At 49.4% G+C, this 60,948-nt stretch overlaps 1 protein-coding gene across 4 annotated transcripts; it reads left to right on the forward strand.

The window, feature by feature from the left end:
- The first annotated feature begins 13,505 nt into the window (after nucleotides 1–13,505).
- Nucleotides 13,506–58,733, forward strand: PODXL (podocalyxin like). 4 transcript variants are annotated; one of them, XM_069034311.1, is made up of 9 exons: nucleotides 13,506–13,604; nucleotides 41,349–42,188; nucleotides 44,298–44,452; nucleotides 44,952–45,017; nucleotides 51,255–51,411; nucleotides 52,226–52,287; nucleotides 52,379–52,543; nucleotides 53,864–53,920; nucleotides 55,138–58,733. In XM_069034311.1, exons 1-9 carry the CDS (start codon nucleotides 13,556–13,558, stop codon nucleotides 55,330–55,332), a joined length of 1,746 nt encoding a protein of 581 aa, XP_068890412.1. In that variant the 5' UTR covers nucleotides 13,506–13,555; the 3' UTR covers nucleotides 55,333–58,733. The 4 variants fall into 4 exon arrangements, with proteins under 4 accessions (XP_068890412.1, XP_068890419.1, XP_068890426.1 ...); XM_069034318.1 differs by having other exon boundaries at nucleotides 55,141–58,733; XM_069034325.1 differs by lacking the exon at nucleotides 53,864–53,920.
- The last annotated feature ends 2,215 nt before the right edge of the window (nucleotides 58,734–60,948 follow it).

Raw genomic sequence — 60,948 nt, forward strand, 5'->3', positions numbered from 1 at the left:
CCCAAAGTGACCAGGCAAGGGGCCTATTAAAGATCCCTATTTTGTTATTAGTATTCCTCCCTCCCAGCCGGAGGAGGTGGCGAGGGGGGGGAGGGAGATGGGAGCAGGTCTGGGGAGGGCGCTGGGAAATTCCTGGCATTTCTCTGCCTTTGTGTCTGGGGGCTGAACTGAAAGGGAGGGATGCCGGGCTGAATTAAGCCTCCTGCCCCCTCCAGCAGAGAAGGGATTGCGCTCCCAGAACTGAGAGCCTCTTTATCCCCTTCCTTAGATGGCTTCCAAGAAAAAAAACCCTACAAATTCGGTGGGGTTTTGAGGGAGAAATGACTCTGAAGGGAATCCCTGCCATCTCACTTGTTAACACTGACTCCTTTCGATCCCCGTAGGAAAGCAGATCTTCTGCGTACATCCCTTCATTTCTTCGGCTGGTTTCACTTCATAATTGCTGTTTGGTGGGGCTCCCCTGGCTCCTCTTTTGACACGATTCTACAGTGCTTCTTTTCACTGTCAGATCCCAGCTGGTCACACGCCTCAGGGAATAACAGCCACCACCCTGGAGCTCAGCAAAGCCTGGTCTGAGCTACCACCACATCCCCAAAATAACCGGGGGTGGATAAAGGGGGAGAGGGGGAATGGAGGAATATTCCTAGAGAGCAGAATGAGAACTGCAGCAATAGGTGATCTCCCCAGGAACTCCAGCACGAGGGTGGTGGTCCAGAGCATCATGTTCATCAGCCACCAGTAGATTTGTCCTCCATTAATTTTTTTCAGCTTTATTCACGTCTCTGGTCTTCACAGCATGCTGAGGCAGCAAGAGCCACACCTGAGCTCTTCCTGGCTCTTGCTTGGCTGAGGGATGCTGCCCAGCTGCTGGAGTTAGGGGAAGGAGCTGATGCTCCTGCTTCCTCCCCCTCACCCTCCAGGTGCTGTGACCCAGGGGCTGCTCTCCTGCTCAGCTTTCTCTGCTGCACACAATGGGGACCCAGTCTATTCTTACACAGGAGCCAATTCAGAGCCTAGAATTGTTCCTGGTGCTTTTACCTTTCCCAGCACTATTGTATCCTCCTGAGGTGGGGCATCAGCATTGTACCCACCACACAAGGGGTCAGTGCCATGGGGATTCATTCCATGCCACGGTGGGTTTTTTTTTAAAAAATATTCTTCTTGTCCAAACTCTAGACTCCTATTTGACCTTTTTGACTCTGGCTGAGTGCAGTGTTGACATTTCACTCAACACTTTCCAGGGACCCAAGGATGACACCCTGGGAATGGCTAATTTGGGGTCTGTGTATTCTCAGGCTGCTTTGTTTTCCATGTGCAATCTTTTCCACTTTTCAACATCAAATGTAGGCTGTCCCTTTTCCTGCTCACTTCCTGCAGACAAGGAAGAATATCCTTCAGCAGGTTTTCCTGGTGAGTTTTCAGTTGCATAAATCTCTGCTGGCTTCACTATTCAACCCCTTTGCGAGATCACCCCTGAACAGTCTGGGCAGAACAAGACCAGCATCATGACTCTTCTGGGAAAATCAGCCATGCATTCCTGTCCTTTGTTCCCCAGCTTTAAACATTTAATTAATCTGCTGCAGCTTCTGAATAAGGACAGTAGGATAGTCTCTCCAGGAATTGGATCAATCCCATCAGATTGGATTCTGCCCATGTGCCAACTCATCCATGTTTTTGACAGGATCCAGCAAAAGAGGCCAGAACGTCCACAGTGGCAGGATGGCCTCACTTCTGAGGCTCAGACTGGTGCTTTTTGGTGGCTGCCAGGAAGAATTCCCACAAGAGGCTTTCCTGTAGTCCACATCGTCCTGTGAGAAGATGAATGTGCCTTATAGTATGAGGCTCAAGCATGAAGTCATAGAATCAGAGAATAGTCTGGGTTGGAAGGGACCTTCCACTAGATAAGGTTGCTCCAAGCCTGACCTTGAATGTTTCCAGGGATGGGGCATCTACCACCTCTCTGGGAAACCTGTGCCAGTATTTTTTCACCCTTATTGTAAAAAATTTCTTCTTTATATCTAGTATGAATTGAGCCTTCTTGTTTAAAACCATCACCCCTTGTCTCATCACAACAGGCTAAAAGGTTTGTCTGCATCTTTCTTCCAGTATTGAAAGGTCACAGCCAGGTCTCCCCAGAGCCTTCTCTTCTCACTGAGTCCCCAGAGCTCTGCCTGGATTGATTTTCCCTGGGGGAATCATCTCACCTTATCCCACCCAGTCTACCTGCAGGACACATCTCCAATCCTTCTCCCCTCCTCCATCCTGCTGGCACCAGGAGGAGAAAATGTGCAGGATTTTACATCATGGGGAGCTATAAACTGTGTCCAGGTCTGTTGCATGGAAAGAATTACAAGGAGCTGAAACATCCACATGTCATCAGATAGCTAAAAATAGAGAGCATCCATCAGGAATTGCCAAGCCCCACCTTGGCGTGCCCATGGAGCACCGGTGGGATGTGTTTGCAGCTACACAATGGGAGATGGGGAATGCTAAATATAGAGAGAGCTGTTCTTTAGCACAGAGGGGTGGGGTGGGACATGTGCAATGCCAGGAGAGCGGCTTTTGGCCAGTAAATAAGAGATGACAACAGTCAAGGAGGAAGAACTTCATTTATTCCTGAATACATGCTGTCTTGTGCCTCTGTGTCCTGCCAGGAGTGACCTCAGGGAAACTGGGAGCTCCTCCCCACCTCCTGCTCCTCTCCTTCCCTACTCCTCTTTCTGCTTTGGATTCCTCTGTTTGCCATTCTCAGAAGAATCTCCCTCATTCATTGACAAATAAATGTCTCATATCAAACCCACAGCACACTGGAGAGGAAACTCTCCATGACTAATACACCAAGGGAGGTTTCAGGATTCCATTTTCTTTCTCACTATTTCCTGTGATTATTCCCTGTGCTTTTTAATGAAGAATGAGCAGTCCAACCCTGCCTGGTGCTGTAGGAGCTGGGGAAGCAGATGAGGCAAACTCAGTGATGTCCCATCAAAATAGGAAAAGGGAGATCCCAGCTTGGGGTGGTCACTGCGGTGTGGCTCTCTGGTTCTCACTCCTCTGGGGCTCAGGCCTCAAAAAGGACAACTAAGTTGGGAACCCACTCACTCAGTTTTGAGGGTGAGGTCAGGCCTACCATATTTTGGTTTGTTATCTGTAGAATATGGCCATAATATTTCCTGTTTTCTATGTTTGTCCTCCTATGTGCAGGACTAAATGCTGTTCTGTAATACCACCCATGCAGACATGTGAAAGAGAAAACAAAACAGTTTGAAGAGGACAAACAGACTCTTCTTGGAGAAAATGAGGGCTTTTCGTGATTCTGTGTGTGAACTACAATGTTACAACATCAACCTGTTCTTTAATCCAGCGTCTTGAAAAGCAACAATAGGAGTCAGCATCTGGGTTTGTCATCTACCCTGTGAATTCAGTTGCTTTGAAGGAGGTGAGGCTCTTCCTGCAGGGAAGATTCTCACGGGACAGCAGCTGTGCTCACAGACCTTGCTTCAGAGGGGTTTCTCCACGTTATAAAGCAGGAAATTTGCATTGATCCAGGATGAAGCCTTAGACATTAACTAACCATGCTCCTTAAGTCTAAGGAGGAATTAATTTTGTTCTCAAGACCTTGGAGACAAAAGGGCTGGGAGTTCTTCCAAGGTTACCTAACTCTTCCCAGTGCTGCAGCTCCCTTATCACCCTTGTGAGCCCACCCTGCTCCTTCCACTCTCCCTCCTGGACATCGTGGCTGCTACACATGGATGGGCAACCCTGCCTTCACTGGTCTTGAGTCCACTGTCCAGAGGCTTAGAAATACAGAAACATTACAGACTTCACATTTTCCTAGTTGACTCAGGATCCTAAATATTTCCAAGTATGAAGGAAGTCAGTATGGCACTGCCTTCTGGGGTGTGTAGGGAAAACTGTGCCTCATCTCACATTTCCCAGAGGAAAAAGCGAACATCCATGTTAATCTCTCTCTGTTCATCCCACCCAGGGCAATGGAGGGAAACATCTCCATCCTCTCCAGTGGCTGAAGAGACCCTAAATGGAGAGACACACTTGAAAAAGTCCAGCTGCTGCTGACCCAGGAGCCTCAGGAACTTCACAGTGGGACATGGAGCACTTGCTAGTCAGGGGTCGATTGAGGCTAAGCCTTCCCTTTGTTTCAGACCAAGATATACTAGATAGAGACCAAGAGTATTGATAGAGATCAATAGAGTAGATTCCAGTTCCACCCTGCTCTTGGCAGGTGTGGGATCCAGCTCTGATCCTGGAGTAGGTCAATCAGACAAAGCATGGAAAGCACACCCTCTTTATCCCCTGATGCCTGGTTTGCCAAACCCACAAACCTGATCCATCATCAGAGCCATGGGACCTCTCCAACATGGTCACTGCTGGTGGTGTGCTGAGGGCTAGATGTTTGCAAGCCTGCTGGGGAAGAATTGCAGGTTTTCTGTGAGTGGATTTGCCATTTGCTAGCAGGAAAACCAATCGGGTTCAACCTGGAGAGAGAGGTCAGAGCCTTGTGTGTCCTTTTGCATCTTTTGCAGATGTTCTCCTCAGTGGGCCGTGGCTCTCTCACACACAGGATGCAGCAACATAATGACAATTTCCTTCGATCCCAGAAATGTCAGCAAAGCTGTCCCCACAACCAGAGCCTTCCCACCACGTTTCTTATAGGAGCAGGTCCAGCCCAGCCCCCTGTTCTACCCAGAATTTCCTTTTATTGTTTATCTCAGCAGAGTGAAACACAGACCACATCTGGAGTGTTCTCCTGGACACTCAACCGTCCCACCAGCCACCCTTTTTTGGGATGTTTATTGCCTTCTCTGGAAGGAGAGATTCAAGCTGCCCCCTTGGTTAACTGTTATTTTAATTGACTCCTGAGGAATTTCTCTGCTTTGCTGCGTCCTGCTGTGTACTTGGCACAGAGCTGAATCCTAAAAAACTCTCCGTGTCTCTCTGCAGTGTCTTCAGATCTCTTGCCCTTCTGTGTGCACCATTGCACAGCTTGCTTGGTATAAATACAGAATGTATTCGCTCAAATGCAGAATCACCAACAAAGCAGCCACATCTTTCACCTCCAGGAGCACAGGGTGTTTCTCTGGGCCCTTCAGTAAATGCAGTGTCCATTTGAGAAGTCCCAGAGAACCCCCCCTGGCTTCCAGCTACCGCATCTGTCTCCTCTAGTTACTGGGACACACCTGCCACTGTGGGTGGGTGTCCAAAAACCTGACAATTTGAATCACATTCCACCCTTAACTTGTGCCCCAGAAGTGGTCACATTTCAATACAGGGCAAAGTTGGATGTGATGTGCACCCTTCCAGGTTCCCAGATCCATATTGCAGCCCTCGTGTAACTGCAAGGACTCCTGGAGAGAGGAGACCAGGCCACACAAACCGCAGATTGCTGGGGATTTATTAATGTTATTAATTTTCTTCTTTTTCTCTCCACTCTGGCTTTTAACTCTCCTCTTTTTATTATCTTGATAGAGCTGCAGCCCATCAAACTGCAGAGCAGAGGGGAGTGGGGTGTGCATCTGACTGGTGCAAGTGTAGGGGTGCCCTTGCAGAGCACCCTCCTTCAGGATGCTCAACCTCAGAGCCAAAACTGACATTTTTAGGACAAAGCAACTCCCCTGCCATCACCCCCTGCATCTGTGAGCTGAATCCCTCCTCCTGCAGGTAGCAGCAGGCTGAGGCATGAGCAGGGCTGTATCTGATGTAAAATACCAAGGTGGAGGGTTGTGAATGCTGCTAATTGTCCTTCACGAAATGTCAGCTCCCCAGGTACCTCATTAACATCCTTAACCCAGCCAAGAGGATGTGGCTTTATGCTGTGCTGGGACAGGGATGCTCTCCATGCCTGTTTGCACAACACTGAGCAAAAGGCAGCTTTGAATCCATTTGAGCTTTCTTAGATCAGTCTGAACCACAAGAATGAGCAGTGATATTCCTCAGGTAGAAATAAATCCCATTTCATTGCCAATACCCCAGGCTAAAAGGAGAATTTCTTTTTACTCGTTGAGGCTGCAGGCATTCTGCCTCCAGGCTGGCTCGATCTCAAGGGGGTGAAGTGTTTGCACAAGGTCTCCTGGCAACAATTTCCCAGTGTCTGGGCAGTAGGTTTGGCTTAAGCTGAATCAACAGTGACTCCACAATTTGGGGTGATTCAGGTTAATAACTCCTGCCTAACTTATCTTAGATCTGAGTGCCAGAGAAGAAGTTAAAGCCATCACAGCATCACCAAGTGCAGCAGGGAAACACCTCATAAGCCTTCCCCAAGGTCAGCACTTCGCTGGCAATCCCAGCACTGTCAGAGGGGAGATGGCTCTCACACCTTCAACGTCTTTCCTTTCCCAGCTGCTTGGAAAGCCCTGAGATGCCTTTTCTTTTCAAACACCACACAAAAATTGTCATGCTGGGGGTGCTGCTGGTGTGGGCACCTGCACAGAACTGCAGGAATGGTGAGGAACTGGCTGGATGGAGACTTCCCCTGCTCATATTTCCCCTTTCCCCCTGGCTATTTATTGTGGAGGATTCTTTTGCAACTGGAGAGAGAGACCTTTGGCCACATGTTTTGGTGCAAGCAGGAATTCTCCTGTCTCTGCACTTGTCCAGCAGGGAAATTTATCTCCATCTTTGTCAACCTTGCAACCAGCATCCTCTGTAATTCCCATTACTGCTGATGAGAGTGACGCATTTCCACTAACTGGGTGAATGCCCCTTAAATTAGTCTTCACTGAGACATGGGAGCAGGGAAATAAAAGGGAGGCAGGGTTTCAATTAGCTCCTAGTTTGTTTTCAGCCTTGTCTCTAAATAGGAGAGCTCCACATAAAGTGTTTAAAAACCCCTCACTATTAAGGAAGTAGAAGAGCAAATTTGTTCATCTGTACAAAGCTTTTGTTGGCGAAAATAACAACATTTATTATTTCCACTGCATGTTCTTTCTGTAAATGTCAAAACCTTTCACAGACCCAGCCCGTGACGATCTTGTTAATCTTGTTGAGATGCAGGATGTAACTTGGAGCTCGTGTTGGGAAACTGAGGAACTGGAAGGGAAAAATACAGGTTAAAAACTAAACCAATGTGAGCATTAGAAATGAGACTTAGGAGTGGGGTTCACCTCATCTGATTTCAAGAAATAACTCACCTGGCCTAGCCTGGGTTCCCACTGTACAAATGAATTCCCCTGTCCAAAAGCCCATTCCTCACCTTAATCCACCACAAACACCAGCATAAGGATGGGAGGTGCTGGGCTGACATGGAATTCACACCAACTCTGCCATGCTGATATCCCAGGGAGGAGTTTTGGGGGTGGAAGGAAGCCATCTGAGGTGATCCACGTCTCAGCAACCCATAGTTTGCACCAGGCATAAGGGAAACTGCTCACAAGGGCACTGGGAGCACCAGCCCCACAGTGGACATTGGAGTGGGGAAGAGGAAATGAGAATTTTGATAGTGCTGGAGGAACTGGAGAGGTCAACCACTTCTATGGGACATGAGGCTTTCATTTGACCCCTTCTTTCCTCTTTATTTTTTATCCATGTCTAAAAAAGCACAAGGGAAAGCAGGAGGAGACCAACTGAAACACAGTCCAGGACAGGGACAGGGACAGGGAGACAAACAGGGATTTGCCCAAGGCTACCTGACCCAACCCAACCCTCTGGCCCTCACTCCCTGCCCTCACTGTCCCCCAGGCACCCTCAGAAAGCCCCAATCACATCCTAAATACTCCATGGAGGGGCTCCACAAAGACAATCCAGAAGCTCCCTCCCATCCCCTTCCCCACTCCAGGCTCCGAACAATTCCCCTCATCTCTAATAATTCAACGAGCTTTGTTATGACAGGGCAATGCACTTAATGGAGAGTGAAATTGAAGAAGAATGTGTGGAAGTTGCAGCTTTTATCTCTAAAATAAATAGTGAATTCCTCGGGGCTGCTGCAGCCCCAAACAACTCCAGAGCTGCCGGACCTTTGCAGGTTGCCCTGGTAAGTTCCAGGCTTTTTTGGGAGCAGGTCCTTGTCAGAGGGAAGAGGTGGTGGCAAAGCCACTCCAAAGAGATGTGGAGTTGGTGTTGGGAGAGCAGTGTGGGCCCAAGTGGCAGAAGATATTTAGGTTGGAGAGGTGTGTTGTACCCAAGGATGGATCATCGTGGGTAATTCTCACTGAATCCAGATTGGGATTTCAAGGAGTTTCCCTATCTTGAAGGAAGTATTGCTGGTCTCTTGTCCAGTAAAATGGAGCAATCCATCCCAAATTTCTTTTAGAGGTTTCCTACTGGTCCTTCACATCCCACAGACCTCTGCAGGAGTTTGTGGGGAGGATGAACACAAGGGATTGTGGAGCAGCAGTGATCCACTCGCTGTGGCCTTGGAAAAAGGGTTCTCTCTATTGGTCTCTACCCCTTCCTGAGGAGGGGAAGTGGGGAGGGAGGTGCTGAGCTCTACTCCCTGATATCCAGTGACAGAACATGTGGGAATGGTTCAAAACTGTCTCAGGAGAGGTTCAGACTGGACATCAGGAAGCATTTCTTTACCCAGAGGGTGGTCAAACACTGCAACAGGCTCCCTAGAGAGGTGCTGCGTAGGCACTGCAGGAAGGTTGGCAGCTTGCTGAAAATGAGGTTCCTTGCTTTTTCTCTTAAAAAGTTAAACTCAAGAGAATCAGAAATTACACCTGTCTGAGTGGTCAAGTGCAGAGAAAAGTGGAAGAACAGAAGTTTTTCAAAATAGGATCACAGCTGAGACAGGAGATTATTTCAGAACTGAGGGCTGAACCTGGATTTTGTAAGTCTTTGTCTGATACCAATGGGATTTTTGCCTCTCCATTCACAGAAGTTCAGGAACAGACAGCTGGCATTGTGAGCAGTATCCCAGGCTGTTCTTGGCTTTCTCAAGACAATTCCTGCTCCTGAGGCTAAAAGCTGCATTTTATTTCCCTCTTCTGGGTCAGGTCCAGGCTAAGGAGCCAATTCCCATGTGACATTTCTGACTCCCCAGCTTCTGAAACACAAATACAAACACCAGACCTCAGGTATTTGTGTCTCGTGATGAAAGGAGGGTAGTTTGGGTTTGGGTTTTTTTGCTTTCCTTCCTGGAATAGCCTCTAATGATCCTCAACCCAGGAGCCCACAGGCTGTTGCTCACACTGTTGCTCACGTCAGAGGTATCAGCCCTTCATCTTCCCCATCGTAGCCCCAGATCTGAATTCCAAACATTGTTACTTGGTGCCCAGTTGCACGAGGAGATAGGTGACGACATTCAATAAAATCGGATTACTGGCAAGTTAAATGATCCTAAGCTGGATCTCAGCCCGAGGATTTTTGAGCTGCACAGGCTTCCCTCGGTCATTTTCTGTGAGAAGAGGTAAATATTGCAAGGCTGCCTGGAGATGTCAGTCAAATGTTGTGACGAATCTGAATGCAGCCAAGAAGGAATTACAAGGTGCAGAGAAGATAAAACTGTCTTGGGGAATTTATCTCAGCACTGTGAAGCACAAGAGCAACTCCTACTTTTTGTTTTCTTCTCCTTTGTCCAGTTTGCATTAAATTGCAGAGAAATGGGGGGTCTGTAGCCTTTGGGGAATCACAAAAACATCTTGGGATTTCTCCAACAAGGAAATCTTGTGTCATGTGGAGTCTTCCTCCTCCTGAGAGGGTTTCAGCCCAGCTGACTTGCATACCTTGAAACCAATGACTCCCTGTGCTGCTCTTTCACAGCCTTACATAAATATTTGGCTGGAACACACAGACCCAGGTACATGTGAACCTGTGTGCAACCATATTAATGTCAGGATTGAAAAACACACTTGACTGACTTAAGCCCATGAGATTTTAAATAATCATAATGTCAATAATAAATTTTTAGGTAAATTCTTATTTTTGACTCCCACTTCTCAGAGAGATGTGCAGGCCATTCTCCAAAGGGTTTCCCTACACCTCTAAGGCATTCATGTTTGGAGTTGAAAGCAAAAGTCTCCACATAATTTCCTGGCCCAGTGATTTTGGTATTTAGGAAAACCTCCAGAGCTGGGATACTCATGGTAAAGCTCCCAGTTAGCAATGCTGCATGTCTTGGGGTGTCAAAGACTGTTTCCATCTTTCTGGGAAACACTGCTGCCTTTTTGACACCCCTAGAAAGTGCCCAGTTTCCCAAATTAGGCTTCTTTTCCTGGCCTTTCCCCCAGCTGATGGTTGGGATGCACTTTATCAGACACCCAGCTTTTGAAGCAGTCTTGCTAAATATCCCTTTATTTTTCCCTCAGCTGCTCATGATTCATAGCCTTGATCTGACACCCTCAGTAATTATCCCCTTTGCAGCAGAGGCAGATTCAGAGCTGGCACAGGTGGGAAGGGGCCTGTACCCTGCAAAGCAGCAGGAATAATGGGAGACCTTCCTGCTGCCCTCCTGGAAAAGGAGGCTTAACTCCGTGTTTCTGGAAGAATCCATTTCATTTTTCCAAGGAGCAGAGGCCATGCCGTTGTTTCGGCCGCAGTGGCGATTGCCAGCAGCCAGGGCTTGAGGAGACAAAAGAGCCTTGCGTCCAGCAAGTCTCTTGAGAACTCACAAAACTGCCTGTGTAAGTGCCAGGGTGCCTTTTGTGATAATTAAGAGAAAACCTACGTCCCAAATCAGCAATCTAGAAGGATTTAGATGCTCCGGGGTGAGGCTCCCTCCTCCTCCTTGCCCAAGGCCAAAGGACCAGCACAGCCCAGATCTGCTGATGGGACCAACCAGGCAGAATTCTTCTCCTAACTCTCATTACAAACAACAAAACCAAATCCAGCCTGATTTCTAAGTGGATTTCAGGCCGTTCTGTTTTCCCTAGGTTACTGCCAAGGGAGCTCTGTTCTTATCTGTTATTCCCACAGCCCTCACTTCGAGAGGACACCCAGCACACCTTGGGGAATCCCCCATCTCCCAGGCACTGCTACCCCTGAGCAATGAGCCACGGGATATTTTTCAGTGTTTTAGGGGCACTGGTGCCATAAAGAGAGAATTTGAGGAGCTCAGCATCACCTCCCTCCTGTCCATCCTAACCTGTACTGAAGCAGCTCAGGTTTTTCCCCGGGGTGTCTTGGCTTGGCAGTTAACAACAAAAATTCGGAGAGATTGTGTGTATGAATGGGATCTGGTTAAAAATACTCCTCAGGGAGAGAAGGAAGTGCCTCTCTGATACTCGCAGGATTAACAACATGCACCAACACATTCATTCATTTATTGCAACTCAAGTTTCACAGCTTTTGGGTGCTGTGTAGTGCAGAGTGGTAGCAAGAGGAGCTGAGTCTGGGCTGAGGCACCTGGAAAGTCTCTCTGCAGTGGCCCAGAAGTAAATCAGGACAAGAAGCCTTTTCTGAGGACAACATGTGAAGCAGGGAGAGCTGAGCCAGCAAACCCAAGCATCTCCTCATCTTCTGAAGGTGACCTTGCAACAAGAACAAAGTCCACCTTTAACTGAAGGCATCAAGAAAACCATATTTGAAAAACCCTTTTTGGAGTGAAGGTTACCTTCACCACCTCTGGGTCCAGGCTGGGAAGGTTCCTGGATCCAGCAGAGCCAGGAGGAGGATCCAGTGCAAAGGTCTGAGCTTATTTTCTGAGCTTATTTTCTCCTCCCAGCTGCAGCGAGCTCTCCTTGCCTGAACACTACAAAACAACTTTTGGTGCCTCAACACAAAACAATGCTGAGATTTGATCATAGTTTTGACCTTCGTACTTTGGACACGTGGCTGCCTGTGAGACATTCTCAAACAGGAGCAAATCTTTCCCAGAAAACATCCTGGGAAAATGTACATTCTCTGGGGGGAAGAGGAGGGGCCAGTGTGTGTGTGTATATGTGGTGTATATGCAGAAGGTGATCCCAAATTAATCCCACCTTCTGATGAAAACTCCAAATAAACTCCCAGCCCTGCTGAGAATCCCAGAACTAACCCAATCTAGATTAAAATCCCCAAGTAACCCACACCTGGATGTGAATCTGAAATCAAACCCCAAACCCCCATCCAGATGAAAATCCCAAATCCACCTCCAAATGCCCATCCTGATAAAACCCACACATTTTTGCCTTGCAGGTGGGAATCCCAACGAGATTCCCAAGTCCACATCCAGACAAAAATCCCAAATCCTTGGTTATGTGGGTGGGAATCCAAAATCAATTTACAAAACCCGATGCAGATTAAAACTCCCAATCCCTCACAAGTCTTCACCATGACAAAAACCCCCAAATACTCCAGTGAAACCCCCCAAATCACTCCTATGTATGTTGAGGTACCAAATCATCCTCACGCCTCTCATTCCAATAAAAGCCCCAAATCCTCCCCAACATCCCAAATCCAACCAAAACCCCAACCACCCCCCCACAGATGAGAATGACAACAAATCCCCCCTCAAATGCCCACACTGAAAAAACCCCAAATCTTTCCAAAGTCTTCACCCTGATTAATATTCCAGACTCCCTCCATGCAGGCAGGAATCCCACCACTCCTCAAGTCCCCATCCCATTGGAAATCCCAAATCCACTCCTAAATTGAATGTAAACCCCCATGTAGTTAAGAATCCCAAATCTGCTCCCCAAATTTCCACACATCTTCACCTCAATGAAACCCCGAAGTCCTCCCCAAGCCCCCAACTCTAACAAAACCCCTGAATCCCCTGTGCAGTTGAGAACCCCAAATCCCAATAAAGCATCTCTTTCCAACCTCCCAGTTCCAGTGAAACTCCCAAATTCCTCTATGCATTTGAGAACCCCAAAACTTAATCCCAACGAAACCCCCTAAACCCTCTCCCACCTCCTAACTCCAACAAAACCCCCAAATCCCGACAAAACCCCTAAATCGTCTCCAACCTCCCAACTCCAACGAAACCCCCAAATCCCTCCATGCAGTTAAGAACTCCAAATCTCCATCTCAACAAGCCCCCCAAACCCTCTCCAACCTCCCAGCTCCAACAAAACCCCCAAATCCCTCCATGCAGTTAAGAACTCCAAATTTCCATCTCAACGAACCCCCTAAACCCTCTCCAACCTCCCAACTCCAACGAAACCCCCAAATCCCTCCATGCAGCTGAAAACCCCAAATCCCCCAGACCCCAATCCCAACAAACCCCCTAAACCCTCTCCAACCTTCCAACTCCAACGAAACCCCCAAGCCCCTCCATGCAGTTAAGACCCCCAGATCCCCCCTCCCACACCTCCACCCTAACGAACCCCTTAAACCCTCTCCAACCTCCCACCTCCAATCAAACCCCCAAATCCCCCCCAGACCCCCACCCCAACCACCCCCCGCCTCCCCTCCGCAGGTGCATCCCCCTCTCCTCGCTCCCCGCTCCATCCCCATCCCATCCCCATCCCGCGGCGCTCTCTCCCCCCCGAGCCGGGGGCGGAGGCGGGGGCGGGCCGGGGCCGTTCTGCGCCTCCCCCGGCGGCGGGGGAAGGGGGGGCCCGTGGCCGGGGCCGGGGCCGGGGCCGAGGCCGGGGCCGGGGGAGGGAGGGAGGGCATCGCCCGCCCGCCCCGCCGGGACAGAGCGCCGGGAGCCGCGCCGGGACGGCCGCGCCGAGGCACCATGCGGGCTGCGGGGCTGCTGCCGCTGCTGCCGCTGCTGCTGCTGCTCGGTGAGTGCCGCCTCCCGCCGCTTTCCGTGCCTTCCTCCCCGCTTCAAGCATCCCTCGCCCTCTCGCCGCGCTCCGCTTTTCCCGTTGCTATTGGCGAGTTTGGCGGAAAAGGAGCTGCGGGCCGCCGGGCGCCCACCCGGCTCCTGCTTGCGGCTTATCGCGCCGCTTATCGGAACCCCGGGCGCATCCCGCGCTCCGCGGCAGCGCAACTTGGGGCGCGGGAGCCGCAGTGCTGCTTCGTTCTGCGGCGGGATGAGCCCGACCCTCCGGCACTTCCCTCCCGCATCCCTCTCCTAAAGCCCCCCGCTCGGGGCTTCGGGCTCTTGGGAGAGCGATGCGCGGAGCGCCGAGCCTCACACCCCGCTTTTGGGGTCCCATCGAGCAGGGGGGGAGCTTGGGTTCGGCGTGGTGGGGCTGTTCTTGCCGCGGTCCAGCGCGCCAGGTGCTGCACCCATGGAGCGTGAGCCAGAGATGGCGCGGGAGGAGAGGGGGGAAAACTGCTGGAGACAGCAATTCCCTGGTGGAAGTTGATGGTGGAGTTGGGAAAAGGTTAAACTGGAGGCTCTTAGGGAGGTGTCGTGCTGGGGAGGTTTGGGAGAGGAAACAGTGCCTGGGGTCCTGTGGTAGTGTTGGGGTTCAGGGGTGGTGGAGTGGGAGTTCTGGTTCTCTGGTGGGGTGTTTTGCTGGAGAAGTGGCCATAAACCACATGGAAAAGTAGCAGGGAAAGGAAATGCCCTGATTCTTTCCAGAGTGAATAAAGGGAGGGAGGAGTGGGGCATTTCTTCCGTGTAATCAGGGAAGGCGAGGGAGGTGCGAAATGAAAATAAAATAAAAAAAAATAAAATTAAAAAAAATTTAAAAATAGAATAAAATAAGAGAAGGTGAAATCCTGCTCCAACCCATGTGCCACAGAAGAGCCTCTGCAGAGCTGAATGTGCTTTTATTCAAGGTAACAAAAGCTGGGGGATGCTCCGGAGGTAAAAGCACAAGTGGAGGCAGGGCCCTGGGGATTTAACTCTGGGGTGAATTCCCAGAGGTCTGGTTGAAATCTCTGCCTGCTCCTTTTTCTTTCCTGTTCGTTTGGTGGTGAGCAGGTGTTAACCCCCATCTGTCCCTGATGCCAACATGGGCTTTAAAAGAGATTTCTCTTCCCGTTAAAACTCAGGAAGCCCTGAGCATCGTTAATATTGGCATAAAGTAGGAGCTGTTAATGCAATTTTTCTTGTGCTGGCCAGAATTTAGCTGAGTTTAGCTGACTTTGCCTGCTCAGAAGGTTTTGATCTGTTTTCCAAAATGAGGTGATAAATACACTGGGACTGGGACAAAACGGGCTGTTAGTTGGAGGATGGTGTTGGGAACCTGTTTCTGTAACACTCTGGAGTGATCCTGTTACATCTTTCTCAGAAATTAATTGATTAAATCCTTCCAAACAGTGTTTTCTGCTATTCGTTGCTGCTCTTAAGTTTTGAAATAAGCTCCTTAGAGACGCTTTTATGTTGCTCCCTGGGTATTGGCAGCAGGATTTTCTTTCTTAGGGGCCAAGATCGGCATCCCTATTTGCTGAGTGTTTGGGCTTGGAGTCCCAGCAGTGCTTAACCCCAAGACTGGCATCTGCTGTGATCATCTGAGTTACTCAAAGCCTAAAACTCACCTTTTCTTTTTTTCTTTTTTTTCCTCCTTAAATAAGAAGAAGTTGGGTTTGTCAGTGGAACTGTAAGATTTGGGGTATCTTAAGAAATAGTGATTGGGATGGAGCCTGCATGATTCGCTGTGTTTAAATTGGATGTGGAATGAGAGTTGGGGTTTCAGAGCTTGTTTTTGGACGGTGACAACCTCTGTGTGTGGGGCAAAGCAGAACCAGCCCAAGGTTGATGAAGTTTTTTGAAAGCAGCTCTCTGGGGTAGAGCAATTTCCCTAGAAATACTGACTTCCAGGCTTGTACATCCCAATCCCCTGATTCTGCAGATTCCCCTTTATATTTCTGCTTAAATCAGAGGAAAATCAGCCTCAGACAAGGTACAGCCAGTGTGTACAAAGAGAGATGCAGCAAATATGGCATTAGGCAAAAAACATCCTTAAAGTCCACCAGCCAGAGAGAGGCTCAGAGTTACCCACTACAGCATATTCACGGGATATTTTATTTTAATTTTATTTTATTTTATTTTAATTTAATTTAATTTAATTTTATTTTATTTTATTTTATTTTATTTTATTTTATTTTATTTTATTTTATTTTAATCTATTGTTTCTCTAAGTTGCATCTCGTATTCCCACAGGGGATCTGATAGCAAAATTGCATCAGGAAGAGACAAACAATACTTTTTATTCTCAGGGGATTCAAAAGAGCCACAGCTCAAACCTGTCCTGGGGGCAAAAAAGGACAGGAAGGGCTTTTACCAGAGATCAAGCACCCGGCTCAAGGCAAACCACGGATTGATGGGTTTGAAATCCTTGTTGCCAAAACATTGCTTTTCATTCCCAAAGCTGAATTCCCAGGGCACCTCCCTGGTACTGGGAGTTCTCTGGTACTGGGAGTTCGTGTTTGTCCGGGAGCTGTCAAAGATGTGCGTTTTAAAAAAATAAAATACTTTATCCACTGAATACTAATCCTGACACGGACAGGAGGAGGCAACTGGGGCCATGTCCCCAGGAGGAGGAAAAAAATGTTTAACCAGAGGGTTTTAGAATCACCATCAAAGCCGAGAGCCTCTTCTAATATATTTTGTCTCGGAGGAACTTTGATAAGATTTTTGCAACACTTTTGCCATGTTAGCAGTGCAATGCCTTCGCACAGACACAGTAACACTACCCCGGGGGCTGCTTGGGAGGCTTAATTAAAGAATTGTTTGTAAATCATTTGAAGATTCCTGGATGAAAGGAACTGGAACCATGCAATATACCGATTTAATTCCAGGGAGTTGCTCTAAAGGCTTGTGATGAGGGTGATCATTCATGCTGGTGTGACGGGAGACCAGCTGGAAATATCTGCCCTCAGCATTTCCAGGGAGGCTGGAGTTGCACTTTGGTTATTATTTTCCCTATAAACCATGCATTTTCTCTCCCCATCTGCACTTCTAAAAGGTCTAAAGCCACCAGCATGAGTTCTGGGGTACTTTTGGGGACTCAGGGAGGTCAGTTACAGACAGCAAGTGCAATTCCCCCCTGTTATCCTGGGGGTTTTATCCCTCTACAACAGCAGAGAGGAGCTGTGGGGTTTAGATGCCCTAAATTTTGCTCCTTTATCCATGATGCTGCTCTGGGTGGCCCCTTTTCCCTGTCCCCAAGGACCCACCACAACCCCCAGAGCCCCCTGAAGCTCTGCAGGGCCAGGGAAGATGGGGTGAGTGGGGTTTTATCCTTACAGGGTGATGCTCTGTGGAGGTGAGACACAGCTGTCACACCTGCCTGAGCTGCTCTGTGCTACGGGGGCTCAAACATCAAGCTCAGGTGCCTTCAGCAACTTCATCTCCACATGGTCCAGGTGGGATGAAGCCCATGGCAAACCCACCTGGGGATGTGCAGGAATTCCTCCCTCCCCGCTGCTGAGCTGGTGGGGAGTGACACTTAAAAAAATGTGCAGGTTGTGAACCTGAATATCCAGCTGGCTTCCAGTGTTGTTCCCAGCCTGACAGCACTCCTGCATGAGCAAGAACCACCCTCAGCTCTGCCCAGAGCGGAACAGCACGAGAGGGTTTGAACTCTGCAGGAATCTGGGTGGCCCGGTCGGGTCCATTCCCCATGTGCAGGCATGTGAAATCTCACCAGCCCTCTCCAGAGCTCTCACATGCTCCTGCCAACTTCCTGCTCGAGAGCCTGTTTACGTGCTCAGCTCCTTCCACAACTGGCCCATCTCCACCTAAGGATGTTGTTTCTGAATTCTTGCAATGCCTGCCCTTTCCTTCACAGAGAGATCCTGAGCAAACCTTGCTTTTTTTTTTCCACTCTCTAAGCGATGCACGCAGTCATCTGGCATTTGTTGTTCTGCAGCTACCTGTGCTCTGCCCATTGCAGCCCCCAGGGCTTTGCCAAATACTCCACGTTGCAGAGAGCAGTTCCTTTGGGCTTGGAAGTGCCAAAAAAATCCATCAAGTCCTTCTCTTGCAGTTTGTGAGACCACCCTGACTCTGCATGGGGGTCTTGCTGGTCCTTTGGGGATGTGCCACCCATCTTTCCCAAAAACCTCTCTGTCTGCCATTGGGGCTTAATAAAAAAAAAAAAATCCTTATTTTTTTTCCCTGAACTGCCTGTTGGGATGGTGTCCCACACCCCAGGGTGAGGGTTCTTCCTCCTGTGCTTCGTTATTTGGGAGGTTTGGGGACAGTTTCTCTGAGCTTTGTTGGGTTTTAACTGCTCTAATTATGTATTTGTTGGGCTGAAGCCTCGTGGTGTTTTGCTCTGGGGATCCTTGAGGAAAACAAAGATCCACTCAAAACAAGCAGGAGGGATGTGCTCTGCCCATATCACAGCTCCAGAGGTGCCAGAGCATTGGGGCTATCCAAAACCTGCTAATTTTTATGCTAAAAAGCCCGGTCTGGAAGGTAGACAGAGCTGGGGAGAATCAGATAATCTTCCTTGTTGCTGTACAAAAATCGTATAAGACTTTTTTTCAGCTATGAACTGAAGAGGTGAAATGCTGTTTAAAGGACTGGCTGTGGTGGAATTTCTCTGTATTTTTCTTGTCTTTGGTGGAGAGACTGTGCAGTGAGGGGTGAGGAGATTCTCTCAGGTGGGGCTGCTGCAGTACAAATAATATCGAGAAACGTTCAAAAATGTCGATGTGGTGCTTAGGGACACGGTTTAGTGGTGGACCTGGCATGTTAGCCATCAAATGATTCCATGATTCCATGATTCCATGGGCAGGGACATATTCCACCATCCCAGGTTGCTCCAAGCGCTGTCCAGCCTGGCTTTGGATACTTCCAGGGATCCAGGGGAAGCCACAGCTTCTCTGGGCACCCTGTGCCAGGCCTCACAGTAAACCTGAGGTTCCTTCAAGGGTTACTAAGCCTGTTTCAAACCTGCTGGCTTTGGATTGCAAAAAATGCTGGAAATAGTGATTATTTAGGGGAATCTTAGAAAATGGCAATAGTAACCTTACTGCTTTCAGGGAGTGCAGAGCTCTGTGGTGGCTTATTTGGGGTGACTTTTGGGGGTTACCTGCCCGTATCCACTGGATTTGAGCTGTTGTGTGTCTTAGAGCCAGCCTGTGGCACTGAACAGTGCTGAAATCCATTGGGAACCAGAAAATGCCAGGATACCCTAAAGAGAAAAAAAAAAACCTTCTCCTTCAAGAGGTGAAACGAAGCTGCTCCAAACTCCACAAGCAGCGATATCCTTCATTGCTCATCTGCCTGTCGGGTCCCAGGTCTTGCTGATGGAAGTTTCATCATCACCAGATGTGCCTGTTTAGCAAATCTTTGCACCCCTGCAGCTCTGCAGGTTGCAGGCACCTTTTCTGCCCCGTAAATAACGTGCGTCTCACGCCTCGCTTGGCCACAGGCCAGGCGCTCTCAGCAGACACCGGTGGCAGTTTGGTGACAAAGCATTGCAAGGACACAGGGAGAATTCAGACAACTTATTAAAGTCAGCTCAGTGTGAGTCTCAGTGCCCAGCAGAGAGCGGGAGGGGGAAGGAACGGGAGCGAACGTTTTTTTTTTTGGGCGATGGGAATTCCAGCACTGCTGGAACTTCTACTTTTAGATGTGCATCCACAGGGAACCAGCAGAGGGAACAGGCCAGGCTGAGATTTAGCTTTCAGCAGGACTTCATTTGTGAATAATGTCCAGGATTCTGTGTCCTGGGGTTGGGTAGCAGCAGGAAGGGAATGGGCTCTTCTTTGGACAAACTGAGACGACTGGACTTGAGGAGGAAGGGAAAGTTGGAAGTCACAGTGTGACTCTTCTGTGTTCTCCTCCCACTGAGGGACCCAGGGTAAGGCCATGCAGGTTCAGATATTTAACTAAGATACTTAAGGTTGAAGCTGAGTTATCCTTGAATCCAGCTGCATCTGAAGGCAATCCAGATGTGTCTTGGGATGAGTTGTCCACTAGAGATGCTTGTTTCCATAAATGCTCCCCAACATGGTCTGATGTCGCACCAAAAATATCCAGGATCTGCCCCCGGAAACATTTATGTTGTGTAACACTGTCTGTATGTGCTTAAAAACATTTTAAAAATTTAGTTTCGGGATTTGGAAGAACTTCTTGCTGGTGGGTCAGGAGTGCATCCTAAGGGCTGCAAAATGAAGAGGCAAATAAGAAGAACACGGTCCTTGGGCTTAAAAACCAAATCTGTGCTTGCTGTTACGTGCAGGGCAGATCCTTAGAAATAGGCAGAGATGGGATCTGCGTTAAAAGCTCCTCCAAAATTGAAAATGTAGTTTTTTTAATTTCAGAGTCAGTCCCATTTTAGATGTTGCTTTGAGGTCCAGTTCATATCCTTATCATCCTTCATAAAAATTGGATTAATCCAGTGGCTTTTTCTCTGTTTCACAGGCTCTGTGTGCAGGGAGCTTTGGTCTGAGGCTGCATGGCTGAAGAGGGTGGTGAAAGGGGGAAGGAAGGTCATTTTGCAGTGGAAGAATAAGGCCTCGGTTATTAATGGCAAAGGCTGAAATGTTCTCACTCAGCCTTAATTGATTTTGGCAAATTTAACTGGAGGAGGAGGAGGTAGAAATTGGCTTAGAAATTAAGCTCTGGTACTTAAATATATATCAGATCTATTGTAGAGAAATGAGGAGACTGCCTTGTTAGACATTTATTCTAAGTGGCTTCTGCTGGATACAGGCAAAGAGAAAAATACCCAATTTCTAACTTGGACAAAGGGGACTTGAAAGGCTCTTCAGAAAGGCTTGGAGAAACTCTGAAGGAGAAAGTCCTTCTTTGAAACCTAACAGCAAAGATCACTTTTTTTTTCCCCCTCCTCCCTGGAGTCCAAAGGCAGGAGGGCGAGATAAGACATTCCACCACGTAGGCAAATGGGGGAAAAAAAGGGAAAAGTTTAAATGATACTGCTGCAGGCTGTGGAAAGTGGAGAGCTCTCAGGGTGACTATTATGTGCTGCTTATCAAAATACTGTGAGCCCTGACTGTGAGAAAAAGCAGAGTATTTAAAGAGATGCTCTGTGCCAGCACGGATCTGGTTAGCAGTGATTTTACTGGAGTAACATCAAGTAACCAAGGTCCTTGAGATATATCTATATCCACATTAAATAAGCAGTAAAGTTGTCCTCACTGGACATTTCTAATTTATCAAGCAACAGAAGAGATGTTTAAAGCACAGGTAAGGGGAGAAAGTTTTCTGAGCTAGTTAATAAGGAGCAGCCTCGAAGCAGGATGTGATTGTTTAACTCCAAACCAGTATTCTCGCCATGCATTTTTTCAGCCACCTCTCTGCTGGCAACCTGGTTTGGTTTAGGAGCCTAAATGAATAAAAATAACAAATAAACAAACAAGAATTTGTTCCCGTGGGTTTTTCTTGGAGAAAGTAGCAGCACTCAGTAAAAGCATAAAACAGCCTCCCCCAGTTTTATTTTCTTCTTTGTTTGTTTTTGCTTCTAATATTGGTCTCATTTTTAGATGGATCAGCCCCCTGATCTGGTTTGACACAATGCTAAGAAGTGTTTGTTCTCTCCACTGCCTCATTCTAAGGGCACACAAATCACAGCAACGCCGTAAACACCCCAAAATCCTGTGTGATGACAAAAAGCTGTGATACCTGTGCTGTGATGAACAAGCAATTCTGGGGCTCCCAAAAATCCTGATCCAACTGAGAGACAACCACAAAAAAATATAAGCAAAATGGGACAGGGCATCCCATCAGCTGTGAAGCCAGAAAGCAAAATTCACAGCCTTGAGCCCAAATTTCAAGCGTGCAGGAGTTAATCTCCCCATCACCTCTACTTTCCCGAGCCTCAGGGTCATTCCCATGCCAAAAAGCCAAGGAGAGATGCTGATCTCTTTGACATAAAGAATAAATTTTCCTGCCCCGTGCAGCATGTGGAATACTGCCGAAAAAGAAAGTTTAGAGATTAATGCAACACCCTATTAGAGACAATTATTTTGTTTCCTTAAAATTTTCCCAGATGTCTAAAAAAAGCCCTCAAGGCTCTCAGCCCATGTGATTTTGTGGGCTTCTAAGACAGTTCCTGCCCATGAATGGCACCAATAAATCCCCATTAACCATATTTAAAAGGAGAATGATCTTTTTTTCTCATTAAAGCCTCGCAAAGGCTTCAAAACCTCATTTTATGGCAGGGTGCTTTGATTTAAATTGATGTGGCTTGAATTATGAATTTTAATCACAACTTAAAATACGGAAGGAGAAAGTCATAATTTGAATGATTTGATTTTAATCATGTTTTTCATTTACAATTCATTGCTGTATCTCTTAAGCAGGGCTGAATCTCCTCATTGTAAAGCTTGGAGATTTACAGCCCACTCTTGCCTTTCAACTGTGTTTTCTAACCGGGCTGGCACACTCTGAACATATTTGTTGAAGGAATTTTATAGCCTGAGACCTCTCTATTTTGATTTCTAATTTATGCATCTCTGGAGTCATCCTTGGTAATGATGAATAAAACTAATTTAGGGTTTATTGGTGGAAATCACTCTTTGCTTGTAGAGGAAATTTCTGTTAAATTGACAAATGCAAAAGAGCATTTAAAATTCCTCTAAGATACATCAAATAACCGAGGACCTGGGGACCTTATGCAATAAACTTTTCAACAAACTTTTGAGTTTAGTGCTAAGCAACTCACTGAGCAAATCTGGAGCATCAATCTGTGATGGAGTTAGTGACTGAAATGAATTGTTCTGTGTCTCTCGAGGGTTTCAAATAAACGGGAGCCGTTCTCTTAAAATTCACTTTTACTGTTGAAAATGGGAGAGGATACAATTTTATTTTTTGGCTGCCAGTTTCCAGTTGTTTTCGCAGCTTGGAATTAACTGTTGGTGGAGCAGCTGAATGTGTCTCTCCTTGACCTGCAGAGGGAATTTCAGTGGATAGCTGAGGTTTTTGCACGTAAATTTGACTGTCTGGCTATCCCATGCTGAATGTCTGGATACCCTGGACATCTGCCCATAGCGTGGGCAGAAAGCAATTAAAGAGAAGCAAAAATTAACAAGGCTTTCTTTAATTGACTACCCTGTTTTTGTCTCACATCCAAATCCAGCCCCACTTAGTGTTGGAAAATCCGAGTTCCCCAAGTGCCACGGGTGTCCTGGTTGGATTTAGTCTCACTGCAATGTATTTAATGGGTTTTTTGGTGCTAGATGATAAAATCTGGTCTCTCAAAAGTTAGGAAGAGATTTGGCCTTGATGGACTGTGGCCCATTCCCCTCATCCAGCCTTGCTGATCCAACGTGAGAGCATTTTCTCCAGCAAGCTTGACAAATGAAACTTCTCTGTTTAAGGCAACAGTCACAGAGGGGAGAAAAAGAAGGAAAATAAAATAATCCTGTGGTGATTGTGGTTGCCACTCCTGCTGTCACTGCTTTGCACGAAGCCATTCCAGAGGAAGGGATGCACCTGCTTCTGCTGCAACACATCAGCTTAGGCTGATAAAGGTCTCTGATAAGCTGCATTTTGACCCAGTTCAAGGTGTAGTATGCACTAACAGACCCTGGGCAGGTCCCTGCAGCTCTCACTCTGCATTTCCTTAGCCCAAATCTCTCTCAGGCTCTTGGGAGGAGCAGCATCCCATGATGCCCATGCTCCTGAGAAGCTCTTCCATGGAGAGTGGCTCCTAAAATCTGGACAATAATTCACCATCTCACCCCAAACATTATTTTGTGGGGAGTTTTCCAGCCAGGAGAAGGTTGATAGTGGATGGGGTGGTGTTAAGCAACTCCTAATGAGGACAAGGGTGGACAACACAACCCCCACTGTCAGCTGCCAAATGAAGGACAAAGCCTGTCACCCATCACTGTCCATGCTCTCCATTCCAGGTTTCTCCAAATCATGGCTTCAGTTGCTGGGGGTGATTAAGGGTAGCCAGTTTGGGGGGAAAAAAGTGCTTTTTTTGGCAAAGGAAGTGGCACAAGAATGGCGGAGTGGGGGAGAGGGTGGTGAAAAGTGGACAAGTGAGGTTGGGTTGGTGGCAAGAGAGGTAGGGGATGTCATGATCAGCGTGTGCATTTATGAATGCCCTTTACAGAGGGTTAGAGAGGGAAACACAGGAGTCCAAACTGATGAGCTGAAAAAGGAAGAAGATGCTTTTCTTCTTTAAAAAATCCACCTGTTTGTGTGCTCCTATTATGCATCTGGTCACAGGTAGCTGACAGCTGCACTGGGTAAAATTTTTGGGGTTTAAAGGAGTTTGGGTGTCACAGGAAGACCCCAAGGGAGCAGTGCTCTTCCTCCCTGATCATATCAGAAATGAAAATTCCAGCATCTTGTCACCATCCCTGATGGAAGCAAAGTGACCTCTCCTGCCAGCAGCTCCTGCTCCTGCAGGAGCCTCTGCACTAAATCCCTGGCCAGTGCAGAAGATTCCAGCATTGCAGGACATGCCATGGACAGTTGGCTGGGCCTTGGGGGGGGTACAGAGCCCCAGCACGATGGTTACTGGTGAGAAATTCATGGGGGTACTGTGTAAAGCAGGTTATTTTGGACCAGACTCAAAGCCAAGCTCTGGAGTGGTCCCACTGCATACAACTCTCCATGCTGTGCGCTCACAGAGGAAAATCCCACTGCCAATCCTTATAAAATAGTGCAAGGAGGGAAAAAAAAAACCAAGGAAGTCAGGAAATCACCAAAAGAAGCTGCGTGTGCCTTGGGGGTTTGGGTGGGGGGACAGCCACGCCGAAGGAATGCCGGCTGTTTCGGGCCGTGTTTGTGTTTGAGCTGCAGGAGGAGGAGGAGGAGGGTTGCAGCTCCACACTTTGTCTGCTGTGAGAGCCTTTTGCATGTCTGGTAGGATGGCTCCAATCTGATTAGAAAGGGTCTTGATTAGGAGGGGTCCTGATTAGGAGGGGGCTCGCTGTGGGGGCAGCAGCAACGATGGAGGTAAAGCTGCTTTCCCTGGGAGCAGCGGCCGGGGGATGCCCTGAGCCCAGCTGGCCTTTTGGGGAGGGTTCCCTTCTAATCCAGCTCAGAAGCAGTTTTGGGGCAGGGGTTTAGCTCTGTCTTGGCTGGTCAGATTGGTACCCTGAGGTGCTGGAAGAGGAGTGTTGATAAAGTGGATGGGAGAGGAGGAGCGGCACAAGGAGTGCTCTGTGGGGGAATTGCCTTTGAAGCTGGCTTTTGGAGAGCGCTTTTGGGATTGCACTTTATTTGTTTATTTATTTATTTGTTCCCATCCTGAAGGCTGCCACACCTCACAGTGAGGGGAAGGGTAAGAAAAGTGCAGTCCATGAGCTGTTCCTGCAAGGATTTCCACTCGGTCTGAGCGGAGACATTCACCCCACAGAGGGACAGCAGAGAGAATGGGCAGTAAGATTTTGTCTCTGCCCAAATCTGACAAGACCAGATGCTCACAGCCTATGTCTGAAATAATTAGAAGCATTCCCGCCACAGGAATTTCTTTCTTAGAGGGATTTTTTAGAAAGGAAATAGAGGGATTATTGAAGGAAATATTTCTTTGAATTTATTTCTCATGCTCTCAGATCTCTCAGCCGTTGTTTTAAGCACCAAGACTGCTCTTTGCTGAGAGGGACAGTTGTGCCTCTGGGCAGGTTTCCCATTTTTCTCCCCACAAAAGGCTAGAAATGGCTTGTTACAGGAACCTGGTGCCACCTGCACCTCTCAGGACTCCCCAAAGCCAAAGAGTTGCAAATTTTCCCAGCCTGTTCAACCTATGGCTATCATCATGAAACTGCCAAGACTGGGGAAAGGCATAGCCCTCTGATTGATAATCTAGATTAGGAATAATTAATTTGTTTTGTAGTAATAAGGATCAGCTTTTGAATCTGCTTGGATTTGGATTTGAGCTGTCTTCCCAGGGGTGAGGGTCTAACATCCAAATGTCCTGGTACTTTAACTCATCTCCATCACAGGTTTGTGCTGCCCTCCTGATCCACATCTTGCTTTCTTCCAACACTGTCCTTCTCCTGTTTGGGAGAGCTGATTCCAATCCTGCAGCAGCACAGGACCTGGCCATCTGCTGCATCATCCACAGTCCCAAAATGCAGTGCCTGGATTCCAGCATGTGTCCTACTTATTTGGCAGCTCTGCTGTGCACAAACTTACTGGGCAAAGGACCTGGTGCTGTTGGTTTGCATCACTTGAGCATTTCAGCCTCTCATCAGTGACACTGTTGCCCACGTTGAGAAGTCTGAGTACTGCAAGGGACTGGTGGTGGACAAGGAGAGCAATTCAAGGCCAGGTTGAATGGGGCTCTGGTCTAGTGGGAGGTGTCCCTGCCCATGGCAGGAGGGCTGGAAAGAGATGATCTTCAAGGTCCCTTCCAACCCAAACCATTCTGTGATTCTGTGATGATTCTGTGCTGGCTACCAGGGGCAGGAGCATGCCTGCACCACAGAGTAGTGTCTGCAGTACATAGGCTTGCAAGTTATTAATTATTTAAAGCAATCAGCTGCTAAGAATTTAAAGCAAACAACAATCAATTACAGAGAATTATCAATAAGAATTGCTAGAAGTCATCTTTTGCTTTTGATGGCTCAGCTCTTTCTTGCCTCCATGGTCAGCTTGGGGCTTGATTTCTGAGTGGTGTCCAGCAGCATTTTGTGCAATTACAATTTCCAGAGACATCAGGATGAGATGGGGCTCAGGGCAACAAGAGGGTATTTTTGCACAGCTGATTGTGCTTCTCCAAATGCACATTTGAAATCTGGGGGGCGATTTTTCAGCTGTCTCTTCTGCCTTGCTGTAATCAGGGATGCTGTTTTCAGGTAGTTTTGGCAGCAAAGCCATGCTTTGATTTGGCCAGGGATCACTTGCAGACATGCCAGGAATGTTGATGTAGCTGCAGCCTTCACCAGTGTCGGGGCTCCATCTGCACTGCCCAGCTCCAGGATTACAACCAGCAGCACCCACTGAATCCCAGTTCAGTGCCCCACTCTCTCCTCTGCTCTGCCGATGGATTTCTGTGGGTTCCATATGTCCCCACCCTCTCCTCCCATCTCCAACCCCACCATGACTCCAGCTCAGTTTCCTGAAGGAAGTGTCCAAGCTGACATGTCAGAGTTTCCCTGCTGAGCCCAAAGCGGGACCTGGTGTCTGACATCCCAGGAGCAGAGGAATTGGGATATTATCAGCAAGCCCAGCCCCACAGCTCCCTCCCGTACCCAAAGCTGCCACTCACCTCTGTGGATCCCCTCCAAGCTGGGAACTCAACCTGGTGTTTACAGACGTGATGGCCTCTCTTAGGAGAGAGAGGAGGATGATAAACAACAGGGAGGGGATGCAGCTCCTTCTTCCTTCCTGCTTCCTTTGCTCCCTTCCCTTGCCCTGCTGTGGCCTTCCCTGCCACACAACCTCCAGGCACTGCCCTGGAGAGAAGGGTTTTGATGGCAGGGAGATGTTTTGGTGACAGAGAGACACTTTGGTGGCAGGGAGACGTCAGCAAAGCCCTGAGCTCACAAGGTGACAGGGCCTGTTCAGACCATCCTGGGTGCAGTTGCTGTAAGCTTTGCTTTCCTCTAGATACTGTTTAGGATTTTCCTCCCTGACCAGTGACTCTGTTCATGCTCAAACTCACTACCTGTCCAGGCAGTTTTTGGGGAGCAGAGTTACCATTGTTGTGTGCTGTATTATTTTCATATATTACTTTTTTTTTTTGCTGGGGTTTCTCAGCACACAACCACGCCGTTGAAACCTACTGAGTGCGAAGCGTTGCAGCCCCAACCCGGTGACATCCCACAACTTCCCATGCTCTTCTGCTCAGCTGTAACCACACAGGAATCTCACTCCTTGCTGGGCTGCTGGGTGGACAACATTGTTCCCCTATTGAGTCATTAACAATGAGGTCATTGGGCTGGAAAGACAATGTCATTCAGCAGCCAAGAACCCAGCTGGCTGATCCCCGTTGTGTCTCATCTCCTATGACAAAGCCACTTTTAATTGACTAATTAAAGCTTTTGCAGGCTCCATCTTGGAAGGGATGACCAAAATACGCATTGTTCTTTGTCAGCATTAAGTCAGGCCAGTTGGCTGATTAAGAAGCAAGACCTTTCTTCCTTCTCCACTTTGCTAGTTGCTATGAAGGCCTAAATTCCTGGTCCTGGCAATGGGAAAACCTCCTCAGAGGATTCCTCAGAGATATCCCACCATGTGTGTCAGACCTGCTTGAATGAGGACCCGTGGACCTCAAGAGAACTCACCCAAAGCCCACTCAAGCCACTTGGGGATGGCCTCTCTGCATTACCATCAAAGATTTGTTGGACACTTGATATTTTGGGTTCCCAGCTCCTACAGGAATTTGATATTGCACCCAAACCAATGGCACTGGGGTGCTTTCCATACCCTGTAGACCTTACAAGGACAATTTGGTCCACTGGCTGTGGGCCAAGGGCATTTTTCTTTCCATTTCTGGGCCATCTTTCCCTTTAGGCACTTTTTGGGTGGCACAGTATAGGCAGAAAGCAGGGGAAGTCCAAGCACTGGCAAGAGATGTGCCCACAGTAAATCCCTGCTTGCCTCAGCTGAGTGCTCCCTCACTGCCAGGACCCTCACCACTCTCTGAATGAAGACGTTTTGAGCCCTGAGACCAGTGGGCACTTGACATTTTTTGCTCTCATTGCCACTCTGAGGAATATCATCCTGAAAACAGTGAATAAATGTGCCCTGAGTGACTCTGCAAGACAAACGCTGTTCAGTGCAGCTACGGTGCCATTTCCATTAAACCCTCAGGGCTTTTTCTGCCTGCAGTGTGATTGTCTCAAATCAGATTTATCTCCTCTTTGCTGCCCAGGCCCAGCTGAGCAGGAACGCTGGGTGTGTGTTTACCAGGGCCGGTGTCCCAGCCCTAAAGCACAGCAGCCGCTTCTTTTGAAGAACACACAAAGCAAGGAAGAGGAGCAATTGTTTGGGAGGAAGTTGAACCATAATGTGATAGACTCCCATGGGATTTACTATTAGTAATTATTTGTATTGCTCTGGCACCTGACCAAGGTTGGGGCCCCGGTTAGAAAGGTGCTGGATTAGCCTGTAAATGAAGACATCTCCTCTATACAAAATCTGTCCACTCTTGCAGGTAGAGATGGGGAAACTGGGGCAGGGAGAGGTTGACAAGTGTAACGAGGGTTGTTTTGGAGAGTTGTGGCTGAGCAAGGAGGTGAGGCAGCATATAGTGCTTACAGGAGCATCCTTCCTCTCTGGGGGTAAATCCTGGACCATGGAATTGCAGAATGGTTTGGGTGGGAAGGGACTTTAAAGACCATCTCATTCCGCCCCCCTGCCCTGGACAGGGATACCTTCCTCTGGACCAGGTTGCTGAAATCCCATCCAACCTGGCATTGGACACTTCCTCTACTTGTGCTGCTTCCAGTTCCACGTAAGAGGCCACTCGGTTACAAATATGCTGTGCTGGAGATTCCTGCACTGAGACAGCACTGGAAGAGGTAATTTCTCACTGTTTGTGCCTTTAATAAATGATTTCTGTGACCATGTGTATTATTTTAAGGAGGGTCAGAGCAGGAGCTGTCGAAGAACACAAGTTCGTCAAATGGAAACTGAGTCCCAGTGCTCCTGAAAAACAAAATCAATCAAACAAACAAACAAACAACAAAACAAAAAGCTAAAATGGATTTTTTTTTTCAGTAAAACTGGCTGTTTCAGGAGAGTTAAGTAATGAGGCAATTACAAAATTACCAACAATAGAATCTGATCAGATTACACAGGCCTGTAAAGCCAGATCGTCACTGGAGCCATTTGGTGGGAAAGAAACTCAGTGCCAGACAGTCTTTAAATAGTATTGAATAGGAGGGAGGGTTGGCTGTGTCCTTCCCTTCCGAGGCTCTCCCCACCTAAAGAATAGCACCGAGCCTCCTGCCAAGTCCAGCGTGTCCAGTTCATGCCCGAAGGCTCCACTCGCAGGCCCAGCTATATAAATATATGTAGGTGCTCATGCATGCACGTGTGTATATATAGAGCTCCCAGTTATCCGGGAAGACCCCACCCTGAGGGAGGTGAGGGTGTGGAACTGGAGAAAAAATAAAAATGGTGGGACCCAAAATAGCACCAACACACAAAGGATTCCAAGGAAATGTGGAGCTCTCCTCACGGCATTGACAGGAAACCTCCGGGCTGCTGGCTCGGTAACCCTGGCTAGCCAAGGTCATGGGGGACTGATCACAGAGGAGGGATGGATCCTCACATCCATCTTCTGCAAAAATCATGGCATGAGGGGTGTGAGGGGGAAGCTTTTATGTCAGTGAAGATTTGCAGGTATCCCAGATGTGCCTGCAGAGGAATCTCTCTCCAGAACAGCACTGAACAGTGAATATTTAACCAGGAATCACCCAAAGTTTTACTTAGAGAGGCTGGGATGCCTGAGGAAGTCACCAGTGCCTCTTGGCTTCTATGTCACTTGGCATCACTTGTGTGTTTCACATCACCTTAGAGTGTCAATGGACCAAAGATCACAGAATCACAGAATATCTCCAGCTGGAACGACCCACAAAAGGATTATCCAGTTCAAGACATTTCAGCTCCTCCTCTTTGGGTCCATCCTGACCTGGTGGTGGGTGGTGTGTGAGATGGGCTGGGGGACACAGTGTGACTCATGATCCCCAAAAAGTTTAAAAGTAAATTTTCTGGCTAGAGGGCGTAAATTTGGGCTGATTTGTGACTCATCAGAAGTGCTGGGAGCACAAAGGAGGGTGAGGCTCTGGGCCTTATCGTGTCCCCACCATCTCTTTTCCGCTGGTGCGTTCTGTCCTCGGGATAGGCAAGCAATGTTTGAGTCCTGCCCTGAGCATGGCCCCAGGAGACTGGCAACCTCTGCACGACAACCGTGGTGACAGGAGCAGGCAGAGGCTGTTGCGTGAGGGCGATTCCTGCTGTAAATCTTTCGGGGAGGTGGAGAGGAAAGGGAGGTACAAGAAGCAGGGGACAACGAGTTGCAGTGCCACAGCAGCACTGTGTGCCAGCACAAACTGACTCCCCGCTCACCCATCTCCATTTTTTCCCCTAGTACCAGAGCAGCCTGTTACCAGGCTGAGGTCTCCTTATTCTTTTGGGTTTAGGGTCTCTCCTCTTGTTTTCTGCCCCTTAGGGCTGTGGCTTGGACCTCCTGCATGCTGGGCCTGCAGCTTCAGCCTCCAGCTGGGGATGGCATCCTTGGTTTTGGTGGCACAAGTTTGGGCATTAGAACTCTAATGCTAATACCAGCTTTAATGCCTCTCCATGGCCTGGCTTTGTCAGGCTGTGAGGTCCCAGAGAAGCCAGTAGTCCCTCTTTGGGTTTGGGGTTGATCCTTTTTCTTTAGGAAGAGCGCCCACCACAAGAGAGGGAATATTTCCTCCCTTCCTCTTCCTCACTGCAAAAATTAGAGTGACACTCCCAAGAAGTGAGGAGAGATTCAGCTGCACAAGTTACCCACAGGAGTTCTGCTCCACGAGAGCCTGTGGCCCTCATTGCCCATGGATAAAGTCTAGACAGGTCTCTGATGCACAGCACCCAACTTGAGTGACATTGGATGTGACGACTCTTCCCCAGTGCCGGCCAGCTGGCAGAGGTTCAGCTGGCAGGACGAGTAGCTCAGGGCCAGCTCCATCCCTGCCTTGCTCAGCATGAACCCAAATATGGACCCAGCCAGCTGGAGAGGAGAGCAAGGCGAGGAATTTCATCCCCCATGCCACCTGACAAGTTGTAGGGTGCTCTCTCCACTGCCTTCTTGTGATCCTGCCTTTCTCTGTGGCAAAAACTGAGAAAAACTGAGTTCCAGGGAGATCTGATTGTGGCCTTTTTGTAGTTAAGGGGGCTTATAAGAAAGATAAGTGAACAAACTTATTAACAGAGTCCGTTGCAGTAGGATGTGGAATGATGGTTTTAAATTTAGATTAGATACAAGGAAGAGATTTTTGATAAGGAGTGCTGAGATGCTGGCACAGCTCTTCCAGTGAAGCTGTGGATGCCCCAGCACTGGAAATGTTCAAGAGCAAGCTGGACCGGGCTCTGAGCAACCAGATCTAGTTGAAAATGTCCCTGCTCATTGCAGTAGGGTTGGACAAGATTTTAAACATCTGTTTCAACCCAAAATAATCTATGATTCTATGATGTGACATCAAATCTGACATCAATCAGAGCTTTCCATTCCCAAGAATTAGGGCAACCTCAGCTGGGGAGGAAGTTGTGCCCCATCCCTAATGTTTGGTCAATGCAACATTTAGGAGCTTGTTTTTGTGGGGACCATCACCAGATTTCTCCTGAATTATATTTCTTAAACTGCATCAGCTCCCCATCATCAGCTTTGAGAGCTGAGGAGACTTTGATTTGATTTAACCTACTTCATTTGGGCTAAATTAAATAGAGACTGATTTAAAGCTGAACAAGAGTGGCCACCTGGTGGGTTGTGTGCACTTTGACTAATCCACTCTGAAATCATACCTCCTTTTAATTTTAGATTAATTTTTTCTGAGTACCCCTGTGTAGACAAGCCATCAGGCTGAATAAAGATCAGTTCCTGTCTCGTGGGCTCACATCCTCACTCCTTCCCAAGCTGTCTGGAGTGAAGTCCTCCAGGAAGAGCCAGCAAGGGATGATTCATCTTTCAGGGGTGAAAAGCAGGGGGAGGAACTTTTTCTCTGTCTTAATGAATAAATCTGTGTCCTCAGACACCCTCGTTGGTGAGTGGCAGGGCTGGAGAAAGGAGGTCAGGTCCCCAGGAGGGGCTGCTGCCATGTGACAGTTCAGCCCTCAAGAGCAAAGCTGATGCTTTGGCCAAGCAGCTCCTTGTGTTGGCTTCTCCAAAGGTCTCCTTCCCACCACCTTGCAGGCAGCTCCATAGCTCCTTAGTGCTGGAATCAGCTTATGGCCCAGCCCTCAACCCCGGGGAGAGGTGGTGAAGTTCCTCCAACCCTTCTTCCACCCTGGAGAGAGGTGGTGAAGCTGGGTGGGATCCTCATGTGGCCAAGGTGGAACCCTCAATCTGGCAGCGCCAGTCTTTAGGTCCTTCCCACGGACCTGAGATTCCTCTCCAAATTCAGACAGATCTAGACTTTGGATGTATTTGCCTTTTCTTTTTAAAAAAAAAGGCTTTTTTAGCACTTGTTCAAAGACAAAAGCCTGAAAGACCATCTTAAAGACTTACAACACTGAAGAAAAACCCCAGATATTCAGTGTGCAACAAAGTTCCTTGTTCTTATGGTTTTCCTGTGGTTTTCAATGTTGTGTTGATTCATCGCCACTGTTTTGGGGCAGAAGCACCTGGGTTTTACCTTGATCCAGAGAGACTTTTCTGGTCCATCACTCAGTGTAAACCTTGAGTTTCTTCCAAAGTCCTGTGTGACTTTTGCAGAAATAGAGGGGTGTCAGGGCTAAATGTACCAGACACCGTGTCCGTCAGCCGATGGGTGATTGATGCTCGCTTGATACAGGCCACAAATCGTCCTTCAAAGCAGCAAGGTCATCATGGGATAGCTCCACTCCAATGATATAAAGGATTCAGGAGCAGGACAGGAGCATGGCCACGCTCTGTGTTGTGGAGGGCCTGGTCAGGCTGGGACATGAGGCTTTTTTGGCTCATGCTCCTCACGTTTCTGCTCCAGCAGCTCCGGTGCCATTTCCTCCATGACAAGGTGTTTCTGGCTGCAGAGACCCCGGCTCATTCTGCAGCCCAGGGAAGGGTGCAGGGCTGCACTCAGGTCCTTTTAAAAATACCATCAGCTGCTGATGGAAGAGGATATTTCCAGGTTGAGTCGTGAAAAATGCCTGTGGGTTGCGTGGATAGAGGTGAGCATGTGTGTTTGTGTTTGTTTGCCTCCTTGACAACCTCCTGTGAAGGATTTCAGAGATTTCATTTTCCACAGTGGTCTTCCTGTCTCCTTCTGGTGTTTTTTTCATCTTTCCCTTCACTTACTTCTTGGATAGCCACAGATTTTCCATGAGAAGAATTGTGGAGACACAATCCTAAATAGGATGTCCTATGTTTATCCATAAGAGAGGCTGGACTTCCCGCTGCTGGCATTCCTCACCTCTGGCTGGAACTGGCCATGGGATGCAGAACTGCCTGGGATGGTCCAGTTGGGTCCATTTGAGTGAAAAATGCACCTGATCACAAATTTCTGGCAAACCCCAGACTCTGAGGAGAAATTCAGGAGTGGTCCAATCGTGGCATGGAGAGCAATTCAACGACAAAGCTTCTGAGAAGGTGAGAGTGAAGAACACTGAGATACTCCTGCTCCCTCAAATCCACTGTCTGGTTATTAATTAGTGAAGCAAATGAACCCATTTCTGCCTCCCCAAATGTGGTGTTTAGAGGGATCAAGGGAGGGAGGAGGAGACCAGTCAGGGCTGCAGGGAAAGAGGAGTGTGGGGAGGTGTGCCTTGGGATGATTATTTTTAATATTTGTCGTACTTCCAAATGAAACAGCAGATGAGCTGAGCTGGCTCAAATACTTGCAGAAAGAGCTGATGGGGAATTTGTTAATGAAGCAGCTTTCTCATCAGAAAATGCCAGTTCATCAAAACCTGGGTTCTGGGGACATGTGTTGCAGTCCTGGCAGGAGAAGCATACCAGGCTGCGGGTGGGTTTCTTGGTTGAAATCAAGGAGGTTTAAAGGCTGTTGTGTGAATAAAATAAAGCCAGGCAGATCTAACAGAGAGGATGAAGCAGCCAAAGCTCACGTGAGGTTTGCTTCAAGTCCTACTCTTTGGGCTTAAGCGTTACTTGTACTTGGTAAAAATAGGGACAACCTGAATTTTTCCCAGTTCTGGAAGCAGAGTGGCCTTTTGGCTACTGTAGGGATGTGACTCACTGCAAAATGCTGCAGACTTAGAGTCCTCAAGATTATGCTAAAATGCTGTGAGGACATGCCCCAGATCTCCTGCCAAGGGGTATCTCCAGGCTGGCAGTGGAGCAGGAAACCCTGGATGCTCCTCTCCATCTGGAGATGAAGCAAATCTGCTTGGGGCTTGAAGTACATCCATTCCCCCCCTGCCCTGCTCCAAGTCCAGACAGTAAGGGTTTATTGTGAAGGTTTTTCAGGGCAAAGGCTGTGGCTGCAGATTCCTTTAATTTGACAGCAGAGAAGAGGGCACTCGTCAGCGTTATTGCCTTGGTCTCACTGTCACTTCCATGCACAGTCTAAACAGCAGCAATTTGAAGAGTTTTTTCAAGAGTCTTTTCACATCAGGGCAAAGGAGGTTCCCTGCTGACAATAAACCCGGTGGCTCTAAATCACAGTCCAGGCACACTCGTTCCATAGAACCATAGAATGGTTTGGCTTAGAAAGGACCTTAAAAATCATCTCATTTCAACCCCCCTTGCCATGGGTAGGGACATCTTCCACTGTCCCAGGCTGCTCCAAGCCCCATCCAGCCTGGCCTTGGACACTTCCAGGGATCCAGGGGCAGCCACAGCTGCTCTGGGTAACCTGTGCCAGGGTCTCACCACCCTCACAGCCAAGAATCCCCTCCCCTGACCTGCTGCCCACACTTCTTTGATGCAGCCCCTCCCCAGGCGTTCCTGCAGCACTAATTAGACCCAGCCATTCCGTCTCATCTTTAATATTTTGCAGAGCAATTCTATCAAAAGTGTTCTGCAGCAGTTTTTATTCTGGCAGGGGTTTGGAGAGGATATGTGTGCACTGGATGATTGGTCTGATGGATTAGAGGCTAATGCTCTGGCAGCTGCTGTTGGATCTTTCCCCATTCTCTAACCCGGGAAGACAAGTTGATCTTTGGCCTGGGTGAAGCCATTTCATAAAGCTGATGGTGAGCCTGGCAGCAAAGGGGTTGGGTGATGCTCATTAGGAAATGCATCTTAAGGCATGGAGAGTGCCAGGGTGTGTAAACCATCCTTGTACCATATCCCTCACTAAAATCTCCACTGGCAGCTCAGGAAGACTCTGCTTGGATCGCATTTATCCCTAAGCTGATGGAAGGGAAGAGCCTCTGCACAGGCAAAGCTAAAAACCCTGTGAAGTAACCATTTGCTCTGGTAGCCCAGCTTAATTCCAGGATAAATAACACTGCTCTGTGATATTCTGCCAATCTGATCCCTCTCACAGTTTCAAAAGGAGGTGACAGATTTCCTCTCCTCTGCAGCGACTGGGCTCTGCTGCACCTCAGGCACGGCTGCACTGCAGCGGGTGGATAAAACCCTCCTTGCTCCTAGGAGCTTCTTGCAATGCAAAGAAAAGTCCAGGAGCTTCCTCATTCACTTTGGCAAATGCTGTCTCCTAGGAAAGGCCACCCCCGGAGCCTCAGCCCCTGCTTTGCCTTTGATGAACTCAACCCGCTGCCCCTGTTCAATCAGGAAAGGCTGCAAAAACGGGGAGGAAAATAGGAACTTCCTCAGGGCCTGGCTCACATCCCTTCCCCTTCCCTGGGTTGCTCAGGCTCCTTAGCTTTCTCATCCCGCCTTGGGAGGAGCAGGAGCTGGCTGGCGTAAGGCTCTGAGCCGGGCTCAGCCTGCTGGTGTGGGGTGTGTCACCCACCATTTCCTAAGTTATTCTTTTGAGTTTCCTTTTCTCACTATTAATAGAATTTCAGCCAATATCTGAGCTGTTTCAACGAGGTGGACAGAGGGGAGACAGGGGGAGGCGTTACCAAAATAGGAAGCAGGAAGCTGTTGGGCAGGGAATTAATCAGAGAAGCTGCGTGGAGAGAGAATTAATTGCTGGCTTGGGGTGGGCTGCAGAAGGATGGATAGGACATGTCCTTTCACTTTGCATTTTGAGCCTGTTTAATTCTCATTTTGTGCTCCAAGCCTTGACCTTTCCAAAAAGCTTCTCCCCTGAGTGCCTTCCCCAGCCTGCAAAATTCCACGTACTCACTGCATGGAGGTTACAACCAGAGCATCACTCCATGGTGTGGTTAAACTGCAAGAGAGTCGCTTTAGGTTAGATATTAGTAGGAAATTAGATTAGATATTAGTAGGAAATTTCTCCCTGGGAGGGTGGTGAGGCCCTCAGAGAAGCTGTGTCTGGTCCATCCCTGGAAGTGTTCAAGGCCAAGGCTTAGAGCAACCTGGTCTAGTGGAAGGTGTCCCTGCCCAAGGCAGGGGGTTGGTCTAGAAGGTCTTTAAGCTCCTGTTTAACCCAAAGCATTCTGTGATTCCATGAGTCTGTGGTTAGAGGTGGTGCACAGCAGCTCAAAACTGTGTCGGTAACTGCTGTCGTGAGGAGCTGTGTTGGCACAAATCAGCTCAGCTTTCCTTTTACGTTTTGGGTGACTTTTCACATCCCACCAGCCCCTGACCAGAGAACTCCCACACTAACCCTATCCACGAGCGCCCACAGGACCACTTCCAGCCTCCCACATGGGGCGAGCAAGCCCATGTGGGTAATTAGCAATAAGGGAAAGTTCTCTCCCCTCCTGGCTGTCCCCATCCCAGACACACCATATCACAGGCACAGTCATGGGATACACGTATCCGGACATGAAATCATGTTTGTGCAGCGGACTCATTTCCTCCTGTTTGGCTGCCGAGCTCAGGGATGAGTGGCGGGCTCGCAGCCTCCTCCCACAGACCTACCCCACACACCCAGCACCAGAGGTCTGGGGTTTCTGAGGGATACATGCAACAAGAGAAGTGCAGACCAGCCTTTAGACTCTCTGCAGCCAGTGCTTCTCAAAATACCCTGGTAGCTGATAAATCGCTCTCATCTTCCCTGAAATGTGGAATTGGTGACGGTCCAGAAAAGTGAAATCAAAAAAGCGGCCTTGGCGTGCCAAAATGCAGCCAGGAAGGTCAGGGGCAGGTGGGTTTTTTCTGCCTTCTGGAAAAGAGGGTGAGGGACTCTGGTCCAGTTCAAGTGGACTTTCTTCTGGAGAGGGTCTCCTCTGGGTAAGGGGAGTGATAACTTGGAGGATCTTTCCTCCACCCTCCTCCTCCTCCTCTCTCATAGATGCGTTAAATCCTTTTATCTGCGTGGCTCACGGTGTGAAGGGATCACTTGTTCCCTGCAAAAGGACTTACTGTATCTTTTGTGAGTAATTTTCATGCTGAAGGGGCACTGAACATAATCCTGTCCTGTCTGGCTGTTCTTACCAGGGGTTTTCTCCTCCTTCAACCAAATCCTTTTCGTTTCTTCTGTTGGGGACAGTTGTCAGGCAATACTGGCGACCAGCCCAGGCAAACAGGAGCTCATTACCAGTTATTACCCCTGGGTCCACCACTGAAATTTGGCACAGGTGGCCAGTGGGAGAGAAAGAGATTAAAAAAACATTTTCTGGCATTTGAAAGAGATACAGTACGTGTGGAAGGAAAACAGTGACTCCTGGGACTGTGGTGCTTGTTCTGTAGTTGTTTCTGCTTTGGAATTAAGTTTGCAGTTGGTCTGCTTAAGCCAGGTCTTCTGTGGATGGTGATCCTGCAAGACGCCAAAAAAAAAGCAATTTTTCTAAATGAAATACATTTTTTCCCAAACCTTCAGTGAGAGAGAATCCCTGGACAAACAACAACATTAAGCTCAGAGCAATAAAACTGCTGGAAGGCACTGAGCCCCGTGACTGCAGCAGCACCTTGTGCAGCAGCAGTGAGAAAACAGTTTCATTTAATGGAGAGAAAAGGTAAATTTTGCTGACTGAAAGGTGCCCAAAAACCTGCAGGAGGGGTGGGGGGATGGATGTTGTTGCTCATCACCCAGCTGTAGCAGCAGTTTCTCTCCACTGGTGTGTTGTGGGTCCAGCCCATGATGCTTGATCCCCCTTAAATCACTGGACCTGGCTTAATGAGGAAGATAAAATGGATCTTTTAACATCTCTTGACCTTAGTGAAGAGGAACACTAGGAGTGGATGCAGAGATACAGAAAGACAAAACACTAGTGAGATTTTTGGGCACCAACTTGAGTCTTGGTTCTTCTCCCAGTTTCTTCTTTTGGGCTGTGTCCTTGTGTGTGCCCTAAAAGAGGCCCTGCTACCACCCTGGCCAGGACAAGCCTAGAGGATCTCACCAGACCTCTCCATCAGCAGAACAACCCCTTGCTTTGGGATTTTGCCCTCAGTTTTTGCTAAAAGTGGTAAAATCTTAGCTGTATCTCCCTGGGGTGGGACAGGGAAGTGCTGGGGCAGGGATCCTGGTTCCTTGGATCACAGGGTGCTCCCAGCTGGCCACCAGGACTGGCATAGAGCCAAGCCATGGTCCTATCCCTTTCTCTTGGACTGAGTTGAATTGAATTGTCTTTTTGACCTCTCTTTGGAGCCTTTAATTTCTGCCCCTCTGGGATGGGGCCGGGGCATGAAGAGGAAACAAGAGCAGTGGGGGATTTCCTCCTTCCTTCCTTCCAACCCTTTCTTTCTTTATGTCTCTTTTATTGTTTCTACCTTCAGGGGATTTTTTGTACCTCCTTTGTTGTCAACCCCCCTGTCAAACTTTTACACCCTATTTATGGGTGTACTTATGGGACAGACCTGTCTTGTGGCTCACTGCATGCCTGGGCTCTCCCCAGCTTGGTACAACCATCACTGACAATTCAAGCCACACAAACTGATAACACAACTAAGGAGGTGGGTAGATAAAACTCTCTCTTATCTCCTACACCTGGGGTTTATCTGTCAGGTCCCTGTGATGGTGTTTTGCTTCCTTACCTGTTCTTCTCCTGCAGACAGTGGTCAGCCTATAGGAAATATGACTTATCTCCACAAAAGCTCTTTTCCTGCAGATGTAATGGAAATGTTTTCTCGCAAGCCAAGTGTTTCCTAAAATAATTCATGCTGCTACTTTCAGTTAAACTCACACCTTGTCTTTCCAGGAGTGGCTGCTCCCAGTAGCTGGTGGGGAAACTGTGTTTTGGGAGGAGGTCTGAACTTTTACAAGGGCATGGAGGGACAGGACAAGGGGAAATGACTTTAAAGTGACAGAGAGCAGGGTTAGATGGGACCCTGGGAAGGAATTCCTGGCTGTGAGGGTGGGGAGACCCTGGCACAGGGTGCCCAGAGAAGCTGTGGCTGCCCCTGGATCCCTGGAAGTGTCCAAGGCCAGGCTGGATGGGGCTTGGAGCAGCCTGGGATGGTGGAAGGTGTCCCTGCCCATGGCAGGGGGGTTGGAATGAGATGGGCTTTAAGGTCCCTTCCAACCCAGATCAGTCTATGGTACTGTGATTCCCCTGAAATGGTGAGGCAGTTGTATGAGTTGATCAGTGTAGGTCCCTTCCAACTGAAATATTCTATATTCCTTTCCTTTCCTTTCCTTTCCTTTCCTTTCCTTTCCTTTCCTTTCCTTTCCTTTCCTTTCCTTTCCTTTCCTTTCCTTTCCTTTCCTTTCCTTTCCTTTCCTTTCCTTTCCTTTCCTTTCCTTTCCTTTCCCTTTCTGGATGGCTATGCAAGGCCCAGCTGTAGCTCCTCTGCCTTCTCCAAACCCACTCTGTTCCCAAGCAGCTCCCGCAGGACCTCAAACCTGTTGCAGCCTCCTCATCCCAAATCCCACTTCTCAGGCCCTTCTCAAGCCAGATCCTGACATGGTGGAGTTAAATTTTCCCACCAGAAACTTGACCTTTCATCAGATCTTCCATGCACAACCAGTGTCAATAGACAGGCTCTGTAAGAGAAGATACTTTGCCTGTGTGCCAGCACAGAGGAACAAAGCAGATCTCTGGAGAGCAGCATTAGGCTAAAAATCAATCCTTGGAAGTGTGACTCCTGTTTTGGAGAGTTGGAAATAATATACAAGTGCTTCATGGGGAAATAAAAAATAATAGCATTTCTTCTGCACAGTTCCCAAATGGAAGAACCTTCTCCCCAAATCAGGTTGTTGCCTTGACTCCAGAGGGATCCATGGATAAAGTGGCTCAACGCAGCCCATGGTTCCTGAAAGGTGAAAAAGTGGTCAAACTTTTCCTGGGGTGAATTTGAGCAAGAGCCTAGAACTGGCAGTCACCATTTGGGGAAATTCTCCATGGCAATTCTGGAGCTCCTGCAGTGATTACAAACAGAAGAATAGACGCAGGTTTTTATACTGGTTTAGCAGTGGAAATACCCCGTTTTGGCATTGCAGCACATTGCAGAGCTCTCTGCAGTGGGAGAGCTCTCTCTTGTCAGGCAAGTTGTCCTTCAGCTGCATCCCCCACTGAGAAACAGGGTCATTATTTGAAAGTTTAAAGTATTCTTCAGAAACCAACCACAGATCTCTTTGTGTGTGATAATGTGAGGTAATTGGTTGGGCTTAATGATCTTGGAGGTCTTTTCCAACCTTAATGATTCTGTGATTCTGTGTCCCCTTATGCTTTCAGGGATGTGAGAGACCTTTATAACAGGGAGGGACAATTGCAGTCAGTGCATCCCTTGGCTGTCTCCTTACAAGGGCTGGATCTACTTTATTTTGGGAACCACTTGCAGAGCTCTGCATGGAAGCTGGTGGACCTCCCATCTGAGGGAGACCTCTGTCCTGAGACCCAGCAGGTCTTGTCCTCCAGCTCTTGCTCTGAAGTCCTGTGAGTTTGACTACATTTGGAGGTTCCTCAGGTTTCCCCCTCTTGTCCTCCTCTGCTCTCCTTCCTGCTGGACACCGTGATACCAGAACATGGAATTTGATACAACTTTGGAGAGCAGGAGGCAAGCCCTGAGTGAATGACTCGTGGTTTATGCCAGTGTTTATTTCTACAAATACCTGTTCTGATGGGAAACCAAGGGCTGTTTCCTTAGTTCAGAGTTTACCTTGGCATTTTTATTTTTCCCCAGGTGTCAGGTCTCAGGATGATGCAGGCCTAGGACAAAACACTATCACTGTGAGCACAGCAATCCCCCTGGTGGCTACCCCTGCAAACACTCCAGGGACCTCACCAACCACCTCTGCATCATCACTTATCCCAGCTCAAACGACCACCACCACTATGACTCAGAAAGGACCCACTCCGACCACTGTGACAACCACTGCTCAAAGCACCACCCCCAGTACCACCAACGCGGGAATGTCATCGTCCCCCACTGCAACATCACCTATCACAGTGAGAGCGACCACCCCCATAACATCAGGGGCCACATTGGCTGACAACACCACCACCTCAACCCACACATCTGGGCAGGACAGCTCTTCACACAAAGCCACTACCCTGACAGCCGTCCCTGCTGCAAGCACCGCTACTTTCCAGCAGCCCAGTAGTACTACAGCCAGTTCGGGAATCTTGGGGACCACCACTACTGCAAAGTCTGTCCCTACTGATGTCATCAGTCTTCCACGAGCTGAAGGGACTGCTACCACATCCTCTCCCACACAGCCTCAGGGAAAACAGCCTTTGGATCGTTTGCCCAACACCACCGTGAGCACCACAGTGCCGAGGATTGACCCTTCCCAAAGCTCCAAGGATTGTGCCGTCTCTCATCCCCCCTGTGCCACCAAGCAAACTCCTTCTTCTTCCAGTTCTCCAGTCCAGGGACTAATCCCTTCCACCAGTCCTGGGAGCACCGGCATGCCTGTTACCCCTCCGATTACATTCCCGTCCCTCGCCATCACTCCGACATCACGAGCTGGCAGCAAAGACACAGTCCCAGAGGCAGCCACCACGACAGCTCCTGGGGCAGGTAACCGAAGACAGGAACCTTGGTTTCTTGTGCTGGGGAGGCTTTTTTGTAGTCTCTTCCTCCAGCTACCCTAAACACCTCCTGTCATGATGGGCTGTCACCACCTTGACTCATTTTAGGACTTTCCAGTGCAGTTGTCTGTGTGACAAGCAGGTGTTTAGGTCCTTGTTGTCCTCAGTGGGGGTCGAGTCAATGCAGTCAGTGAAATTCAAGGAATGAATCAACTGGCAAAGCACAGGCATTGGCTTTTGGATGGACCAAACGGTGCCTGAAGCACCATCAACTGCAGTGACTCGATCCTCAGTGACGGCAAACGGGAGCGGCGGCGATGGGCTGGGGACGGACGCGGGAGAGCTGGGGAAGCAGCCTGACAGCCCCCGGAATGCTGCCCTTGGAAGATCCCTGGTGCAGCTGACAGCTGAGAGAAGGCTGTCTGGGCATGCACAGAAAACGAGCTTTAGATGACTGAGGAGATTTTGTGGCTAAGTTTACAACCCCTAAGGAGTCTGACTTTGGTAGGACGTTCATCAGTGCTGTGGGAGGGCTTTAGCTGCTCACTGCTGTCTAAGCAGCATTAGGAGTGTCCACGTGCTGCTTAGGACCTTGCTGAACACCGTTAAGGTGTTTTCTCCCACCTCTGGAGCTTTACAGAGTCGTGCTAGTTCCTAAGTGTCCGGTGAGGCACAGTTTAGCCTCCCAAACCAGCATTTTGTCTGGTGGCATTTACAGGGAAGTCATCACCCTGTGGGACTGCCAGGGCTCCATGGAGCCTTCCAGGCTTGGCTGGGATTGTGGGTTCAGCTCACGTGGCTCTGAATAAAAGCTGTGATCACGCTGAAGCCCTTTATTATCTTCCCCTGGAAAATGCTGTTCTTGACCCAACTTCCAGTTACCTGGAATTAGAAGCCACTCAAAAACCATCTCCACCCCACTCAGCCTCCCAGCTGTTGGCATCACTAAATGGGCCAAGGTTTTATTGCAGGCCCATCTTCACTGTCTTCTCTCAAGTCATGTTTTCATGTGTGGGCAGGAATGAGGTGAAATGGGTATTTTCATAAAGGATATTTCTTTTACCCTTCTTTCCCCTCTGGCTCCACAGGACTGTTCTCCAATGAAGGATGATATATAAAATTATGTTAATTCAAATTTGACCTCAAGCATTAAGCCTGAAGAGGTCTAAAAAACCCTTTATATTTAATACATAGCTGACAGAATGCAAGAGAAACAGATGGCTTTGGAATGAACTCTCTCCTGGAGCCTTCAGAATGTTTCTGGGAGAGAAATAGCCCTCATCTTTGCTGTGGAAGAGGCAGGAGTCCTAGAAGCAAACAGGCTGTGAACATCCTGTGGCATTTTAATTCTCTTTGCCACCACTTAAGGATCAATTAGGAAGCTGGGGATGAAGGTCCTTGCCTTCAAAAGGATCTGAGGAGGCAGGAGGCTGCTGTGCTCCTTGCACTACTCCTCTGCACAAAAAATTCTAGGATGCTACAGACCTTAACCAAGTCCTCAGAGGTGACCTCAGGTATCAGAGACACCTGCATGGGGCTGACAGATTTGGGACTTGTGCCCTTCTGGAATATCAGGCAGGACACCCCAGGCTGTCTCCTGTAGAACCAGGCACCACTTCTAAGCTTGTGACCCTGGAATTTTTCCATGGAGGTGCAGCCAGCAGAGGTTATGGCATTACATCCCCTCCTAACAGAGGTGGGTGGCAGGTCCTGGAGAGCCAGGTCTGCCCCTGTTGAGGAAATCTCCATGGAAGACACCCCAGATAAAGTGAAATGAGGGTCACTCCATATTTCCAAGTGATTGCCCAGCCACCCACACACAACAATGCAATAGCCTTTGATTCCTCTTTCCAGAACACTCTGATGGGTTTCAGCAGCAGAAAATAAAATCAGTAATCATATTCTTTCCATATCAAAGTTCATTTAAAAAAAAATTAAAGAAACAAAGACTCTCCAGCCCTTGACACAATGAGCTTTGATGCAGGACTAGAGCTGAAAACTGAATTTGAGCTGATCCCTAACAGAGCTGTGCCAGCTGCATCCTCTATACTGTGTCAGTGTCTCTCTGCTTGTTTTTTGGTGCATATTGGGGAGCCAGACCAGAGTACCCACGATGCTGGATCTGCATCAGCCAAACCCACCAGTGCCTCCCAGAGCCCTGCCAGTGCCCAGACATCGGCCCCAGCCCCGAGGGAACAGACAGACAGCTGCAGTCCTGGCCACCAGCACCCCAACATTTCTTTCTCAAACGAGGTAACAGCACCAGAATGTGAAGGAGGGCACTTGGCAGTGGGGCTAATTGAGCTGCCATCCCACGTGCACGTGAAGCCTGCAGCTCTTCTCACTGTTTCTGTGTCAGAGAGAGAGAGAGATCCGCCAGGAAAGTAATTCCAGGCTGTAGAATCACAGAACTGTTTGGGTTGGACAGGACCTTAAGAGGTCATTTACTCCCATCCCTTTCTCCTGTAGTTTTCCAGAGAAGAGACAATGGGGATGGAGGTGAAGGGGAGCGTGTCCAGGGGAGGGGTCTGGAGCACCAGGAGCAGCTGAGGGAGCTGGGGGGGCTCAGCCTGGAGCAAAGGAGGCTCAGGGGAGACCTTCTCCCTCTCCACAACTCCCTGACAGGAGGGTGCAGCCAGGTGGGGGTCAGGCTCTTTTCCCAGGAAACAAATGATGGACTGCTGGATTGGTGACCAGCTGTCCTTCCAATCTTTGTGCACCACTGAGAATTGCTTTTCTTCTGCCTTTCCAGCTCGTCTGTAAAGACAGCGTGCAACATACTGGGCCCACCATTTATCTGAAGGAACCCAGAACCTGTGTAAGTACCACCTTGTTGACTGCCATGGAGAATTAGCAGCTGTTGGATGTTCAGCTTTTAACCTCTGGTGCTCTGAGCATGTGAGAAAATGCTCAGAAATTAGGAAATTTCATCAAAGATACAACCAGTGTAAAATGGTGAATGCAAACCCAGGCTCAGCAGTGTCACCAGTGGGGGATGTGGCAGGAGGAGAAGAGGCCAGTGTGGTCTTCTTCAAGTAGAAGTCTCAGCTGAGCCCACCCAGCTCTTACAGAAAGATAAACGGGAAGTTTTAAAAGGTAAATCTTCCCCTATGCAAAAGCTAGCAGGAAAGCTTTTTGCCTAAACTGAGGGGCTGAAATTTTGTCCCAAAACTCAAGAAGAAAATGAGGGGTTCCTCCACAGTTACCGTGTACTTGTGAGATCTTGTACCTCACACTGGGGTAGGGTGGCATCCAACTGCAGAGCAACTGGGGAGGACAGGAGCCCAGAGTTTGAGACTCACTGTGCTCCTCAGTGCTCTCACAGAACCCTAAAGTGAGAGGAAAAAACTCCATTTCACTTGTTCCAGACCCTCTGCAAGACCAAGGAGAAGTGCAATGTGGTGGAAAGTCTGGGGACAGGCAAGCCCAACCCAGGACCACACACCAAGACCCCTTCTGGTGGGTGGGCACTGTCTGCTGGTGTTCCTGAGGGATATCCACATTCAGAATGGTCCTTGTGGAAGCTGTGAGCTTCCTGCAGTAGTGAAGATGCACTATACTGATAAGTTCCAAATAGGAAGAAGTTTTAAGTTGGTGATAAAGGGGAAGAGACACCAGTAAATGGCTGGTGAGGTCCTGACAGAGTGATTGTGGGCAGGGCTCAGGGGTGGGTTTTGGCATGATAATGCTCTGGCTTCTGGCAGTGTAAGCAATGGAAAATTGGCACTTCAGGGACCTTCTCACAGCCTGTGCCATGGGCAGGGACACCTTCCACTATCCCAGGTTGCTCCAAGCTCTGTCCTGCCTGGCCTTGGACACTTCCAGGGATGGGGCAGCCACAGCTCCTTTGGACAACCTGCTCCAGTGTCTCACCACCTTCACAGTAAAGAATTTCTTCCTAATATCTAATCTAAATCTCTCCTCTTAATTTAAAACCATTCCCCTTTGTCCTGTTACTCCCAGTCCTGTCCTAAGTGAATCACAGAATCAGCTGAGTTGGAAGGGAAGTGAAGCCACACCGTGTTCACAAAACCCCTTCAGACACACTGTCAGCACAGCAGCTCTTGAAATTCCCTGTGCCTGGGCAGTGGCCCTGCCTGGCAGCCCTGGAAAGGGCTTGGACCTCCCAACATCACCCACTGTTCTCCTGGAGGAGGGAAAGCACCTGCCTGCTGCCTGTTGTCACCTTCTGGCTCTGGCTGCTGCTGGGTGTGAGTGCTCCTTGCCCACACGCCTGCTGAAGTGGTGATGTCCATAGTGATGCTGCCCTTAATGCTGAGGATGATTCCAAGGAGGGACCTTATTTCCATGAAGCCCCAGCAGGACAGTCCCTCCTCAGATCATTCCTTTCCCCATGTAATGTCTGGACACAGCTGCAGGTTCATGCTGGGAAAGCTTCTCATCGAATTTTGTATTGAATATATAAAAAGATTCAATCAGATTGGACAAAATCCAATTTTGGAGACTAAAAGTACTTAGGACCATGCTGGTGTTGAAAGCTTCCCCCCTCCTCCTGAGCACTGGGATGCTCTGCCTGGAGCTGTCCTTCCCATGGAGCTGTGCTGGGAGGCTTTTTGGAAGCAGGGATGGTGAGGCTGGGAAGCACCAGCGAGCTGAGGGATGGGCAGACACCACATCCTGGCATCATCCACCACTCCCCTGTGCCCTCTCCGGGGCTGTGGAGCGCTGGAGCTGGCGAGCCAGGGAGTCTCCCACCCTGTTTCCCTTTGATTCCTCTGGGTGTAACAACGAGCCAGAGCATTGTTAGCACAAAATGCCAATTATGCCCCAAAACAGCCACAGAGAGGCTGCAGGGCTGCAAGGGTGCATCCTCCCATCAGCTGCGTCCCCCATCCCATCGCCCTCCCTGGCTGCCAAAGCACCTCCCACACGCTCACCCTTAACTTTCCACTCGTATTCCTGAAAATTGCAGCCCATTTTGTGCCTCCCAAGCTGAGCAGATAACAGAGAAATGGCACTATCTGGTTTCCCTGCTTTGTAGGCCCGGTAAACACGTCTGTAGCCAAATCCTGACAGCAAAGTGAAAAAATCCTTTGCGTTTCACAGCCCGTGGGAAAACAGGAAAGTGTGTGCTATAAGGAGAAGTGTTCCAGAAACAGCTCCAATCCTGCTCCGAGAACAAGCCAGAGTCAGGGTGGCATTGTACTCAAAATTCAGATCCAGCAAGAAACCAGGGAAGCATCAAGGGCAATGTGGGGAACCAGTGATGGGGGACATGTCTGAATCCCACAGGGTGGGGAGAGGACACTGCAGAGCCACACACCCTGTGCACAGCTGGGCTGGTGGGGCAGCACCAACAACAGGGGGACACCAGCAACTGTTGGGACTGAACCCAGGAATTGCAGACATTTCATCCCACCACACCTCACTTTGTCCAGAAAAAAAAGGAATTCAAACCATAAATCCCCCCAAAAAGCCAAATACACAGTTGGTACCACTTTGTGGACTGTAGGTATTTCACAGGCTGGTTGGTTCCCTGGATCCTTCCTCTTCAGATGATGCTTTAAGCAGTGCTGAACAGTTTGATCCATGTTCCCCCACCTTCTCCTTCTCCTTCCTTTGCTTACAGCAGGATCTTAATGAGTTTTTTCAGTAAGTCTTATTAGCTCAATGCCTCACGTTCCATAGGATGACTTCTCCCAAGGTCTGGCTCACAAATGTATTTTCAGTTGGGTTGTTCCTGCCTTGGAAGGGATGGATGGATGGAGGGATGGAGGGATGGATGGATGGATGGATGGATGGATGGATGGACAGATGGACGGATGCTCTGCTCCTCATCCCAACCCCAAAATGAGTTAGGTGAAGCAAGAAGTGATGATGGCAGAGGTGGTTGGTGTAGCCTGAGCTGTGGTTGAGCCACACAACCCCATGTCCATCTCCCAGGGTTCCTCCTCCATCGTGTCCCCCACCTGGACACAAATGTGCCCAAGGAGCTGAGTCAGTGGATACTGGGGAGCACCAGAACCTGCTGCAGTGGGAGGTGCAAAAGCCACAGCAGGAGCACTCGAGCCCACTGGAATTGCTGTGTGCCACCCACTGCTCTGGGACACAGGACAGTCCCTGGAGCAGGCAGAGGGACTCCCTCACCGAGCAGGGTCGTGGTCCCCCCTCACCCCGTGCAGCTGGCGGGGGTGGTTTGTTGACTCAAGCGCTGTTACCTCATTCGGGGATGTTGGTTTTAGGTCCCCGCCAGTGTGGGAACCGGATCCGAGCTGCTCGGCAGCGCCTGTCAACTCCGGCCAAGGAATGCGAGCGGCTCCGGCGGCGGAGGGGGAGCTGCCAGGGGCATCCCTGCCTGCCCAGCGGCCTCACCCTGCCCCTCTCCAGCCCTGGAAAGGGCCAGTCCCTCCAGTGCACCCTCTGAAGGGCTTTAGGCACTGCTCACCAGCTGCCAGTGAAGTGTGAGACCACGAGGTTTTAGCCTCGCATCCCATTTCCCTCCCCACCCAAAAACAGGGTCTTTTTTTCCCCCCCATGGGATGGCAGAGGGAGAACCAGGTTATTGAGGGCTGGGGAAAGCAGAGCTGCGGCAAAGCCTGGGGAAGGAGGATGCAGTGAGGCAGCAGAGGCTTTCCCTGCTTCTGCCAAGCAGCAACTGCTGCACAGCCAGGGACTGATAACTCAACATTCCAAGCGTAGGAGCACAACCCAGCGTCCAGACGTGATAAAACCACCGCCATCACCAGGCTACAGCCCCTGTCCAGCTGGGAACCAGCTTTCCAGGGAATGCTGCCCTCGGGCTGTCCCGGCCCCGGGCTGGGGGCAGACATCCCACCCAGCTCTTTTCCCAGGGACGGTACAACCCCACAGAGGGGCCCGGGGAAATTCTCCCGGTGCAAAGCGAAAGGACAGGCAAGGGACAGTGGCCTCACGATGCTGAGCTCGCCCTCAGACTGTACCCGGGGCCGGCCTTCCGCCCTGGCAAGTGCATCCTGTCTCCACTGCTGCTTCCCAAATATTTAGATAAGATGGGGTGAGATTAGGTGCGTCCCCGGGCCGGGCAGCTCCCATCCCTGCAGTGCAGCAAGCAGGGTGCTGCCGGCCACCGGTGCTGTTGGGATGGGAGGGGAGGGTTTGGGGTGATGGAGCAGGCAGGAGCAGAGCCTTTCCCAGCCACGTACTTCATTTCAGCATGGATTGAGGACTTTGACACACAGGAGCATCTGCACACGAAGGACTTGTGCACACAGGAGCTGTATATACAGCACCTCTCATACAGGACCTGTGAGAGCCAGGTCTGTGCACGGAATCATGGAATCATGTAGATTGGAAAAGCCCTCTAAGATCATCAAGTCTAACCATTAACCCAGCACTGCCAAATCCACCACTAACTCATGTCCCCAAGTGCCACATCCACACATCAGGACCTGTGCATGCAGAAGGGTGATCCCCTCTACCCTGCTGAGCTCCCAGATGCTACGAAGCATCAAGCAAAGAACTTCAGGAACACCTTAGAGGGAGTGTGGGCTCCATTCACCCCTCTACCATCTCCCCAGGGATGCTTCAGTCTGCCCAGAGAAGCTGTGGCTGTCCCATCCCTTGAAGTGTTTAAGGTCAGGTTGGATGGGGCTTGGAGCAACCAGGCCCATGGAAGGTGTCCCTGCCCATGGCAGGGGGTGGAACTGGATGATGTTTTGGGTCCCTTCTAACCCAAAGCACTCTGCGATTCACTCTGCAATTCTATCCAAAAGCAAGGCACTGTCTCTTGCTCTTCCCTACAGAGCTGTGGGGAAGCTCCAGGCAGGACAGGGCCCTGTGTTGGTGGGGACAGAGGGTAGAAAGGCTGGAGATGCCTGTGGGCGAACTGTGGGGCTGCACAGCCCTGCCCTGCTCCTGCTGCGGCCCCCTGGCCTCCCCAGCCCCCCCGCCCCGCTTCCCTCAGGGACCTGCTATTCCTGGAACACCAAAAGCTGCGGCTCACAGATAAGGCTGGTGCAGGGCCCCGGTGAGGAACGGCAGCCAAGAGCTCGGCTTCTTGTAAAGAAACTACTTTGAAACTTTTCCTGTTCCCTGGGAGGGCCGGCGGCAGGCAGGCAGCGCAAAGGGATGAGGGAAGATCACAGAATCTGTGTGGTTGGAAACGACCTCTGAGATCACCAAGTCCAGCCTATGACCCAATACCACCTTGTCAACCAGACTCGCAGGGTCCCTGAGGCAGGCTTCTCTTCGCCAGGACACAGCTGACATTGCTCAACAGTCTCGGTAATTCAATAATATTCACAAAAATATTCTTCCATTGGCATATATTTTGACTCAGAAATTAACTGTGTCCAAACAGTGTTCCAAAAGTCTTTGGTAAGAATTAAATCCCGAGAAACATAGAAAAAGTTCTTAAACAACCATGCCAGGAAGTGTTTCAGTTCCTTTTGAGCTTGAATTAAGCTAAAATTTTCAAATCGTTGTTCAAGAATCTTTTCAAGTTTAAGATAAATGTCCCTATGCGTCTCTGAAAGCCCAGAGTCTTCCCACTGTTCCTCCATAGCTTAGAGATGGAACAGCAAAACAAAAACAAGAAGAGGAATCCACAGTTTCTAGAATTTACTCACAAGTCAGCCGCTGTAGGGATCGGGGATCGTTCTGCCCTCAATTCTCCACCATTATGTTGCAGTGGGGATACTGTAACACGCCTATATCAAACCAGGAGGCCGTGGAAAAGAAATATATACGGACATATTCTTGCTAGATGTTTCAGAGATGTTTATTTCTCCAGCCACATGGCCGGGATCTGCCGAGGAACTCTCACAATCCGGGACCCGAGGGTCCTTGCCCACGCAGGGGAACACAAAACAACCAACGGGGAACGAGGCTGACCAGGAGCAGGGAAATGCCATCTCTGTCCCCTCAGGGCCCCTCTGCCAGGGCTACATGGCAGGGGGAGGAGACCCCGACACCAGCCCATGGCACTGAGTGGCACATCCAGTCTTAAAGGGGTCATTCTACAAGGATGGGACATCCTGCACCGCTGGCGATGGGGCAGGATGTTCCTGGGCAGTCCCTGGTGGGGGAGCATTGCTGACCCTCGCTGTCACTGCAGGCTGAGTGGAAGGCTGCCAGCAACGACACCACCTTCTTTGAGAGCTTCTGCTCCACGGCCCAGCACGTGTTCGACACCAGCAGGGACAGGTGCACGGTGACGCTGACGGCCTGCAAGCCCCAATCCCACTGCTGGGCCGTGTGGGTGGTCCTGCACCGTGAGTATGATCCCACGCTCCTGCTGCACGTGGGACAGGGTGGCACTGGAACTGGGGACCCCAGAGCTGGAGGCTTGGCAGAGCCCTCAGGTCTACTACTTGGCCAAGGGACTCTGTTCCTGTGGCTGCCCCATCCCAGTGGCTGGGAGAGGTACAACAATCCCAGAAATGAGCTTTGTGCCCCAAGGAACGCACCAGATCCCTCTGCCATGTTGAGTCAAGGCAGGAACCAGTCTCCAGGAGGAAAAATCCTTCCCAGATGGTTAAAATCAAGTGCCCAGTTCAAACCTTCCCCAAAGACCACAGAAAGCAGCTTCTTGCCCATGACAGAGCCCTGTTGGAATACCCAGCTCAGCCTGGGGGTGCCCAAATATGGCTTTAGGACTGGGGTACTGGGGACACGGAGACATCCTGCTGCCCTAGCATGAGGGGCAGGAAGGCCTGAGCTCCATCCTGCTCTTACTCATCATCAGAGCAGGGGTTGCGTGGGTGGTCCAGACTCCACATCCATCCTCAGGGAAAGCACCCAGGCACTGGGGACTAATCCTTGAGGAGCCAAGTATGGCCCCTCACTGGGCTTGCTCGCAAATCACCCACTGGAGATGGATGGTGGGGCCTGGGGGCTCTGGGGCTGCCCACTTCCAGAAGAGATCCCGGCTCCTTGTCTGGCTGTGGGGCACCTACAAGGGTTAGGTTAATCCCCACACATCTCCATCCTCCTCCTCCTCCAGAAAGGGGGTCACCCCACGGACCAGGGGATGGTGGCACATCCCTTCCACACCTTGTGCTCACTGAAGCCTCTTTCTTCCCCCAGTTCCTTTGGACTCTGAAGAAGTCTTCAAGGGGCTGAAGGAGAAGAAGGAGAAGTTAGAGGAGGTAAGTGAGTCCCTGGTCATGGCACAGCTACCCCATGGCTGTTCCCCAAAGGTGGGTGGCACAGGAGCCTGACCTGTCCCTTCTGTGGCAGCTTGGTGTCGTCAACATCACCTCTGACAAAATGGTGGAGGACATGACCATCAACGACGAGTTCAGCACCCCCCTGATCATCACCATCATCACCCTGGCCGGGTCCCTGCTGCTCATCGCAGCCATCTACGGCTGCCACCAGCGCTTCTCCCAAAAGAAGGACCAGGTGAGGTGGCAGGGAGGTGGGACAGGTATCCCAAGACTTTTCTCATTCCAGAGGCATCTTCAGGAGATGAGGATCATCAGTGTTGCTGTCTCTCCTGGTGGAGACATCCTGGCTTGCCCAGTGGGCACCACGCTCGGTTGTAATTTGGATAAGAAAGGCTTTCTCAATCCAAAACCCCATTCCAAAAACCAGCTATGCCCCTCCAAAAATTTCTTGAAATACTTTTACAAGTAGTGGAGCTGAGTTGGGTGCTCAGAATCACCCCCAGGGGTGCCAGGGAGCCCCCCTGTGTGCAGGGAAGAAGGAGGGCATCAGCAGGAGGGGCGTCGACACCGCAGGACTCAGCCTTTGCAAGCGCTGGGCCAGGGCCAAATTTCAGAGCAGGAGCAGCAGGATTTAAGGAAGAACCAGCACAGAAAGATAAAATAATGTGAGTTTTATCTCAGGAAGCAATCCCGGGTGATCTTAGTCCACCTGCAAGGACTGGCCATTCCCAAGCCCTGGGGCACCGAGGTTCACACTGGTCCCAGCTGCTCTTCCTGAGGATTTAGCTCTGGGACAGACAGAAACAGAGAGGGAAAATAATTATGAAATCAGATTATACAATCAGGGTAAACCACCCGCCCAATGGAGAAGCAAACCTACTTCACTCTTACTTCAAATCATTTTCCCCTGGACCAGCTCATCCTTTCTCAGCAATCCCAACATCTGCCCCGTGGGAAAACAAGGAATACAGCTTTAAATATTTAGAGTGCAAGGTAGGTGAACACAGGAGGGAGGGAAGAGCAAACCAGAGCCAATGTCAGACTTGTTTGTACTTACCAGGCTTGATTTTTTTGGGAAGAAACTGGGGAGGATGCAAAACCTCAATAAATATTTAACCTGTGCTGTGGTCGTCCTGGAGCTTATGGGATTTCATCACCCCTTGGATGAAATCTCCCTGGCTGGGGTGAAAAACATCCCAGCAAGGACAGAGAACAGCACAACATGCCCCATGTTGTTCAGAAAACAGGTAGAAATAAGGTATTTTTAGCAATGTCCCTAAAATAACCTGGTGCAGAGCAACAGGTACCAGTCCCAGCTGGATGTTCCCGAGGTAAATTCCCACCAGGCACAGAGCAAAGTAGCAAAACCAAAGCCAGTTCTGAAAATCAAACGCATTCCTCCTTCCTGGCTTTGTTTTTGGGTGGTTTCTTTTGTTCTCCTTCTGTTTCGTTTCCAAAAATGACTTGAAAGTTTTTTTTCTATTTTTTTTTTTTTTCCTCCAACCTTCCCTCCCCCTCACCTCCCTCCCTGTTGTTTTATCTTGGAAATACCCAGAACATCCACCCTGATGTCCCCGGGTTTGATGATGGACATGTGGCCCTGATCTTTAATGTGAGTTCCAACACAGGGATCGGAGGGGCGGGCGCCGCATCCGTAACACCCCCAGCTCTCACCTCCGGCGCTTGGTAGGGCCCAGGAGCTTTTAACAGGACTAAAGCCCAGCTTTACAGCCCCCTTCCCCTCGCTGCATGGCTGGAGGGTGCCTTGCCATGGTGGGAGACCAGCAATCCCACAGGGAAGCAGCCCTTGGGAGAGCCCAGATGTGTCCTCTGCTTTCGAGCATCCCACAATCTCCACCCACATCTCCCCTGCCACGAGTGACACAGGGGATGCCCAGCAGTGCCTCTGCAGCCCCTCTGCCAGCACCAAGCCCTGCAGTTTTGCTTCTCCATCCCTTTCCTTCTCCATGGATTCCCTCCCACGCCTGTCTCCTGACATTTAGTAGGAGCATTGTAATAGAGCAAGCTGTGAATCCAGGCAGATTTTAACAGGGCTCCCCCAAAAAGGGCTGAGCAAGGACTGCAGTTCCCCACTGAATCCTTCCAGGGAAGGAGAGGCACGAAGGACCCACCGAGTGCCCTGTGCTTCCCAAAAAAAGGCTGACCAAGGACTGCACTTCCCCACTGAATGCCTCTAGGGAAGGATGGGGATGAAGGAGCCCAAGTGAATGCAAAATTAGGATGGGCTGGGGTTCTGCCAAGGGATGAAGGGCAGAGTCGGAACCTGAAACACACCACTCCAAAGGACCAGGGTGACAAAGTGCCTGATTGCATCTTTCCCTGCCTGGTTGTCATAGAGAGTTCCAGAATGAGGAGGGATGATGCTCAAGATCTGGCAGGTGGGACTACCCCTGAGTTAAGGAAGAGAAGAATAATAGAGCAACTAAACAAAGACAGGGGTGGTGAGAAAGGGGAGGGGAAGAGCAGATTTGAGGTAGGGAGGCAGGAGTTGGGATGCAGCGATGCTCAGCCTCTTCCCAGCATCCTGGGTGGAACAAACTGAAGCTGGCAGCTGCTCCTGGAGGTTTTCCACATGTCTCTGGCTGCTCTTTCTTCCTTCCCATCATCAGCAGAGTCTTCCTCTTGCCAGCTCCATGCTATCCCCTCGCTGACCCCACCTCAACCTCACCACAGATGTCTCTATATGTAGTTATATAAATCTGTATGGGGCAGCTGTCACAGCTGGCTGGGAGGTGACAGCCCTGAGGTGATGCTCACAGCGTGGCCAGGGTGTTGTTCAGTGGAGTTGATGGTTTTCTTTCCTCATAGCAGCGCCTGACCGAGGAGATGCAGACCATGGAGAACGGCTACCACGACAACCCCACTCTGGAGGTGATGGAGACCTCCTCTGAAATGCAGGAGAAGAAGGTGAACCTCAACGGTGAGCTGGGGGACAGCTGGATCGTTCCTCTGGACACCCTCATGAAGGAGGACCTGGAGGAAGAAGAGGACACGCATTTATAAGATGCAGAAGTCGATCAAGTGAAAAATGACCACTCCCCCCAAAAAAACCCCAATAAACCCTACACACACACACACACACACAGAGCTCCAAAATAAGGCAAGATTCCCCCCAAAAAGCAGAAAATCCCTTAGTGAACTAATCATGGCCCCTTGTGCCACCACATGGGGTGCAGGATGGAAGAGGAAAGGACATGAAAAGACACCTCTGGGGCACATCAACACAAGCCACTTTGGTGGCCACATCTGGCCAAGCATCCTCCATCTCCCATTCACCTCCCACACCAGACCTGATCATGGGCAAACAGGGTGGCTTTGCTCCTGAAGAGCTGCTGGTGTCTCCTCCAAGCATGTCTCCTCCCATCCCACATCCAACCACGCCAGCTGCATCCTCCAGCTACGGAGCGACTCAAAAATCAAGAGAAATAAAGTAAATAGGACGGGAGATGGAGCACGTCTGACAGCAAAGCAGCACCTGGCAATTACAGCTAGAAAAATCCTCTGGCCCACGCTGTTTAGTCATCACCCTGCCCTCCCTGACACCCAGGTATTGAGTGGAAAAAGCTGGAACAGCCTGTTCCTTTTAAATCCGGTTTCCATCCTCTCCTCAGAGCTAAAACGCACAAGAGCTCCTCGTTGTGCCATAGGCAAATGGATGCATCCGGACCCAGCGGGATGGGAGGGATGCAGCAGTGCCAAGTGATGCTCAGCCCTGCTGCCAAGGGCTGTGGAACAGATCCTGCACCCACTTGGAGACTGAGAGAGGTGCAGCAGCTTCTTGTTTTGAAAGGATGAGATGGAGGGAGAGGAAAAGGAGGAATTCCTTGAGTTCATCTCTCTTAGGAAGGGTGTGGAGAGCAAGAGTGATGCCTGGTCTCTAGTCCAGGTATGATGTTGGCGGTTTTGTGGTGCAGGAGTCCAGCTCTGGTGCTGCATTTCCCTATAGAATGCCTTCCAGGAATTACACAGCAGCATCTCACAGCCCTCATCCATCCTCCACGAGACTGTGGGACACACGCACTGTGATGGTTTGTGATTTTTGAGGGCACATTTTCCTGCATGAGCAGCAGAAGAGGTAAAAGAGCAGCAGAACAGGAGCCAGGGAGCTTGGTGGCATTCAGGGTTCTCCACCAGTACAGCCCTTGGTGTTTCCTCCCCTCGAGGTTTAAAAGCTCAGTCCACACTCTCAAGTTCTTCTTCACAAGCCACTAAGACAACAGAGACCTGCAAAGCAACTTCCAGCTCAGCAGCAAAGCTGGGACCGAGCTTTGTCCTGCAGCCCTTGGTCTGTCACCCAGGTCTCCCTTTGCTGAAGTCTTTAGAGGGGAGAAGAAAGACATGGCTGGACTGAGACCATTTCTGGATTTTGACTGCCCACCACAGCTCCTAAATGGCTCTGAAAGGTTGGGGAGAGTTTCATGCCTTTGCTCTGGTGAAGCAGCTCAGCCCTGGCAGAGGCAGGGACCAGTGGGAACCCTCCTCCAGCACATGAGGACCAGAAGGTCACTTGGCTGAGTCCTTCTCCTGACGTGAGGATGGTGCTTGTCCCAAATCCCTCAGCAAACCAGAGGAGCTGCAGATAAGAGCGATGCCCAAACACAGCCCTCCTCCCCTGCTTGCCATAAACCAAGGCACAACAGGGAGATTTCCTTTGGGCTCTGCCACCAAGTCAACCCGACTGGGATCTGCTCCCATGGCTGCCCTGAATGAGGGAAAAAGAAGAGCCAAGCAATGGGAAGCTTGGAGAAACCCTGGTGGAGTTGGGAGTACTCAGGAAGGAGAGGATCGGGGTGGTTTGTTCAGCCCCATGACAGGTGCTGGCAGAAGATACAAGTGGCTCTTCCCCCTTCTGTCCTGCACCGAAGGGCAGAGTCTGAAGTGTTCAAACCTTTATATTTTTGTATGTAAATATTCCTGCTATTCATTAGCAATGTATTCCGCACACTTCACTTACCTGTGCACTGCACTATGGGGAAGTAATTTTGGAGGGGAGGGGAAACAACAAAATAAAATTAAAAAAAAATTTAAAATTATTAAAAGCAAAAAAAAAAAAAAGAGAGAAAAAGCTAAAGGCCAGCCTGGTAGGGGATTAAAATTTGACATGAAGCAGGAAAACAGCTCTTGCCCAGCTAACTCTGTGCCACAACTTTGCCCCTGTTCTGGCAGCATCAAGTTCAGCTCTTTAACATGGCCACGAGGCTCAGAGAAGTGGCCTCGGCATCCACAATTGCTCTGGTGAGGATTTTGGCCTCCCAGCTGCCCTGAAAGGTGAGCAGCAGGTCCCTGACCTCACATTTCTGTCCTTCCCAGGAAATAAACACAGTGAAAACAGGGCAGCAGCGATGCTGTGGCCACGGGGGCTGGAGTTGCCACAAGGACACCCCTGGCAGGGCATCTCCAGGCAGTCAGGCTTTAGCTTGTGCCTAAAGATTCCCCCTTCCCAGCAAAGAGATGCCAAAGTGCTTTAATGAGGCAGGTCCAAAGACTTTCCAAGAGAACCATACAGAGGCTTGAGATCAAGTAACCTTAAATCTTTCTGAGCAGAGACCAGTGAAGATATTACCTGCTCAGCAAGTGCTTACAGTGATTTATATTTGAATAGGAATTGTACATTTATTTATTTTTCCAGACACCATATTTTTAAACCACTAATATTTTATAGTAGATTTTCCTTCCCCTATTTAAAAGAACTATTTCCACAGGAAAAGAAAACAGTACTTTTTTTTTTTTTTTTTTTTAATGTTGAGAACATTCTTTTTCGGGGAAAAAAAAAATCAGGTAGGAAATGCAGCAATGAGCATCTTTGGCCTTAACCCTTCCCTTCGTAGACTGTAGCCATAACTGTCACACCAAAAATAATAAATAAAAAAATAAATATTTACCAAGGCATTTCCTTCCTCCCTGCCCCTCCTCCCTTCCCTGCACTCCTCCTCTCTTCCCCCAAAACAGCTTTAACATCCCACACGTTGTACAAAGAGATTCTTGCTCTTACCTTTCGGTGAGAGCTTTGCAAGCAGCTCAGATGTCCTTGCAAGAGACTTTTCTATTTTCAGATTCACGAGGAAATGTGTAAATACTTTAGGAGCATTTTATCTCCCGCTCCCAGTGCCGTGACCCAGCTGATGAGGTTGATACTGTGACTGCTGCCTACAGAAGACACACAGAAGTCTGTGAGGGACTGGAGAAGGAAAACCTAATTCCCCAGGTGATTACCTGTTGAGCCTTGCACATATAGTAGAGCTCTTACATACTGTGTGTAGCAGCATCTCTCACGGGGACAGGAGTCTGATTTACACTGGAATTTACTGAGGAACTGGATTGTAAGAGATTATTCTTGCATTTTCCTACAAATATATTTTGAGAGCATCATGTATTTCTGTCAATAAACGTTCTTATGTAAAAGACTCGTACCTTTGGATGAGTGAGGGGAGGGGTGGGCAGGGCAGAGCTGGTGCTCTGGAGATGCTCCATGGGAAAACACTGACCAGCTGGAACAAAACCAACCCAGACCTTCAAGGCAGCCAGCCATGGGAGAGCCTGTATTTTTCCTATGCAGAAGCAGTATTATAGTGGTGGAAAACCTATTAAATTTAAAAACCAGAGGACTCGGAGGGGTGGGAAGCTGGGGCAATGTGAGGGCACCCCCACCACAGCCAGAGCACTTGCTTGGTGCCTTCAGGCTGACAGAGGGAAAGGCAGCTCACCCTTATTTCTGCATTTCATCCTTATTTCTGCATTTCACCCTTATTTCTGCATTTCATCCTAACTCACTGCTGGCCTGCAGCCCCTCCTGGACTCAGGGCAGGCTGTGGAGGAGGCAATCAAACCTCACACCCATAAAGCAGGAGAGGCATCACCCAAGGGCAGCAGAGGGGCAGCAGCAGCGTGGGCAGTTCAGCAGCTCGGTTGGCCTTCAAGTGCCCAAAATAAAACATTTTGTCCCACGTTAAGTTTCTGCTTATGTAAAGAAAAAAAAAAGAATTTGGTTGAAGTCAGATATTAAAAATCAGCGTTTTTCAGCAGCCTATGTTCTAACTCCGTGTTCCTCCCCAGTAAAAGTTCCTGTGAATGTTGGGAACACACTGGATTTATGGGATACTGACTGAGCTCATCAGTGACATCAGGAACAGGGCCAGACATAATGCACCACTGGTTTCACAATCTCTCCAACACTACAAGACCTTCACAGGCATTTTTCCACTCCCTGAAGCGATGTGAGAACAAACAGATCTTAAATCAACACCCTTGCTAGCATATACATTTTTATTAAGAAAAAAATGAACAAAATACATTCTCTCCTTATGTACATTACATACAACATAACTACATTTGTAGATATTCCTCATATCACTCATTCATTTATGTACAGCATGGGGCTCACACACCAACCCAGAAATCATCAAAGATGATTTATGCCAAGGAAGAAAATTAATATTCCAGGCTGAACAAAGATCACCCATAAAGAAAAGGGTGGGATGGGGAATCACCAGAGTCCAGGGAAGATGCCTGTAACCACCATGGGCTCAGCACAGGAGCAGTCAGTATTTGACTTGCCTATTAAAACACATGAGCAGTTCACAGCTTTCATCACCCCGTGGATGCTCCTTTCCAGCCCAGGGCTGCCCACACCTCTCAGCTCAGCTCTCCTGTGCTCAGGTGTCCCAGACAACAACTGCAGGACAGACACCAAGGGGAATCCAGACAGACACCAGAGCCTGCAGGATTGCTGTGGAGGTGCAAACCCTTCAAGCTGGGTGCCAAAACAGAACAGAGAGGCCAAATTGTGGACAGGGGGTGGACACTCACACTTCCAGCATTAGGGAGGGAGAACCAACTTTTGGGGGCCACACTGGGGTGTAGAGGACGAGATAATGAACACTGAAGGTCCAGACAAACAAACCATCACACACTACAGTGATACCATCAGAGCAGAGGCAACAGCTCAACAAACAGCTCAAAACCCCACCCCAGCCAGGTGATGGTGTCCAGCCAGCTCACCGTGTTTGACCCCAAGCTACCCAGGTCCTGTCTATGCCACCAAATCCCCTAAGAGGGGCAACTGCAGCAGTTTCAAAGGGCAAACATTTAACGAGGCTCAATACTCCCAAAATGAGACATGCTGCATCGCAGCATCTGAATGCACAACATGTACAATACCACCAGCCCACAAGGATGGGAATGTCACCTCCAATTAACTGGGAATGAGCCCACAGACTTTCAATTTCTGTCCCTCAGCAAAGTGGTCTGCGTGGTTCGGGGCCTCCAATTCTCAAAACTCTCATGAACACATTTGTTTGTATAATTAAGCTCTTTTCTCTGGCTGACGGTCTCCCCAGCACCCCCTCATTTCCTTCTGTGGAGGAGGGAGTGCTGGAAGACACAGCAGAAAATACAGCTTTAGCAAAGTAACAGCTACTAATAACGAGGGGGTTGTTTTCCTTTCCACTACCCCGCACAGCAGCTTCTGAAGTGAGGAGTGTTTTGTACATCAAAACATCAACGGGAGGGATAGGAATGAGGAGGGAGAGATGAAGGCAATATTCACCCTCCACTGCTAGTTTGCATTCCCGATGACCACAGCAGACAGGAGGGGGAAAACAAGTCAACAGCACAGTAATT

The sequence above is a fragment of the Aphelocoma coerulescens genome, chromosome 1A (assembly GCF_041296385.1).
Source record: "Aphelocoma coerulescens isolate FSJ_1873_10779 chromosome 1A, UR_Acoe_1.0, whole genome shotgun sequence".
In the NCBI taxonomy this organism is placed as follows: domain Eukaryota; kingdom Metazoa; phylum Chordata; class Aves; order Passeriformes; family Corvidae; genus Aphelocoma; species Aphelocoma coerulescens.

What these genes read in the sequence shown, in the direction of transcription:
- PODXL (XM_069034311.1), top strand. Translation starts at nt 13,556, where the DNA reads ATGCGGGCTGCGGGGCTGCTGCCGCTGCTGCCGCTGCTGCTGCTGCTC. An exon ending in GCCGCTGCTGCTGCTGCTCG is followed by an intron (nt 13,605 to 41,348) that starts GTGAGTGCCGCC and finishes ATTTTTCCCCAG; the next exon opens with GTGTCAGGTCTCAGGATGAT. An exon ending in CACGACAGCTCCTGGGGCAG is followed by an intron (nt 42,189 to 44,297) that starts GTAACCGAAGAC and finishes TTGGGGAGCCAG; the next exon opens with ACCAGAGTACCCACGATGCT.